Source organism: Pongo pygmaeus, chromosome 6, assembly GCF_028885625.2.
Source record: "Pongo pygmaeus isolate AG05252 chromosome 6, NHGRI_mPonPyg2-v2.0_pri, whole genome shotgun sequence".
Lineage (NCBI taxonomy): Eukaryota > Metazoa > Chordata > Mammalia > Primates > Hominidae > Pongo > Pongo pygmaeus.
Window position 1 is genome coordinate 24,681,135 of NC_072379.2, and position 71,719 is coordinate 24,752,853.

The following is a 71,719-nucleotide window of genomic DNA, read 5'->3' on the forward strand; positions in this document are numbered from 1 at the left end:
AGGCAGAGGTTGCAGTGAGCCGAGATCGCACCACTGCACTCCAGCCTGGGTGACAGAGCAAGACTCCATCTCAAAAAAAAAAAAAAAAGTTAAATGCTTAGAACAGCTTGGCATACTAAGTTTTGTTTGCTTTTACTTTCTCTTTTTTTCTTTGAGACAAGGTCTTGCTCAGTCGCCCAGCCTGGAGTGTAGTGGTGTGATCTTAGCTCACTACAGCCTTGACCTCCCTGAAAAGTTTATCTTTTACCTCAGCCCCCAAATAGCTGAGACCACAGGTGTGCACCACCAAACCTGCCTAATTTTTATATTTTCTGTAGGGACAAGGTTTCACCAAGTTACCCAGGCTGGTCTCAAACTCCTGGGCTCAAGCAAACCCAAAGTACTGGCACTACAGGCATGAGCTACCTTCCCTAACTAGTAATTTTTTTTTGTTTGGTTGTTTTATTTTTGTTGTTGTTTTTTGAGACGGAGTCTCACCTTGTCACCCAGGCTGGAGTGCAATGGCACAATCTTGGCTCATTGCAACCTCCACCTCCTGGGTTCCAACGATTCTCCTGCCTCAGCCTCCTGAGTAGTTGGGATTACTGGCACCCGCCACCATGCCCAGCTAATTTTTGTATTTTTAGTAGAGACAGGGTTTCACCATGCTGGCCAGGCTTGTCTCGAACTCCTGACCTTGTGATCCACCCACCTCTGCCTCTCAAAGTGCTGGGATTACAGGCGTGAGCCACCGCGCCCGGCCCTGGGCTAGTAATTTAATAGTGATTATAATTACAAGTAAGTGTGTAACATATGTTTGCAAAAATATTAAGTGAACTAGTCTGGGCGTGGTGGCTCACGCCTGTAATCCCAGCACTTTGGGAGGCCCAGGCAGGTGGATCACAAGGTCAGGAGTTTGAGACCAGCCTGACCAACATGGTGAAACCCTGTCTCTACCAAAAATACACAAATTAGCCAGGCATGGTGGTGTGTGCCTGTAATCCCAGCTACTCAGGATGCTGAGGTAGGAGAATTGCTGTCAGCAGGCAGAGGTTGCAGTGAGCCAAGATCGTGCCACTGCACTCCAGCCTGGTCAACAGAATGAGACTCCATATCTATCTATCTATTATCTATCTATCTATCTATCTATATCTATATATATCTATATCTATCTATCTATCTATCTATCTATCTATATATATAGTGAACTTTCCAAAAAAGGTGGATTTCAGCCAAGTGCAGTAGCACACTCATGTAGTCCTAGCTACTCAGAAGGCTAAAGCCTTCACTTGATATCGTTATTGAGAAATATAAGCCTGTATTTAAAAGAGACTTTTCATTCCTTTTAAAAATGTCACTTCTGTTTTTACTAACTTGTGATGAGGCGTATCTTTTTTTTTTTTTTTTTTTTTTGAGACAAAGTCTCACTCTCTCACTCTGTTGCCCAGGCTAAAGTGCAGTGGCATGATCTCAGCTCACTGCTACCTCTGCCTCGTAGGTTCAAGCGATTCTCCTGCCTCAGCCTCCCAACTAGCTGGGATGACAGGTGCACACCACCACACCCAGCTAATTTTTGTATTTTTAGTAGAGACAGGGTTTCACATGTTGGCCAGGCTGGTCTTGAACTCCTGAGCTCAGGTGATCCACCTGCCTCAGCCTCCCAAAGTGGTGGTAATACAGGCATGAGCCACTACACCTGGCCTTGATGAAGCATATCTTAAATAAGAGATGTGGAGTTTATTTTTATTTTTATTTTTTATTTTTAGAGACAGGGTTTCACTCTGTGGCCCAGGCTGGAATGCAGTGGCATGATAAAGCTACTGCAGCCTCAAACCCCTGGGCTTAAGCAATCCTCCTACCTTATCCTCCTGAGTGCTAGGTCTACAGGCACATGCCACTGTGCCTGGCTCACTTTTAAATTTTTCTAGAAACAGGGTCGCTCTGTTTCCCAAGGTAGTTTCAAACTCACAGCCTCAAGCATTCCTCCTGCTTCAGCCTCCCAAAGTACTGAGATTACATATGTGAGCCACCATGCTCAGCCTTAAATAAGATTTTAAGTCTTGAAAATAACTAAATTTCTCTCTTTCCTCTTTCATTTATAAAGTACATCATTTCTAGAATTAGGGATTTTGTCATAAAAACCAGAATATCATCAAAATGAAAAGTAATTTCACAGTTGATGGTTCATTTGAATTGTAGAACTCAGTTGCAAAGGTAAAGGTAGACAGGGCGGCTGGGCGCTGTGTTTCACTCCTGTAATCCTTGCACTTTGGGAGGCCGAGTTGGGCGAATTACCTGAGGTTGGGAGTTCCAGATCAGACTGACTAACATGGAGAAACCCCGTCTCTACTAAAAATACAAAAAAAAAAAAAAGCTGGGCGTCGTGGGGCATGGCTGTAATCCCAGCTACTCAGGAGGCTGAGGCAGGAGAATAGCTTGAACCTGGGAGGAAGAAGTTGCGGTGAGCCGAAATAGTGCCATTGCCCTCCAGCCTGGCAAACAAGAGCGAAACTCTGTCTCAAAAAAAAAAAAAAGTAGACAGGGATGAACACATTTGAAACTGGATATATTTAATGGTGATGTTGCAAGTTGTGTAACTTCAGCATTTCTTCTACAGAAAAAACACATAAGAAAAATTTTACTAGGTTATAAAATCTTAAATATCTGGGCCTTTTTTTGTATTTTAGAAAGAAGAAATTTTTTTTTTTTTTTTTTTTTTGAGACAGGGTCTCACTCTGTTGCCCAGGCTGGAGTGCAGTGGCGCGATCTCGGCTCACTGCAAGCTCCGCCTCCCGGGTTCATGCCATTCTCCTGCCTCAGCCTCCCAAGTAGCTGGGACTACAGGCACCTGCCACCATGCCCGGTTAATTTTTTGTATTTTTAGTAGAGACGGGGTTTCATCGTGTTAGCCAGGATGGTCTTGATCTCCTGACTTCATGATCCTCCCGCCTCAGCCTCCCAAAGTGCTGGGATTACGGGCATGAGCCACCGCACCCGGCCAACATTTTTTATCTGATATTGTGTGTGTTCAATTATTCAGCTAATAACTGTATATTCAGCCTCTTGAAATGTTTTAAAGTTATTTTACATATAATTTCCTTTAAAAAGTAGGAAAAAGTACCTGAAATTCTCTGAGCATTTATTTTTTATATGGCAGATATTTAGTGCTTTTGGTTACTTTTCATTTAAAAGTTTATATTTATTTATTTATTAATTATTATTATTATTTTTTTTTGAGATGGAGTTTTGCTCTTGTTGCCCAGGCTAGAGTGCAATGGCGATCTCAGCTCACTGAAACCTCCACCTCCCAGGTTCAAGCGATTCTCCTGCCTCAGGCTCCCAAGTAGCTGGGATTACAGGCATGCACTATCATGCCCGATTAATTTTTGTATTTTTAGTACAGACAGGGTTTCTTCATGTTGGTCAGGCTGGTCCAAAACTCTCAAACTCAGGTGATCCGCCTGCCTCGGCCTCCCAAAGTGCTGGAATTACAGCTGTGAGCCACCACACCATGCCTTCATTTAAAAATTTTAACTGTTTCTCCTTGTGTTGTTAGCAGCACCAATGGAAGGAACATGACCTTTGATGTCACACAGTCCTAGGTTTAAGCTCTGCTCCTTCCATTTACTCACTGTGACCTAGGGAAATTTAAACTCCTGAGACTTATTTTTGTAATTTGTAAAATGACAACAATAACCCAAAATTTGTTTCATAGATTACACAATTTATAGTTGACTGACTTTATCCCACATATAGTGGCTGTTCAATAAATAGTAGCTATAATTATTATTGTTTTTGTTATGATTATAAATCCACCAGCCTGGGAAACATGGCGAAACCCCATCTCTACAAAAAAATACAAGGCTTAGCTAGGTGTGGTGGCATGTGCCTGTAGTCCCAGCTACTCGGGAGGCTAGGTGAGAGAACAGATTGAGTCCTGGAGTTCGAAGCTGCAGTGAGTCATGATTTTACCACTGCACTCCAGCCTGCTTGTCAGAGGAAAGATCCTGTCTGAAAAAATAATAATACAATAAAATTAAAAACTGACTAGATATGGTGGCTTACACCTATAATCCCAGCAGTTTGGGAGGCTCAGGTTGGAGAATCCACTGATCCCCGGAGTTTGAGACCAGCCTGGGCAACATGGTGAGATCCTGTCTCAAAACTAAAAAATAAAATAAAACTCCTTTATAGCCTAATAATTTGCTTAGGTTTTTAGTTGCATTTATTCTATGTGTGTGTGCGTGTGTGTGTGTTTGTTTTGTTTTGTTTATGAGACAGAGTCTGTCTGGCGTGTTGTACCCACGCCAGAGTGCAGTGGCGTGATCTGGGCCCACTGCAGCCTCACTTCCCAGGCTCAAGTGATCCTCCCACCTCAGCCTCCCTAGTAGCTGGGATTACAGGCGCCCACCACCAATGCTGGCTAATTTTTTCTTTCTTTCTTTTCTTTTTTTTTTTTTTTTTTTTTTTTGCATTTTTAGTAGATACAGGGTTTCGACATGTTGGCCAGGCTGGTCTCGAACTCCTGGCCTCAAGTGATCTGCTTCCCTCGGATTCCCAAAGTGCTGGGATTACAGGCGTGAGCCACCGCGCCCACCCCTCTCCCTGCATCTTTATGTGCCTGCAATGCCAAGAGGGAGCTCTCCGGGTTAGCCCCCGGGTTAGGGTCAGGGCCCCAGAGGCCCAGGATCAAGGCTACCGGCGGATCCCAAGAACGTGCATCCCTCCAAGAGGCTGCATCCAACAGGCATGGAAGAGGCTCCGCTGGAGCCTGTTCGGAGTCCCGCTGGGGAAAGCGATGGAAGTGCTCCTTGAAGAAAGAGGGGAATCCCAACGATCTCAGGGGTTCTGTCCCGGCCTGCGGCTCTCGATCGTCAGTCCTGGGCCGAGGTGGGGAGCAGATCTCGCCCTTCTTGGCTGGGGCTGAGGGCGAGGGTCCCGCTTCCTTAAGGGCCTAGCCCGGGGTTCCCGGCTCCGCGGGGTAGCGCCGCGCCGCGCCCCGCCCCGCCCCGCCCCGCCCCGCCCCGCCCCTCAAGGCCTGGCAGTCGCCCTGAACAAAGATGGCGCGGACGGCCTCAGGTGCGTCGGCTGCCGAGGCGCGCGTCACATCGCGCGAACGGCGCGAGCAGGGCTCCTTCCGCGTCGCTCTTAGCGCCACAGACGGCTGCCCAGCGGGGGAGCGGGAAGGATGGTCCGGGGAGCGGCGGATACCTGAGAGGTGCTCGGGTTGGTGTTGTGGGGCTGCGCGCTGGCGCTGCAGTGCGGGATGCTGTACCCCTGAGAGAGGCCGTCGCGGGAGCGCAAGAAGCTGGATGGCCCCTGAAGCTTCTGCGCCGACTTCTTCCAGACAACCGGTGCCGTGGCTTCTAGAAGCAGTGTTACTGGCGTCCGCTGCGAGAGGTGCGTGCTTGGGACAGGGCCAGGAGGCCCCCGGAAGCCCGGGAGCGGGAGTGGAGGAGCCTGGGCCACCCCGCAGGCTCCTTCACCTGGGCGCCGCAGAGTTGGGAGCCGGGAGGAGGTTAAAGGTCAGCAGGCTTGGGGGGCGCGGGGTGGGGGGACTGGGGGACCCAGGATGGCCGAGGCAGAGGAGGCCAGAGGAGGAGGAGGAAGCGCTTCTGCGGAGCCCCCTCCGGAGGCGAAGCCTGAGCCCGGGCAATGTCCATCTTTTAAATGTTTATTTTTAATTTAAAAAAAATGTTTTGAGACTGGGTTTGGCCTTGTCACCCGGGCTGGACCGCAGTGGTGCAGTCCTAACTTCTGAGCTCAAGCGATCCTCCCACTCTAGCCTTGCAAGTTAGCTGGGGCCACCACGCCTGGCTAATTAAAAAAAAAAAGGGCCAGGCACGGTGTCTCACGCCTGTAATCCCAGCACTTTGGGAGGCTGAGGCCGGCGGATCACGAGGTCAGCAGATCGAGACCATCCTGGCTAACACAGTGAAGCCCCATCTCTACTAAAAAAAAAAGTACAAAAAATTAAAAAATTTGCCAGACGTGGTGGCGGGCGCCTGTAGTCCCAGCTGCTCCGGAGGCTGAGGCAGGAGAATGGCGTGAACCCGGGAGGCGGAGCTTGCAGTGAGCCGAGATCGCGCCACTGCACTCCAGCCTGGGCGACAGAACAACACTCTGTCTCAAAAAAAAAAAATGTGGCCGTGCTTGGTGGCGCATGCCTGTAATGCCAGCACTTTGGGAGGCCGAGACAGGTAGATCACCTGAGGCCAGGAGTTGAAGACCAGCCTGGCCAACATGGTGAAACACTGTCTCTACTAAAAATGTAAAAACTAGCCGGGTGTGGTGGTGCATACCCAGCTACTTGGGAGGCTGAGGCAGGAGAATTGCTTGAACCCGGGAGGCGGAGGTGGCAGTAAGCCGAGATCACCGCGCTGCACTGCAGCCTTGGCAACAGAGTGAGACTCCGTCTCAAAAAAAAAAAAGAAAAGAAAAGAAAACCAAACAACTTTTTCTAAGATATAGGGTCTCACTACATTGCCCAGGCTGGTGTGGAACTCCTGGCCTCAAGCCATCCTACCACAATTGACCTCCCAAAGTTCTGATAACAGCTATGAGCCACCCAGACACTCAGTGGGCCAGAGGGGCAGGCACTGCACAGAGCTGGGCCCAGGGATCGGGAGGACGGGACAGTTGAGACGTCCTGAGGTCAGCTCTGCCAAGGCAGGAGGGTCCCCTGGTTTTCAAGGTTCAGGTACAGGACAGGACGTGACAGGCCAAGGATACCACCCCTGTTCCCCTCCTCACTTGGATGTGGTCAGCAGAGAAGTGGGATCAGGTGCAGTCTGGGCCGCTTTTGCCTGTTCTAGATCCTCTTTTTCTGACTTCGCGGCATTCAGTACAGGAGGAAGAGGAGAGAACTGGGTGCTAGCATGGGTCCCACTCACAGTGTCCTAAGCAAAGCCCCCCATCCCCCCAACCAGCCCTCTTCCCTGTGACAGGCAGTGGGTCATCTGCCTCTTAGTCAGGGGTCTGAACCTTCTTTCCTCGGGTCGGGATGTGGCTCTGGGCTTGCTCCTGTCTCGGGAGATATTGGGCCCCATTCCCTCTGAGGAGGAACTCCTGGGCCCACTGGCCCAGGTGCACAAACCGCCCTGACGGTTGACCTGTCATCAGCAAATTATCTGCCCGTTCTGCCAGGAGTCCCTGCTATCTGTCAGGGCTTGTGCTATGTCTCAAGACACAGCTGTGCAGCACACTGGTCTTGGCTCCCTTTGGGGGCCTGGGAGCTGAGCCCAGCCCTTCTTTCTGCAGTTGGGCCCCACGCTGGACATGCTGGTTCCCTCCAGCTTCAATGACATTGGCCAGGACTGGCGGCTGCAGTTTGTAAGCCAGATGTGGTATGAACAGGAGGTGACCCTGCTGAAGCAATGGACCCAGGACCTGCACAGAAGAGTGGTGCTGAGGATTGGCAGTGCCCACTCCTATGCCATCATGGTCAGTGCAGCCAGGAGCAGGCAGGGTTGGTGGGTGGGCACGGCTGCTGAATAGCATGGGACCCCCAGCAGCCACTCATAGCCTTTCTCCTGGGGTGGGATGGTGGGCGGCCCTGCCCTGCCCTGGGGGCTGTGCCCTGTGTAGGGGGATAAGTGGCCTGATCTACCCCATTGGGATGTTATTCTTCCCGTCTGGCTGGCAGGCCCCTGAGCCCCATGCTGCAGGTTATGTGAGGGAGTGCCCAATAGCAGGGCCCCTCCTCAAGCCGTGACCTGCCGTCCCTTATATCTCCTGTGTCTGCAGTGGGTAAATGGCATCGACGCGCTAGAGCATGAGGGGTCTACCTCCCCTTCAACGCCGACATCAGCAGCCTGTTTCAGGTGGGCCCTCTGCCCTCCCGCCGCCGCATCACTATCGCCATCAACCACATGCTCATCCCCTCCACCTTGCCAGCAGGGACCATCTGCTACGTGACCAACACCTCCACGTGGGTACCATCCTGTCTCCACCACACGCACCCACCTTCCTGCACCACCCCGAGGTCTTCCTGCTAGGGACAGGGTGGCTTTCTCAGAGTGGAGGCCCTAGATCTGGGGAGGCTGGGAGGCATGTGGGCTGAAGTCAAAGGACCCAGGGCAAGGGCCCAGTGAACCACAGTCCTCCCACCCTAGGTATCCCAAGGATTACTTTGTCCGGAACGCAGACTTTGACTTCTTCAACTACGTGGGACTGCAGCGGTCTGTGCTTCTGTACACGACACCCACCACCTACATCGATGACATCACCGTCACCACCGGTGTGGAGCATGACAGTGGTGAGGGCTTCTGGTAGGACCCTCCCTCCACGGGGCCCAGGGTGGCTCTGTTTGTTCCCTGTTTGGAAAGTTCTCCCAGGAAAAAGGTGCTGCCAGCATCTGTAAACCCTTACAGGTTCCCATCCACCTGCAGAGCTAAAATCCAGGCTTTCTGAGTGGACACTGGCTCCTGAAATCACCTGTGTGGTTGATCTCACTTGGAGAAGAGGAGTCTAGCCTAATGTCACACAGCTCAGGGTGGCAGTCTGTCCCTTCCCCATGGTGCTGCTCTCACTCCCCCTCCCCATGCTACACATCATGCTCAAGGAACAAGCAGCTTTGCTGGGCCAGACGTGGTTCACGTCTGTCATCCCAGCTCTTTACAAGGAGGCCCTGGTGGGAGGACGACTTGAGGCCAGGAGTTCAAAACCAGCCTGGGCAACATAGCAAGACCATCACCACAAAAAATTAAAAAATTAGCCAGGCATGGTGATGCGTGCCAGTAGTCCCAGCTGCTGAGGCAGGAGAATCACTTGAGCCTGGGAGGTCAAAGGTGCAGTGAGCTATGACGGCGCCACTGCACTCCAGTCTGGGCAACAGTGGGAGACCCTGTGTTTTTTGTTTTTTTTTTTTTTTGAGACGGAGTTTCGTTCTGTTGACCAGGCTGGAGCGCAGTGGTACAATCTCAGCTCACTGCAACCTCCACAGGCTGGATTCAAAAGATTCTCCTGCCTCAGCCTCCTGAGTAGCTGGGATTAGAGGCACCTGCCACCACCCCTGGTTAATTTTTTTATTTTTTTTTTAGTAGAGATGGGGTTTCACCATATTAGCCTGGCTGGACTTGAACTCCTGACCTGAGGTGATGCACCTGCCTCAGCCTCCCAGAGTGTAAGGAGTTTTAAAGTTTTTTTTTCTTTTTTAAATTTATATCTTTTTCTTTTTCTGAGATGAGGCCTTGCACTGTCACCCAGGCTGGAGTGCAGTGGTGAGATTATTGACAGCTGTTTTGGGGGCCGCAGTTCCAAGTTTAAAAGAGTTTAGGCTTGATATGGTGGTTAATGCCTGTCATCCCAGCACTTTGGTAGGCCAAGGTGGACAGATCGTTTGAGCTCAAAAGTTCGAGATCCGCCTGGGCAACATAGTGAGACCCTGTCTCAAAAAAAATAAAATAAATAAATAAGAATTTAAACAAGAATCACACAGCAAAGGCGATGCAGCATAGAGCAATATATTGCAAAGGAAAAGTATTTTGGAAGTTAAGTGCAGAATAGCCCAGGCGCAGTGACTCATGCCTGTAATCCCAGCATGTTTGGAGGCCTAGGTGGGTGGATCACTTGAGCCCTGGAGTTCAAACCAGCCTGGCCAATATTAGCTGGGCATGGTGGCGTGTGCCTGTAATACCAGATACTCAGGAGATTGAGATGGCAGAATTGCTTGAACCCAGGAGGTGGAGGTTGCAGTGAGCTGAGAATGCAACACTGCACCCCAGCCTGGGTGACAGAGTGCATAATACACTGTTCACCCTGAGACAGAGAATTCAGGGCAGGCTGCTCGTAAGGATGAGACAGCACTAATTATTATGGGGAAAACTCCCTTTCTGGGAGTCTTCCATGATGAATTCCTAAGGAGCTGGGAAGAGGTGTTACTCTAAGCATGTTCTGGGTCATTCTCTTGGTGCACATGCACAGTAGCTGTACTTGCTTGTTCACACGTCACATGTCTCAGTGCCGTGGTTGGCACATCCAAAGAACGCGGTCACTTCCTTGACTACCTGCCTCAAGATTGTAGCTCACTGCAGCCCCGAACACCTGGGCTCAAGTGATCCAGTGTTGGCATTACTGGTGTGACCACTGCGCCTGGCCAAAAAAGTCTTTTTTAAAATTAAAAGCACCAGACGCGGTGGCTCATTCCTGTAATCCCAGCACTTTTGGAGGCTGAGGCGGGTGGATCACCTGAGATCAGGTTTTGGAGACCAGCCTGGCCAACGTGGCAAAATCCCGTCTCTACTAAAAATACAAAAATTTGCTGGGCATGATGGTGCACGCCTATAATCCCAGGTACTCAGGAGGCTGAGGCAGGAGAATCGCCTGAACCCTGGAGGTGAAGGTTGCAGTGAGCCGAGATCACGCCACTGCACTCTAGCCTGGTTGAGAGAGCAAGACTTTGTCTCAAAAAAAAAAAAATTAAAAAATTAAAAAAAAACAACAGAAATAAATGGCTGCCTGGGAGTGGTGGCTGTGAGGCATTTCTGTTTGTATGGCCCAGGTCATATCCCTCCCTCAGCCCTGGTTTCTCTTGCCTCCTGCAGGGCTGGTGAATGACCAGATCTCCGTCAAGTAACCTGTCTGTACTTATTGGAGGTAATGGTGGTTTGGGACTTGCTTAAGGGAGGTTTTTTGCCCCCATCTGGTGGCCCTGGCTTCAGCAGGAGCCCAGGAGAGGTGAACGGCAGGTGTGGTCCTCTGAGCTTTCTGATGTTTGGGAGGCCCGGTTTTTTTTTGTTTTTTTTTGAGATGGTCTCACTCTGTCACCCTGGCTGGAGTGGAATGTCCTGAATACAGCTTATTGCAGCCTTGAGCTCCCAGGTTGCGGCAACCTGGGATCAGGTTGCCGAGATCACGCCACTGCACTACAACCCGAGATCACGCCACTGCACTACAGCCTGGGCAACAAGAGTGAAATTCCGTCTCCAACAACAACAAAAAAGACATTAGAGATAGGATGTTGCTGTGTTGCCCAGGCTGGTCTCGAACTCCTGGACTCAATTGATCTTCCTGCCTTGGCCTCCCAAAGTGCTGGAATTACAAGCATTAGCCACTGTGCTAGCCATTTTTTTTTTTTTTTAGACAGGGTCTTGTTCTGTTGCCCAGGCTGGAGTGCAGTGGTGCCATCATAGCTCACTGCAAACTTGAACTACTGGGCTGAAACGATTCCCCTGCCTCAGCCTCCTGAGTAGCTGGGACTACAGGCATGCACCCCCATGTGCAGCCTATTTTTAAAATTTTTTGTAGAGATGGAGTCTTGCTATGCTGGTTTTGAACTCCTGTCCTGAAGTGATTCTCCTGCCTTGGGCTCCCAAAATACTGGGAATACAGGCATGAGTCCCACGATGCATGGCTGAAAAGATTCCTATCTGGTGTCCAAGTATCCAGTATCCTCATAGCTGTCCCCTCTGTGGGGAGGTTTACCTCGCCTACCACAGGTTGAGGGAGCCTTTCCCATGCTCTGCCCCTGTTGCAGCCCAAACCTGGCTCTCCCAGTGTTCTCACCAGGCACTGCTGTTATTTCTTTGGCTCTCTCTTTGATTGGACTGTGGGCTCAGGAGAGAGAAGGAGTCCTATTAATTGTTGCTTCCTAGGTACCCTGCAATATCTGACACAGCATACGCTAAATAATACCTATTGAGGGCATGGGTGAGATCTTAGAGCCACGTTTAATCACTCACTTTGTTCTCTTTTTTTTTTTTTCTTTTGAGATGCAGTCTCGCTCTGTCACCCAGGCTGTAGTCCAGTGGCGTGATCTCAGGGCTCCTCACCAAGGCCGAGATAGATCAGATACTCCATGGCCTAGACAAGGTACTTGCCGTGGCCCAAGCCCCACCCGAGGCCCCCTCTGTGTGGCCACAGGCTCCCACCAAATCCCTGAGCAGATAGTGCAGTGTTGCCAGTCTGTGGTTTCATGTTGAACTAAGTATGTTCTTACGTGCTGTTTAACTGTGTGCCTTGATGACCGCCTCTCTCCCTCCTTTCGTGACCCCTGTGGCCCACATGGCTCATGGGTAAAGATGTGCTGGGCCCGAGATGCCCCCCTTCCAGGGTGTGCTTCCAGGACTCAGCTCCTGGACAGGGACAGGCAGTCATCAGGGATAGGGTGGGACCAGGGCAGGGGCTCTCGTGGCTGCTGATGCCTGCTCACCTGACCCCTGGCATTGCTGCTACCTGCTATAGGTGGCTGAGGAGTGGGCCAAGGGCACCTTCAAACTCAACTCTGATGATGAGGGCATCCACACAGCCATGAGCGCCGCCCGAAGGTACAACCCCTGGAGCCCCACCACTTTCCTGGCCTCCCCTCTCCACCTTGCCCCGGGACCACTTTGAGCATTAGCACCATCATTCTGTTTACTTCGCCATTGTCAGACAGCAGGTGAGACCTCAGGACGTGGGCCAGGCACGCTGGCTTATGCCTGTAATCCTAGCACTTTGGGAGGCTGAGGTGGGAGGATTGCTTGAACCCAGGAGATGGAGATTACATTGAGCAGAGATCGCGCCATTGCACTCCAGCCTGTGTAACAGAGCAAGACTTCATCTAAAAAAAATAAAAGAAAGCAGTGTTTCTCAAAGCTAGTCCCCCAACTAGCGGCACCAGCATCACCTCAGAATTCCTGAGAAATGTGATGTGAGGCCCCACTTTAGATGGCTGAATCAGAGATTCTGGGGGTGGTCCCCAGTAATCTGTTATTTATTTTATTTTATTTTATTTTATCTTTGAGATGGAGTTTTCGCTCTTGTTGCCCAGGCTGGAGTGCAGTGATGCGATCTCAGCTCACCGCAAACTCCACCTCCCGGGTTCAAGCGATTCTCTTGTCTCAGCCTCCCGAGTAGCTGGAATTACAAGCATGCGCCACCACGCCCGGCTAATTTTGCATTTTTAGTAGAGACGGGGTTTCACCATGTTGGTCAGGCTGGTCTCGAACTCCCGACCTCAGGTGATCCGCTAGCCTTAGCCTCCTGAAGTGCTGGGATTACAGATGTGAGCCACCATGGCTGTCCAGCAATTTGTATTTTTAATAAATTCTCCAGTGGCTAGGCCTAGTGGCTCATGTCTGTAGTTCACAGTGCCTTGAGAGGCTGAGGCAGGAGGATCACTTGAGCCTAGGAGTTCAAAACCAGCCTGAGCAACACAGGGAGACCCTGTCTCTAAAATTAAAAAAACTAAATTAGCAGTCATGATGGTGTGTACCTGTGGTCCCAGCCACTCAGGAGACTGATGTGGGAGAATCCCTTGAGTCCAGGAGCTCAAGGCTGCAGAGAACCATGATTGCACCATTGCACTGCAACCTGGGTGATAGAGCAAGACATTGTCTCAAAAAAGCCCAAATCAACAACAACAAATTAGCAGGGCACAGTGGTGTGCACGCCTTTAGTCCCAGCTATTCGGGAGGCGAAGGCTGAAAGATCCCTTGAGTCCAGGCTGCAGTGGGCTATGATGGCCACTGCACTCCAGCCTGGGCAACAGAGCAAGACCCTGTCTCCTAACAAAACTAATCTACTGGACCATGTGATGCATGCTAAACATAAGGACTCTTTGAAAACGTAAAGGCCAGTAAAACCTACAGGCCAGTAAGCGTTAATAGCGCACTTAAATATGATCAATAATTACGAGAAGATGGTTCAAGCTGAGAGTGAGAGCCGAATGGGTAAGAGAGGATCTGCCCAAGGCAGGGACATCCTGGCAGAGGGACAGGTCCTGGGCCTGACAGTGTCAGACCCCAGGGTGCCCAGGGCTCACCACTCGTCCACCTACGCCCCTAGGTTCACTGAGAGAATATGGGACAGGCCCTCACCCCAACATGCTGGCCACTGACCTCGCCTACTACCCAGTCCTCAAAGGGGCGAGTGTGTAGCAGCCAGGGGGAGGGTGAGGAGATGGGGTGCCCCTCAGAGGGCAGGGGAGCTCAGTAAGGGGTACAGGCGGACCGGCCTGGTGGCTCACACACTTGTAATCCCAGCACTTTGGGAGGCCTAGGTGGGAGGGTCACTTGAGGCCAGAAGTTCGAGACCAGCCTGGTCAACGTGGTGAAATCCTGTCTCTACTAAAAATACAACAGTTAGCCAGGCGTGGTGGCACAGTACTATGATCCCAGCTACTCAGGAGGCTGAGGCAGGAGAATCGCTTGAACCTGGGAGGTAGGTGGAGGTTGCAGTGAGGTGAGATCGTGCCACTGCACTCCAGCCTGGGGGACAGAGCAAGACTTTTTAAAAAAAGAAAAAAAAGAAAAAAAAAGGGGAAGGGGCACAGGCAGTGGAGGCAGATCAGGGCATGGAGGAAGCTGCCTCAGCGCCACCTCCTAGGAGGTGAGCCTAGGTGCCTGGAGGTCGGGGTAGCCCAATGCCCTGGCCCACCTCTTCCTCTTTCCCCAGCCCCTGTTCTCAGGCAATGCGAGCCACATGTGGGACTACGGGCACAGTGTGGAGCAGTACGGTGCCCTGGGTGGCACTGCATGCTCCAGCTTCAACGGGCAGATCCGCCAGGTATGGGCGCTGTTGCAGGCACAGCAGGCTTAGGTCCTCCCATGCCTGCCCCCAAATAAAGTGGGTGCAAGAGGAGGCTGTTAACGTATTTCCTGCCCCAGCCTGGCTCCCTCCTTGCTGCGCTTTCCAGGGCTGGCCAGTGGGGATGGTCAGGGACTGGAGAGGCAGGGCGGGGTGACCTGTAATCCTAGCACTTTGGAAGGGCAAGGTGCGAGGATGCTTGAGGCCAGGAATTTGAGACCAGCCTGGGCAACACAGGGAGACCCCTGTGTTATTACCTCTACCCAATAATAAAACAATGAGCCCAGCATGGTGGCGGATGCCTGTAAATCCCAGTTACTTGTAAGGCTGAGGCGAGAGGATCACTTGCACCCAGGAGTAGAGGCTGCAGTGAGCTATGATCACGCCACTGCATTCCAGCCTGGACAACAGAGTGAGACCCTGTTTCTAAAAAAAAAAAAAAAAAAAAAAACTTAAAAAAAAGCAGAGAAAACTGGGCAAGGGGCAGTGAGGGTCATGGATGGGAAGGGAAGAGGGGGCTCCCATCACAGCCTCTGCCCTGTCCAGGCCCCATCCCTTTCAAACAGGGTATCACAGTGACCTATGCCAGGAGTGGTGGCTCACACCTGTAATCCTAGCACTTTGGGAGACCTGGGCAACCTAGCAAGACCCCAGCTAACACATTAAAAAAAAAAATAGCCAAGTGGGCATGGTGGCTCACACCTGCAATCCCAGCACTGTAGGAGGCTGAGGCTTTTGGATCATTTGAGGCCAGGAGTTCGAGACCAGCCTGGCCAACATGGTGAAACCACGTCTCTACTGAAAATACAAAAATTGGGTGTGCTGGCAGGAGCCTGTAATCCTAGCAACTGGGGAGGCTGAGGTAGAATTGCTTGAACCCAGGAGGTGAAGGTGGCAGTGAGCTGAGATCCCGCTATTGCACTCCAGCCTGGGTGAAAAGAACAAGCCCCTATCTTAAAATGAAGAAAAAAAGGAGGAAGAGGAAGAAGAAACAGCCAGACTTGGTGGCTCACTCCTGTAAACAAAGAGGAAAAGAAGGAGGAGGAGAAGGGAGGAGGAGGAGGAAAATGTCAGGCGCGGAGGCTCAGCCTGTAAAGGTGGAGGAAGAGGAAACAGCCAGGCGTGATGGCTCATGTCTGTAGAGGAGGAGGAAGAGGAGGAGGAGGAGGAGGAGGAGGAGGAAACAACCAGGCATGGTGGCTCATGTCTATAGGGGAGGAGGAAGAGGAGGAAACAGCTGGGCGCAGCGGGCTCAGCCTGCACAGGAAGAGGAGGAGGAGGAAAAAACAGCCAGTTGTGGTAGCTCAGGACTGTAAAGGAGGAGGGGAAGTAGGAGGAAACAGCCAGGTGTGGTGACTCATGCCTGTAAAAGAAGAGGAGGTACAGGAGGAAACAGGCATGGTGGCTCATGCCTGTGAAGGAGGTGGTGGAGGAGAAGGAGCAAATAGCCGGGTGCAGTGGCTCACACCTGTAAAGGAGGATGAAGGAACAACCAGGCTCAGTGGCTCACACCTGTAAAGGAGGAGGAGGATGAAGAGGAGGAAGAAACAGCAAGGCGCAGTGGCTCACGCCTGCAGAGGTGGAGGAGGATGAAAAATCAGCGAATTGTGGTGGCTCACGACTAAAGGAGGAGGGGAAGGAAGAGCAAACAGCAAGGCAAGTTGGCTAAGGCCTGTAAAGGAGGAGGAGGAGGAGGAAACAGGCGTGGCGTCTCACGCATGTAAAAGATGATGAGGAGGAGGAAACAGGCGCAGCGGCTCACGCGTGTAAAAGGAGGAGGAGGAGGAAACAGCCAGGCATGGTGGCTCGTGCCTTTAAAAGAGGAAAAGGAGGAGGAAATAGCCAGGTGTGGTGGCTCACGCCTCTAGAGGAGGAGGAAGAAACAGCGATGTGTTGTGGCTCACACCTGTAAGAGGAGGAGGAGGAGGAAACAGCCAGGCGAGGTGGCTGATGCCTATGAAAGAGGAGGAGGAAACAGCCAGGCATGGTGGTTCATGCCTATAAAAGAGGAGGAGGAGGAAACCGCCAGGCGAGGTGGCTGATGCCTATGAAGGAGGAGGAGGAAACAGCCAGGCATGGTGGTTCATGCCTATAAAAGAGGAGGAGGAGGAAATAGCCAGGCATGGTGACTCACGCCTGTGAAAGAGGAGGAGGAGGAAACAGCCAGGCATGGTGACTCACGCCTCTACAGGAGGAGGAGGTGGAGGAGGAGCAGGAAGAGTAAATGGCCAGGCGAGGTGGCTCATGCTTATGGAGGAGGAGGAAACAGCCAGGTGTGGTGGCTCACGCCTGTAGAGGAAGAGGAGGAGGAAACTGCCAGGTGCCATGGCTCATGCCTGTTAAAGGAGGAGGAGGAGGAGGAAGAAACAGCGATGTGTTGTGGCTCACACCTGTAAGAGGAGGAGGAGGAGGAAACAGCCAGGCGTGGTGGCTCACGCCTGTAAAGGAGGAGGAGGAAAGAGCCACGCGTGGTGTCTCAGACTCCTAAAAGAGGAGGAGGAAATAGCCATGCATGGTGGCTCAGGCCTATGAAGGAGGAGGAAGAGTTGGAGGAAACAGCCAGGCGTGGTGTCTCACTCCCCTAAAAGAGGAAGAGGAGGAGGAGGAAACAGCCAGGTGTGTTGTCTCACGCCCCTAAAAGAGGAGAGGAGGAGGAGGAAACAGCCAGGTGTGGTGTCTCATGCCTGTGGAGGAGGAGGAGGAGGAAACATGGTGGCTGATGCCTGTAAAAGAGAAGGAGGAGGAGGAAACAGCCAGGGGTGGTGGCTCACGCCTCTAAAAGAGGAGGAGGACAGCCAGGCACAGAGGCTCACGCCTGTAGAGGAGGAGGTGGAGGAGGAGGAAACAGGCACGGTGGCTCACGCCTGTAAAAGAGGAGGAAGAGGAAACAGCCAAGTGTGGTGGCTCACGCCTGTAAAAGAGGAGGAGGAGGAGGAAACAGCCAGGCGAGATGGTTCACGCCTATGAAAGAGAAGGAGGAGGAGGGAGGAGGAGGAGGAAACAGCCAGGCGTGGTGGCTCATGCCTGTCAAAGAGGAGGAGGAGGAGGAGGAGGTGGAGGAAATAGCCAGACTTGGTGGCTCAGGCCTGTAAAGGAGGAGGAGGAGGAAACAGCCAGGTGAAGTGGCTCATGCCAGAAGACGGAGGAGGGGGAGGAGGAGGAGACAGGCACGGTGGCTCACGCCTGTATAAGAGGAGGAGGAGGAGCAGGAGGAGGAAACAGCCAGGCGAGGTGGCTCATACTTATGGAGGAGGAGGAAACAGCCAGGTGTGGTGGCTCACGCCTGTAAAGGAAGAGGAGGAGGAAACTGCCAGGTGCCGTGGCTCATGCCTGTTAAAGGAGAAGGAGGAGGAAACAGCCAGGCTTGGTGGCTCACACCTGCAAAGGAGGAGGAAAAAACAGTCGTGGTGCCTCACATCTGTAAAGGAGGAAGAGAGGAAGGAAAAGGAAACAGCCAGGTGGGATGGCTCACACCTGTAAAGGAGGAGAAGGAGGAGGAGGAAACAGCGGCCCACATGTGTAAGAGGAGGAGGAGAAAACAGGCGTGGTGGCTCACACCTGTAAAAGTGGAGGAGGAGGAGGAGGAAAAAACAGCCAGTTGTGGCTGATGACTAAAGGAGAGGAAGGAGGAGGAAACATCCCGGCAAGGTGGCTCAGGTCTGTAGAGGAGGAGGAGGAAGAAACAGTCAGGCGTGGTGGCTCACATCTGTAAAGGAGAATGAGGAGGAGAAAGTAATAGCCAGGCAGTGGCTCCCGCCTTTAAATGAGGAGGACAACAAAGAACCAGAGGAGGTGGCTCACACCTGTGAAGGAGGAGGAGGAGGAAGCCAGGCTTGATGGCTCACGCCTGTAAAGTAGGAGAGGGAAGAGGAATAAACAGCCAGGCATGCTGGCTCCTGCCTTTAAATGAGGGGGAGGAGGAAGAGGGAAAAGAAAGCTGTCAGCGTGTACCACATCTTGGAAGGCAGCATCCCAGATCTGCGGAGTGTTAGCTTCAGGCTGGTACATTCACTGAGCCTTTCAGGGCTGCCCCATCTTCCTACCAGGCTGCTCATTTCTTCTTTTTTCTTTTCTTTTCTTTCTTTTCTTTTTTTTTTTTTTTTTTTTTTTTTTTTTTTTTGGAAGCAGTGTCCCTCTGTGGCCCAGGCTGGAGTACAGTGGCGTGATCTTGGCTCACTGCAGCCTCTTCTTCCCGGGTTCAAGTGGTTCTCCTCTCTCAGCCTCCCGAGCAGCTGGGATTACAGGCGCATGCCACCACACCCAGCTGATTTTTTTGTATTTTTAGTAGAGACGGGGTTTAACCATATTGACCAGGCTGGTCTCGAACTCCTGACCTTGTGATCTGCCTGCCTCAGCCTCCCAAAGTACTAGGATTACAGGCATGACCCACCACTCCCGGCCTTAATTTTATTTTTTGTAGAGATTGGGATCTCACTACGTTTCCTAGGTTGGTCTCAAATTCCTTTCCTCAAGAGATCCTCCCACGTTGGCCCCCAAAGTGCTGAGATTACAGGTGTGAACCACTATGCCTAGCCTTAGTTTTTGTATTTTGGTATTTAGTATTTTTGTATATTTAGTAGAGACAGGGTTTTGCCATGGTCTCAAACTCCTGGACTCAAGCAGTCTGCCCACCTTGGCCTCCCAAGGTGGAATCTCACTCTATTGCATCCAACAGGCATGGAAGAGGCTCCGCTGTGGCCTGCTCAAATTCCTGCTATGGAAAGCAAGAGAAGGTTCTCCTTGAAGAAACGGGGATCCCACCAATCTCAGGGGTTCTGTCCTGGCCTGCGGCCCTGGATCGTCCAGACTGTGCTGGGGTGGGGAACCGACCTTGCCCTTCTTGGCTGGGCCGGAGAGTGAGGGTCCCGCTTCCCCAAAGGCCTAGCCCGGGGTTCCAGCTGCAGGCCCCACTGGGCAGCACCAGGCCCATCCCGCTCCTCTAGGCCTGGCGCTCGCCCTCAGCAAAGATGGCGCGGATCGTCTCAGGTACCTGATGCGACCTGTCCGCGGCCTCCTCCTGCTCTGCTCTTAGCCCTGCAGATGGTGGCCAAGCAGTGGAGCGGAAAGTGTGACCTAGTGGACAGGTGTGGCCTGCACGGCATTTGGGCCGCTGTTGCTGTGCACTGGCACTGCAAGGGAGGATGCTGTACCCCCAGGAGAGCCTGTCGCGGGAGCCCAAGGAGCTGGGTGGCCTCTGGAGCTTCCCCGCCGATTTGGACAACCGACGCCAGGGCTTTAAGGAGCAGTGGTACCTGCGGCTGCTGCAGGAGGTGAGGACTCGGGGCAGGGCCAGGAGGCGCCCAGAAGCCCAGCAGTGGGATAGAGGAGCCCCAGCCCCCTGCAGGCTCCTTCCCCTGGGCATCCCGGAGCTGGGGGCCCAAAGGAGGTTAAAGGTCAACGGGCTTGGAGCGGGACTGGGGGACGCGGACCCGGAGAAACTGGGAAGACCGAGGCAGAGGAGGTGGGAAGAGGAGGAAGCGCTCCTGCCGAGCCCCCTCCTGAGGTGAAGGGTGAGCCCGGGCAGTTTCCTTTTTGATGTTTATTTTTAATTTTTAAATTTTTTGGAGACTGGGTTTGGCCCTGTCACCCAGGCTGGAGCTGAGTGGTGCAATCCATTGAGCTCAAGTGATTCTCCTGCCCCAGCCTTGCAAGTTAGCTGGGGTGACCACGCCTGGCTAATTAGAAAAAAAACTTGGACAGGCTAGGTGGCTCACTCCTGTAATCCCAGCACTTTGGGAGGCACAGGCGGGCGAATCACCTGAGGCCGGGAGTTCGAGACCAGCCTGGCCAACATGGTGAAACACTGCCTCTACTAAAATATAAAAATTAGCCAGGTGTGGTTGGTTCATTCCTGTAATCCCAGCTACTTGGGAGGCTGAGGCAGGAGAATCGCTTGAACCCGGGAGGCGGAGGTTGCAACGAGCCGAGATAACGCCACTGCACTCCAGCCTGGGTGACAGAGTGAGACTCCATTTCAAAAAAAAAAAAAACAAAAAGCTTTTTTTTTTTTAAGATACAGGGTCTCACTATGTTGCCCAGGCTGGTCTCAAATTCCTGGCCTCAAGCCATCCTCCCACATTGACCTCCCAAAGCGCTGATTACAGGCATGAGCCACCCAGACACTCATCTAGCCAGAGCGGCATGTACTGCACAGAGCCGGGCCTGGGGATTGGGAAGAGGGGACAGTTTAGACGTTCTGAGGTCAGCTCTGCTGAGGCAGGAAGGTCCCTTGGTTTTCAAGGTTCAGATAGAGGACAGGACATGACATCAGGCCAAGGACGCCACCTCTGTTCCCCTTCTGACTTGGATGTGGTCAGTAGAGAAATGGGACCAGGTGAGGTCTGGGCTGCGTTTGCCTATTCTACATTCTCTTTTTCTGACTTTGCGACATTCAGTACAGGAGGAAGAGGAGAGGGCTGTGTGCTAGCGTGCGCCCCACTCACAGTGTCCTAAGCAAAGCTCCCCCATCCCCCCAACCAGCCTTCCTCCCTGTGACAGGCAGTAGGTCATCTGTCTCAGGAGATATTGGGCCCCATCCACTCCCGAGGAGGAACTCCTGGCCCCACTGGCCCAGGTGCACAAACCGCCCTGGCAGTTGACTTGTTGCAGCAAGTTATCTGTACGTTCCGCCAAGGGTTCCTGCTATATGTCAGGACTTGCGCTAGGCCTGGGTGGCACAGCTGTGCAGCACACTGACCCCAGATCTTTTTGGGGACCTAGGAACTGAGCCTGGCCCCTCTCTCCGCAGTCGGGCCCCACCCTGGACGTGCTGGTTCCCTCCAGCTTCAATGACATTGGCCAGGACTGGCGCCTGCGGCATTTTGTTAGCTATGTGTTGTACGAATGGGAGGTGACCCTGCCGGAGCAATGGACCCAGGACCTGCGCACAAGAGTGGTGCTGAGGATTGGCAGTGCCCACTCCTATGACATCGTGGTCAGTGCAGCCAGGAGCAGGCAGGGTGGGTGGGTGAGAATGGCCGCCGACCAGCATGGGACCCCTAGCAACCACCCACAGCCTGTCTTCTGGGGTGGGATGGTGGGGGTGCCTGCTCTGCCCTGCCCTGGGGGCTATGTCCTGTGTAGGGGGATAGGTGGCCTGATCTACCCCATCGGGGTGCCATTCTTCCCATCTGCCTGGCAGGCCCCTGAGCCCCATGCTGCAGGTTATGTGAGGGAGTGCCCGATAGCAGGGCCTCTCATGCCCTGACCTGCCACCCCTTACCCATATCTCCTGTGTCTGCAGTGGGTGAATGGTGTCAACACGCTAGAGCATGAGGGGCTGACATCAGCAGCATGGTCCAGGTGGGGCCCCTGCCCTCCTGCCTCCACATCACTAATCACCATCAATAATATGCTCAACCCCAAGGGGGAGGGGACCTTGCCACCAGGGACCATCTGCTACATGACCGACACCTCCAAGTGGGTACCATCCTGTCTCCACCGCACGCACCCACCTTCCCATCCCACCCTGTGGTCTTCCTGCTAGGGACAGGGTGGTCTTCGCAGAGTGGAGGCCCTGGATCTGGGGAGGCTGGGGAGGCCTGTGAGCTGAAGTCAAAGGACCCAGGGCAAGGGCCCAGTGAACCACAGTCCTCCCACCCTGGGTATCCCAAGGGTTGCTTTGTCCAGAACACAGACTGACATCTTCAAGTACGCGGGACTGCAGCGGTCTGTGCTTCTGTACACGACACCCACCACCTACATCGACGACATCACTGTCACCACCGGCGTGGAGCAGGACAGTGGTGAGGGCTTCTGGTAGGATCTTCCCTCCGCGGGACCCAGAGTGGCTCTATTTGTTCCCTGTTTGGAAGGCTCTCCCAGGAAAAAGGTGCTCCCAGCATCTCTAAACCCTTACAGGTTCCCATCCACCTACAAAGCTAAAATCCAGCCTGTCTGAGCGGACACAGGCTCCTGAAATCACCCATGTGGTTGACCTTGCTTGGAGAAGAGGAGTTTGGCCTAACGTCACACAGCTCAGGGTGGCTGTCCTGTCCCTTCCCCATGGTGCTGGTCTCACTCCAGCTCCCCTTGCTACACATCGTGCTCAAGGAACAGGCAGCTTCGGGGGAACAGGCACAGTGGCTTATGCCTGTCCTCTCAGCTCTTTGCAAGGAGGCCCTGGTAGAAGGATCACTTGAGGCTAGGAGTTCAAGACCAGCCTGGGCAACATAGCGAGACCATCACCACAAAAAAATTAAAAAATTAGTCAGGCATGGTGATGTGTGCCGGTAGTCCCAGCTGCTGAGGCAGGAGAATCACTTGAGCCTGGGAGGTCAAGGGTGCAATGAGCTATGACTATGCCACTGCACTCCGGCCTGGGCAACAGAGGGAGACCCTGTGTGTTTTTTTTTTTTTTTTTTGAGATGTAGTCTTACTCTGTTGACCAGGCTGGAGTGCAGTGGTACAATCTCGGCTCACTGCAACCTCCGCCTACTGGCTTCAAAGGATTCTCCTGCGCCAGCCTCCTGAGTAGCTGGGATTACAGGCACCTGCCACCATGCCCAGTTAATTTTTGTATTTTTTTTAGTGGAGACGGTTTCACCGTGTTAGCCTGGCTGGACTTGAACTCCTGACCTGAGATGATGCACACACCTCAGCATCCCAGAGTGTAAGGATTTTTAAAGTTTTTTTTCTTTTTTTAAATATATCTTTTTCTTTTTCTGAGATGAGGCCTTGCACTGTTGCCCATGCTGGAGTACAGTGGCGAGATTATTGACAGCTGTTTTGGGGCTGCAGTTCTGAGTTTAAAAGGGTTTAGGCTGGGTGCGGTGGTTAATGTCTGTCTTGGGAGGCCAAGGTGGACAAATCGCTTAAGCTCAAAAGTTCGAGACCCTCCTGGGCAACATAGTGAGACCCTGTCTCAAATAAATAAATAAATAAGAATTTAAACAAGAATCACACAGCAAAGGCGATGCAGCATAGAGCAATTTATTGCAAAGAAAAAAATATTTTGGAAGTTAAGTGCAGAATAGCCCGGACACAGTGGCTCATCCCTCTAATCTCAGCACTTTTGGAGGCCGAGACAGGTGGATCACTTGAACTTAGGAGTTCAAATCAGCCTGGCCAACATTAGCTTGGTGTGGTGGCGTGTGCCTGTAATACCAGCTACTCGGGTGGTTGAGATGGGAGAGTTGCTTGAACTTGTGAGGTGGAGGTTGCAGTGAGCTGAGATTGCAACACAGCACTCCAGCCTGGGTGACAGAGCGAGACCCCTTCTCAAAAAAATTAGTGAAGTGCAAAATACACAGTTCACCCTGAGAGAGAGAATTCAGGGCAGGCTGCTCATAGCAATGAGACAGCGCTGATTATTACTGGGGAAACTCCTTTTCTGGGAGTCTTCCATGGTGAATTCCTAAGGAGCTGGGTAGAGGTGTAAGCACGTTTTGGGCTGTCCTTTGGTTGCATATGCACAGTAGCTGTACATGCTTGTTCACATGTCACATGTCTCAGCGCTGTGATTGGCATGTCTCAAGGACGTGTTCGCTTCCTTGACTACCTACCCTGCCTTAAGATGTATCTTACTGCAGCCCCGAACTCCTGGCTCAAGCAATCCTCCCATTTCAGCCTTCCAAGTAGCTGGGGCTGCTGGGGCTACAGGCACACACCACCACACTAGGCTAATTTTTTGTATTTTTAGGGAAGAAGTGGTTTCCCTATGTTAACCAGGCTAGTCTTGAACTCCTGGGCTCAAGCGATCCTTCCACCTCAGCTTCCCCAAATGTTGGGGTTACAGGTGTGACCACTCTGCCTGGTCAAAAAAATCTTTTTTTAAATTGAAAAAAAGCACCAGACACGGTGGCTTATGCCTGTAATTCCAGCCCTTTGGGAGGCCGAGTCGAGTGGATCACATGAGGAGTAGGTGCAATTTCTACAATTTTTGGTTTGGTGGAAGTCAAATCCAAGTATGACTACAGCTGATGGCAAGGGGACCAGGCCTTTTGCGATGGTGAGTGATAGCATCCCCAAAAGTTAAAAATACCAAATGCGTGACAGTGCTCCCGTGTCTGGTTAATATGGTGATAGTCACTAGTCCATCGAGATGTCTTATTTAAGGGGAACGTATAGGCAGTCTTAGTTTTATGACCCTGAGCTAAGAACCAGATGCCAGGTATAGTTTCAGTATAGTCACCCCCAAGTATTACGGGCCCGGAGCGAGGAGGGTAACATGTCCAAGTGGGATGATGATTTCTCGGAGGTTGGTAGACTAAAAGACCAAAATTTTGTAGGAGATAACCATGTTGGGAGGGTGGTTTTGACTGAAATGTGCTATGTCTAATGAACCAATGAATGTACTATGTAATATTAAGAATTTTGAGTACTAGGTGATATCCATATGGAACTAGTTCTCTAAGTGTAGTATTATATATGATAGTTAAGAAATTGCTAATAATTGCTTATATGCTTGTGGAGCAAGCCTGTAATGTCATACAATCTGTGAATGTACTGTGTACAATCAAGCATTGATAGTACTATATATTATTCATGGGGACTAGCAGTAATGCACGAAGTACATAAAAGTATTAATGTATTAGTGCTGATGGTCAGTACTTACATAGTAGTTAAAATGCGTGCCAAAAAGAATACAGAATAGTTTAATTAGAATCTCAGCTTTGGGTGTTGATGATGAAGTGGGAATGCTTTTTCTCTGAGTTGCCCTAGGGAAAGGACTCTCCATTTCTGCTTTACAAGACTGGCATATTGGATTATACTACAAGGGCAGTTTCATTTAAGTAGTTTATTCTTGATTAGGGCAGTGAGTGGTAAGAGAACAAGAATAATAGAGAAATACATCATAGATGCTATCTGTCCGATGGTAATAAAAGGATGTTCAACTGGCTGTCCTCTGATTCATGTGAGTGTGAATACGTCGGTGACTAAGATTCAGAACAGATATTGACTTAATGGGCAGAATATTATGCTTTGTTGTTTGGATTTGTGGAGTGCAGGTATAACTGCTAGAATGAGAATGGATAATAGAAGGGCCAGTACACCTCCTGGTTTATTGGGGATGGATCATAAGATTGTATATACAAATAAAAAGTATCACTGTGGTTTTATGTGGGGCAGGGTATTTGGGGGTTGACTAAGTTGTAATTATCTGGGTCGCTCAGGAGGTCAGGCAGAAACAGTACTAGAATTATTAAAATGAGCAGAAAAATTAAACCTAGAATATGTTTGGTTGTGTAGTAAGGGTGGAAGGTGATTTTGTCAGAATGTGATGAAATTCCTGAAGGGTTATTAGGCCCTGTTTTGTGTAGGAATAAAAGGTGGAGAATTGTCAGGGCTATTATGGTGAAAGGTAAAATGAAGTGGAAGGTGAAGAATCGTGTAAGAGTGGCTTTGTCAACTGGAAATCCACCTCGGATTCATTGAACAAGATCAGTTCCAATGTATGGGATGGCTGATAGTAGGTTTGTGATTACTGTAGCGCCTCAGAATGGTATCTGGCCTCATGGAAGCACATAGCGTATAAATGCTGTTGCTGTGGTTATGAGTAGGAGGATAATGCCAGTGTTTCAGGTTTCTAAATATACGAATGACCCATAATATAAGCCTCGGCTGACGTGTAGGAAGAGGCAGATGAAGAATGTTGAAGAGCCATTAGTGTGAAAATAGCGGACTCTTCAGCCATAGTCCACATCTCGGTTAATATGGGCAATAGAAGAGAAAGCAATTGGGGTATCTGGTGTGTAGTGTATGGCCAGAAACAGGTACCAAGAAGTGAGCCGAAGTTTCATCATATAGAGATATTAGATGGTGTGGGGAGATCAATGAATGAGTAATTAATGATTTTTAGTAGTGGGTTTGTTTTACATATAATGGTCATTAGTGTTCTTGAAGTACAATGATGGTTTTTCGTATCATTAGTCATGGCTATAACCCATGTGGGAATAATGACATATGCTTTATTCTTACTAAGTGTTCTTTTGTTATGGGATTTGTAGGGTTTTTTTCTAAACCTTCTCCTATTTATGGGGGTTTAGGGTTAATTCTTAGTGGTGCTGTAGGTTGTGTTATTGTGTTGAATTATGGTGGGGCTTTTATGGGACTAATAGTCTTTTTTGTTTATTTGGGGAGGATGATGGTTGTTTTTGGTTATACTGTGGTGTTGGCAATTGAGGAATACCCTGAGGCATGAGGATCAAGTATTGAGGTTTTAGAAACTTTATTATTGGGGCTACTAATAGAGTTGTTGTTACTTTGATGAATAGTGAGTATGATGGAGTGGTCATCATAGTTAATTTTATTAGTGTGGGAAATTGAATAATTTTTGAGGGGGAGGTGCCAGGGTTAATACATTAGGATTCTGTGGGTGCGGGTGCCTTATATAATTATGGGTATTGATTGTTGGTAGTTGCTGGTTGAACATTGTTATTATTTATGTTGCAGTTGAATTACTCTGGGTAACAGATTAGATAATTAAGAGTAAAGTTAAAAAGGATGGAATAACAAAAGAAAAAATAAAATTTACTGAGGCCTTTTTGAGTAGTTATGGTAATGGAGGCTGTGAGTTGGGTCTGTGAAATTGTCTTTGGTATGGACTTTTCTAGTCAAATTAGGTCTAGCAGAAGTGATGCCAGTTTTGGCTTGTAGATAGGTTTGAGTGAGGGGTTGTACAGTGAATTGTGATTGAGTAGAATCCTAATATATTGGAGAAGTTGAATGTTTGTAATGGATATGTTATCTTAAGATTATTAGTTATAAAACTAACTTCCGTTGCGAGTAAGAGTCCTTGGATGGTTATACCTTGGGCTGTGAGTTTTAGGTGAGGTGATATTGTTGTTTGGGGGGATGAAGTAGGGATAATGCTATTGGTGAAAAGAAACCCAGCGAAGATACTGCCGAATATAAGGCATTTAATTGGGTTTATTAGGGAAGAGTTATTTTTGTCAATGCTGATTAGGGTTGGGAAGTGGGATTGTCCTATTAGAGCAAAGAAAATAATTTGGATATTATAGACACTTGCTAGGGAAGTGGCAATAAGAGTAGTAGAGAGGGCTCAGGCGTTGGTATAGGAATGTGTTTGTGGTTTTGATAATGAGATCTTTAGAGTAAAAGCCTGTGAGGAAAGGCATAGCCGTAAGTGGTAGGCTGCCAATAATAAGAGAGGAGGAAGTAAGGGGTAAAGTCTTAAACAGTCCTCCTATTTTTCGGATATCTTGTTCATCGTTGAGGTTATGGATGACGGATCCTGAACATATAAATAATATAGCTTTAAAAAAGGTGTGGGTGCAGATGTGTAGGAATGCTAGGTGTGATTGATTCATGGCAATTGTGACTATTACAAGGCCTAGTTGACTTGAGGTGGAGAATGCTACGATTTTGTTGATCACATTTTGTGTTAGAGCACAAATTGCTGTAAATAAGGTGGTAGTATCCCCTAAACACATTGTAAGAGTTTGGATTAACATATTATTTTCTATTAAGGGGTGGAAGTGGATAAGCAGGAAAATTCCTGCTACAACTATAGTACTAGAGTGGAATAGGGCTGAGACTGGGGTTGGACCTTCCATGGCGGAAGGAAGTCAGGGGTGGAGGCCAAATTGAGCTGACTTTCCTGCTGCTGCTAAGAGAAGGCCAATTAATGGAAGAAGATCAGGGGTAGGATTTAGGATAAATGCTCGCTGAGGTTCTTATGTATTGTAAGATGAGAGGAATCATTCTACAGCTAAAATGAAGCCAATATCACCAATGCGGTTATACAGAATCGCTTGGAGGGCTGCTGCATTAGCATCTGCTCGGCCGTGTCATCAGCCAGTTAGTAAAACAGACATAATTCCTACGCCTTCTCATCCAATAAAAAGTTGAAAAAGGTTGTTGGCGGTAACTAGAATTAATATTGTGGTGAGAAAAATAAGTAAATGAAAAATTGATTGTTAGGATCTGATTTTATGTATCGAGAATTCTATAACAGATCAGGTGACAAATAGTGCTACTGGGATAAATTTTATGGAGAAGTAGTCTAGTTTGAAGCTTAGTGAGAGTTTAAGGGTTTGGATTGTTATTCAGTGTCAGTTTGAGATGATAGCTTCTTGGTCTATATCCACAAACATTGTGGGAATGAGGCTAATGGTGAAGGTGCATGCGATAGATATTTTTACGTAATATGGATACGAGTTCTTGTGAGGGTTGCTTAAGGTGGTAGTAATTGATAAGGTTAAGGAGATTATATTGTAGTAATGGAAAAATACGTGATTATTACTTTTATTTGGGGTTGCACCAGTATTTTTGGTTCCTAAGACCAATGGATAGCTCTTATCCTCTGAAACTTGAGAAAGCCATGTTGTTAGGCACACGGGAATGAGTTATCAGTTCTTGCATACTTTCTCAGTAAATAAAAAGTTGCAGACTTGTATTATTAGACCCACAATCTAATGCTTTGATTAAACTATATTTACAGGGTATAAAACCTATAGTAATCTTAGGGTTTAGGGATAATAGGAGAATAGGTGCAAGGTGTGTGTGTATTAGTATATTTTCTTGTGTAGAGAAAGATTTAATGCTATTAATGTAATATGTAAGTGTTCCTTGTTGTATTGTGATAAGTATGTATAGGGAATAAAGGGCTGTGATTAATTTTAAGTCCTATAAGCATAATGGTGATGTTTGATCAGGAGAATGAAGCCACCATTACAAAGAGTTCTCCCATTAGATTAATGGTGGGGGGTAAGGCAAGGTTAGTAAGATTTGCTGTAAGTCATCAAAAGGCTATTAGTGGGAGTAGTGTTTGAAGCCCTCTAGAGGGTAATATGATTTGGCTATGGATTTGCTCATAGTTTGAATGTGCTAGGCAGAGTAGTAAGGATGAAGGAAGTCCATGGGCAATTATGAGGGTAATTGCACCGGTAAAGCTTCAGGGGGTTTGAATGAGGATAGACATAATAACAAGTGCTATATGGCTTACGGAAGAATATGCAATAAGTGATTTTAGATCAGTTTGTTGTAGACAAATAGAGCTTATCATAACTATCCCTCATAAGGATAACATGAGGAAGGGGTAGGCTGTATATTCTGTCAGGATGCTGAGGATAAGGGTAAGCCATATTATGCCATAGCTGCCTGGTTTTAGGAGAACTGCTGTAGGTACTATTGAGCCAGCAATAGGGGCTTCTACGTGGGCTTTAGGAAGTCATAGGTGAAGTTCATATAGGGGTATTTTTACTATAAAACCCATAACACATAGTAATCATATAAGGTTATTTGATCAGGAAATTAGTAGTTCTTGGGTGTTAAATATTATTATCATGTTCAGCGAACCTAAGGTATTTTGAGGATAAATAAGTATAATAAGTAGGGGGAAGAGATCCCACTAGTGTATAAAATAAGAAATATGAGCTTCCATTGAGGTGTTCTGGTTGGTTACCCCAGGGGGTGATAATAATTAAGGTAGGGATGAGTGTAGCTTCAAAGGGAATATAAAATGTAATAAGTTCTGTGGCTGTGAATGCCATAACTAAAGAAAATTGTAGGGTAATCAATATGGAAATATAAAGCTTTTTCCATGGGGGTGACTCATTGTACAGGTAGTACTGGCTTGCTATAATTATAAGAGGTAGTAGTCAGGCTGTTAAGATTAGGAGAGGTGATGTCAGTGGATCAGAAGAGAAACTTAATGAAAAGTTGAATAGATTGTCATTGAATTGATTAAAAAATAATAGGGCAATGAAGCTAATGATTAGGCTGTGAATAGTCATATTGATTTAGATTATTGAGTTTTTAGAGAATCATGTTATTGGTAGCAGTATAATTGTTGGAATAATAATTTTTAGCATCGAAGTAAATTTAGGTTGTATACATAGTCTAGGCCATAGGTGTTGGAGATTGAAACTGGTGAGGCAAGGCCCACTGCGGCTTCGCAGGCAGCAAATACTAGGAGGATAATGGGTATTATGAATGCCAGGGTGAAATATATATTTAAAGGTATAAGGGTATTTATGATGAATAATGATAATATTCCTTCTAGGCATAGTAGGGATGCTATCAGGTGGGATCGATAGATTAATATCCCCAGAAGTGATATGGTATATGCTAATATGATATTGATATAAATAGAGGGCATTTGGTAAATATGTTGTATCATAATTTAATGAGTCGAAATCATTTATTTTGGCTTAAATGATCTACCAATTCAGTTCAATCTAATCCTTTTTGAGTTCATTCATAAGTTAACCCTAGGACTGAAATGATAACTAGCATAAGGGCTGTGCTGTTTATTAGTGTCAGATTGCTTGTTTGAAGGGCTTATGGCAAGGGTAGTAAGTAGTAGGGCGATTTCTGAGTTAAATAGGGGGAATGTGATGGCTACTAGAAAAAATTTTATGGAGAAGGGAATGCGGGCGGAGGATAACAGGTCAAATCCGCATTCATAGGGGCTGGATTTTTTTATATAAATATTAAGTTGTGGGAGCCAAAATATAACTATTAGTGATAGGCCTAATAGGGTGTTGATTACGAAGGCTAGTATTAGGTTAATTACTCATTTTTGGATGTTGTCTAAACTAAACAATTGGAAGTCAGTGGTACTGTTTATACTGAAAGAGTAAGATCCTCATCAGTAAATAGAAATATACAAGAATAGTCATACTACATTCTACAAAGTGTCAATATCAGGTGGCGTTTTCAAAGGCAAAGTGATGGCTAGATGTAAAGTGATATTTTAATTGGCAGGGGAGACATATAGTGAGGAATGTTGATCCAATAATGACATGAAGTCCTTAAAAACCTGTAGCTATAAAGAATGTTGAGCCATAAATTCCATCGGAAATAGCAAAGGGAGCCTCAGAGTATTCTGAGACTTGTAGGAGGGTGAAGTAAATACCTAAGGTAGTTGTGATAAGTAGTGCTTGAATTATTTGTTTTCGATTATCTTCTCTTAGGCTGTGATGGGCTCAAGTAATTGAAACCCCTGATGCAAGTAATACAGATGTGTTCAGGAGGGGTACTTCCAGAGGGTCGAGGGAGAAATGCCTGTTAGGGGTCAGTGTCCTCCTAGGTCTGGAGTTGGGACTAGACTAGAATGGTAGAATGCCCAGAAGAATCCAGCAAAGAAAAATACTTCTGAGATAATAAATAGGACTATTCCATATCAGAGTCCTTTTTGGACAATTGTTGTATGGTGGCCTTGAAATGTACTTTCTCGGATAATATCATGCCACCATTGATATATAGTCAGTGTATTGGTTAGTAGGCCTAAGGTTAAAAGAGTAACAGAGTTAAAGTGAAATCATATAGCTAAGCTGGATGTTACTAGGAGAGCTGAGAGAGCCCCTGTTAACGGCCAAGAGCTGGGTTTGATGAAATGATAAGTGTGTGTTTGGTGGGTCATTATGTGTTGTCATATAAATAAAGGCTTACTAATAGTGTAAAGGCATAAGCTTGGATAAGGGCCACAGTGAATTCGAGAGTGGTCAATAGAATTAGAATAATAAGGGTGATTAAAGCTGTGGGGAGGTTAATAGTTGGTAATACTAGTGTGGCTCCTCCAATTAAGTGTATGAGTAAGTGACCAGCTGTAATGTTGGCTGTTAAACGTACAGCTAGTGCCATTGGTTGAATAAGTAGACTAGCAGTTTGGATGATTACTAGTATAGGGGTAAGTGGTATGGGTGTGCCTTGTGGTAGGAAGTGAGCTAAGGAGTTTGTGGTTTTAAAGTGGAAACCTGTGATTACTGTGCCTGCTCATAAGGTGATTGCTATACTGAGATTTATTGATAGTTGGGTAGTTGGTGTAAATTAGTGGGGTAGAAGCCCAAGGAGATTGGTTAAGGCAATAAAGAGAATTAGGGATATTAGTATAAGGGATCAGGTTGATCCTTTAATAGTATGTGTGATTATTATTTGTTTTAGAACAAGTTGAACTAGTCATTGTTGAATAGAAATCAATCGGTTATTGATTAGATAGTTGGAGGTTGGAAGCAGTTTGGTGGGAAAGATGATGATGAGTGCTGCTGCAGGTAAACCGAGGATTGTCGGGGCAGTAAATGAGGTGAACTGATTTTCGTTCATTTTAGTTCTCAAGGGTTGTTAACGTTTTTGTGTTTTAATTATTTTTGGTGTAGGGGGTGTGTGGTAAATGAACTTTGATAGTTTTAGTTGAATAATGGAGAATAAAGTTATGATTGTTGATATAATAGTAATTGGTCATGTGGAAGTATCTAGTTGAGGCATTCACTGTAGAGAGGTGTGATTTCTCTCAGCCTTTAACTGAAAAGGTTAACACTGGGGTAGCTTTTTTTTTTTTTTTGAGACGGAGTCTCGCTCTGTCGCCCAGGCTGGATGGAGTACAGAGGCGCAATCTCGGCTCACTGCAAGCTCCGCCTCACAGGTTCACGCCATACTCCTGCTTCAGCCTCCCGAGTAGCTGGGACTACAGGTGCCCGTCACCACGCCCGGCTAATTTTTTTTTTTGTATTTTTATTAGAGACGGGGTTTCACTGTGTTATCCAGGATGGTCTCGATCTCTTGACCTCGTGATCTGCCAGCCTCGGCCTCCCAAAGTGAGCCAGGCTAGATATTGAGAATTTCTCAAACCCGTTCTTAAGATGTCTCTTCCCTAGATTTGTGTTCCCTTTATTGAGTTATGTGGATTTGCCCATGTTTCTGCTGAAGAGCCTGTAATTAGTTGGTACACCTGCTGTTTCTCTGTGGTCCTGCAGTCTCTCTGCCGCTGTAACAATCATTTACCTTTTGTCTCATAGACACTAACCTGTCATTCAAAGCATAGCACCATTTCTTTCAGCATTCTGTGTCACAGTAGACAGAAACCAGTCTTTGGAAAGACCCCTCAAAGCCAGAAGTATGGACACATGTGCCACTATTTTTTTTTCACTTTTGAGAGAAAAGCCAGGAGTTGAGAGTTTACACTTAAAGGCATTATTTTGTTTTGGGTAGGAGGTATGGCTGTGGTGGGTAAATGTAACAAATGTTCTTTTGTCTTCTATGTGGCTTTTGGCATCATTCTCATCTGTGGCATTGCAGTCTTTTAACTTGTTTTTAGAGCTCTTACAAAGGCATTTTGGTCAATATATTTTTGTTAAGTTTACTTGTCTATTAAGGAATTTGGGCTTGTGGTATTATGCCATTTTATTGTGCTTGGTATAATTTTATATTTTGTATTTGTAAAGTATACTCACCTGAGTCTAATAAGTGGTATAATTTATTTTTATTTTTTTTAGCTGTATCCTCTCATTTTACTCCAGACCTTTTGCCTGGGCAGAGCATAAAACATTTATCCCAAAAGTGATAATGAGAAGATATGAAAGCTATGGCATTGAAAATTTAAACTTAAAAGACTAGAAAAGTGTGGGTTAGTGTAAGGGACAGAAAAAAAGTTATAATGGACTTAACCAATGTTAATCTTTCAATGTGATGAATGTGGCAAAGCTTTTAACTGGTGCTCAATCTTTATTCAACATAAGAGAAATAATACAGGAGAGAAACCATACAAATGTGAGGAATGTGGCAAAGCCTTTAACTGGTTCTCAAACTTTATTTGAAATAAGAGAATTCATACTGTAGAGAAACCCTACAAATGTGAAGAATGTGTCAAAGTCTTTAACCAGTGCTCACACCTCATTGGACATAAGAGAATTCATACTGGAGAGCAACCTTACAAATATGAAGAATGTGCCAAAGGCTTCAACCAGGGCTCACATCTCACTGGACGCAAGATAACTCATACTGGAAGGAAACCCTACACATGTGAAGAAAGTGGCAAAACTTTTAACTGGTTCTCATACTTTTCTCAACATAAGAGGATTCGTACTGGAGAGAAACTGTACAACTGTGAAGAATGTGAAAAAGCTTTTATGCATGGCTGAATCCTTACCAAAAATCAGAAAATTCATACTAGAGAGAAATGCTACAAATGTGAAGAATGTGACAGAACCTTTAACCAGAGCTCACATCTTATTGGACACAAGAGAATTCATACTGGAGAGCCACCCTACAAATGTGAAAAATGTGGCAAAGCCTTTAACTGGTTCTCAAACCTTACTAAGTATAAGAGAATTCATACTGGAGAGAAACCCTAGAAATGTAAAGAATGTGGTAAGTCTTTGATCAATGCTCAATCCTTACTGAATATAAGATAATTCATATGATAGAGAACCCCTACCATTGTAAGGCATGTAGCAAAGGTTTTAATTTGTGCTCACTTTTATTGTAAGTAAATTCATTCTGGAGAGAAACCCTATACATGTGAAGATATGGCAAAGTCCAGCCCTCAGGCCTTATAATACATAAAAGTATTTATACTGGAAAAAAATCACTACAGGTGTGGAGAATGTGGCCAGGCGTTTAACCAGTTCTAAACCTTTATTGTACATAAGGGAATTCATATTGGACAAAAATCTTGTAAATGTAAAAAAATGTAACAAAGCCTTTAACCAGCCCTCAAACCTTAATGAACCTAAGAGAATTTATTTTTAAAAACAATTTTTTTTAAAGATGGAATCTCACTTTTTCACCCAGGCGGGAGTGCAGTGGCACTATCTCAGCTCACTGCAACCTCTGCCTTCCCGGTTCAATTGATTCTCCTGCCTCAGTCACCTGAGTAGCTGGGATTACAGTTACATACCACCACACTGGCTGATTTTTGTATTTTTGGTAGAGATGGGGTTTCAACATATTGGACAGGCTGGTTTCGAACTCCTGACCTCAGGTGATCCACCTGCCTCAGCCTCCCAAAGCCTAGGAGAATTTGTATTAGAGAGACCCTGCAAGGGTTAAAAATGTGACAGAACCTTTAAGCACATCTCAGGCCTTACACAACATCCGATCATTCTTTCTAGAGAGAAACCCGACAAAAGCGAAGAATGTGGTAAAGCTTTTAACTAGTCTTGAACCCTTATTATACATAAGAGAATTAATATGAAGTGAAACTCTACAATAAGGAATATGGCAATGTCTTTAAAAAGTCCTTAAACCTGAATAAATGTAAGATAATTGATATTGGAGAGAACCCCAGCAATTGTAGAAAAAACATGTGGCAAAGCCTTTAACTGGTTCTCCATCCTTATTAATTAAACAATTTTATACTGGAGAGAAACTCCACATACATAAAAAATGTGATGGAGCATTTAACCACATGTCAGTCATTTCTAAGAAACAAACCATACTGGTGAGAAACTCTAGAAATGTGTTCAGTGTGGCAAGGCCTTTAAATGGTAGTCACACGTTTATGGTAGGTAAGATAATTTATACTGAAGAAAACTACAACTATGAAGAATGTGACAAAACTTTTAGCAAATTCTCACACCTTGTTGCACCAGAAAGGATTTATGTTAGAGAAAAATTGTACAAATGCAAGAATGTGAAAAGCCATTAATATCCACTCACATCTTAATATCAGAAAGTTCATACTTAATAAAAGCATTAAAGGCCTGGTGTGGTGGCTCACACCTACAATTCCAGCACCTTGGGAGGCTAAGGTGGGTGGATCACAAGGTTATGAGTTCAAGACCAGCCTGGCCAACATGGTGAAACCCCATCTCTACTAAAAGTACAAAAATTAGCTGGGTGTGTTGGTGTGTGCCTGTAGTCCCAGCTACTCGGGAGGCTAAGGCAGGAGAATTGCTTGAATCTGGGAGGCAGAGGTTGCCGTGAGCTGAGATCAAGCCACTACACCCGCAGCCTGGGTAACAGGAAGACTCCATCCATTATAAATGTGATTACATTATAAATGTGATTGCTATAAAAAGACCTTTCAGAAAATACAGGTCTTTAAAGTAAAGACTATTTATTCTAAAGACAAACATTACAAACAAAAAGAGGATTGTAGTACCTTTACTTGCATTTCAGATTTTATTGTACACATTTTATATTAAAAGAAAACCCTGAAGCAGATGCTCAAACTTTGTTGAACATCAGAGACTTTATATTGGAAAGTCTAAAAATGTAATGAATGTGAAAAAACATTTGTTCAAAAAACTATGGCTTAGAAAACACTGGTTTATACTAAATATTTTTGCAGATCCAGTAAATGGGGAAAATATATTTAATCAAAAATTAAGTCTGTATAAACATTTGAGGATTCACAGTAGAAAGAATGAAGGCACTGAAACTTCAGACATTACACTAAATCAGTGTTGAGTGTAGAAAAGGTCCAAAGGTAACACTATATACATTTTAAAGTAGATTTTTTTAGAGATTTATAATTACATTCGAGGTATGCTGCTTTTTCTGTGAAAAACATTAGATTTTCTGAAAAGCAAATAATAATGTATCTGAAGTCTCAGATTACTTCATTTTGATTCTTTCTTCCCATCGTGAAAGTATTTGCACAATTGTTGCATCAGAGATATGAGAGAGTTTTTTATTAGGTGTCTATTATTCATGAACTTTTCTATGGAAGAGTAAGGACATTAAGTTGTAAGATGCATAATGAAAATGTAAATGGAGAGGCTCTTTGTTGTTGACTTAACATTGTTTTAGTGATGTATAAGGCAGGTGTTCAGAGTAATATTCTGAATTCTAGTGAGAGTAAAACATTTGAATATTAGTAGTAAATTATTTTATCAATTGTACCTTTATGTAAATAAAATTCAATAAACTTTGAAAAATTTAAAGACTGTGTGAACATAATTTTTTCATTAAACAAAGTTGTTTTTAATATGTTAAAACTATAGTGCTTTGAATGAAGTGTTAATTTGCCATCTTAAGGTTCTAAGTAAAAGATGGTAACAATATACTATTTGTTAATGTAGGGGAATGACATCTCTAGTAATATCTTTTTTGCCAGTGTTTTTTGTTTGTTTGTTTGTTTTGAGATGGAGTCTTGCTCTGTTGCCCAGGCTGGAGTGCAGTGGTGCGATCTAGACTCACTGCAACCTTCACCTCCTGGGTCCAAGTGTTTCTCCTGCCACAGCCTCCCAAGTAGCTGGACTACAGGCACATTCCACCACGCCTGGCTAATTTTGTATTTGTAGTAGAGACAGGGTTTCATCATGTTGGCCAGGCTGGGCTCCAACTCCTGATCTCAGGTGATTCACCCGCCTCAGCTTCCCACAGTGCTGGGATTACAGGTGTGCGCCACCACGCCTGTCCTGCCAGTGGATTTTAACTGCAAATAAGTTGAAGAATTTTTTTTTTTCCCATAGGTCAAATATGTATTCAGGCAGAAGTCTTCTGCAGTGGCAGAGCCCTCATGGAGAACCTGTGCTAGGGCAATGCAGAAGGGAAATGTGGGGTTGGAGCTCTCATGCAGAGTCCCCACTGAAGCTGCCAACTGGAATTGTGAGAAGGCCACTATACTCCAGACCCCAAAATGCCAGATTCACTATGAGCTTGCACTGTGCACCTGGAAAAGCCGCAGGCATTCAATTCCAATCCATGAAGGAGCTGCTTAAGGCCATGAGGGCCCACCCTTTGCATCAGCATGGTCCACATGTGAGACATGGAGTCAAATGAGATCATCTTAGACCTTTAAGATTTAATGACTGACCCGTTGGAACTCAAACTTGCATAGTGCCTGTATCTCCTTGGTTTGGGCCAGTTTCTCCCATTTGAAATAGGAGAATTTATCTAATGCCTGTACCCCTATTGTATCTTGGGAGTAACTAACTTGCTTTTGATTTACAGGCCCATAGGTAGCAGGGACTTGCCTTGTCTCAGATGGATGTAGACTTTTGGGTTAATGCTAAAATGAGTTAAGACATTGGGGGACTGTTGGGAAAGTATGTTTACTTTTGAAATATAAAAAGAGCATTAGATTTTGAAGGGACCAGGAGCAGAATGATACCCATGGTGTTCTCATGATAGTGAGTGAGTTCTCATGAGATCGGATGGTTTTATAAGTGGTAATTTTTCCTCCTTTCCCTCTCTCTTGCCACCTGGTGAAGAAGCTACCTGCTTCTCCTTCACCCTCTCCCATTATTTTAAGGTTCCTGAGGCCTCCCCAGCCATGTGTAACTGTGAGGCAATTAAACTTCCTTTCGTCATAAATTATCCAGGCTTGGGTAGTATCTTTATAGCAGTGTAAAAAGAGACTAATGCACAAATATAAGATAGGGCTATCTGTGTCCTAGATGCTTCATAATCAGCCATAATTATTCCTGTTTGAGTTTCTTTGTAACTCTCAGCCACAGATGGAAAATATTCATGGTGAAAATGTAACATTGATTGTGCATGTGCAGAGGACATCTGTTCCCAGGCTGCAGAACGGCGTCTCTGAATTTAAATAAAAATTCTGCTTTTCAAATTTTCTGATTATCTTGTTTTGTGTCTTTTTATGTCTATCCAAATGATGTGTCCATTACAGCCCTTCCCCTTTTTTCTGTGATATGGCTACAGTTTTCTCACTGTTCTCTCTGTACCATGTCATTTCACATAGTACTTTGTAGGTTCTGATGAGAAGTTTGGAATTTTTTAATATGGTGAAAAACTATGTTAAACTTGGGAGTTTGAGCTTATTTATAGCTTCTTGATGTAACTTCCAGATCAGTTAATTGAGGTAAGAGGCATACACTGTCTACAGGTGAGAAGATTAAATCAGGAAGCACTGTTTGTCTTAGTAAAAATTTTTTATTAGATTCTAAGACAAAGTGTAGCATATACAAAATTAGTTAGAAAATATATCTTAGAAATTAAACTTATCAGAGAGTTAATATTAAGGGATAATTAAATGTAATTTTTATGATATATTTATAGCACAACTTATGTTTTCATGCAGAATCATGTATTTTTTAGTGTGAATGTTAAATGTTGCAAATAAAATGAGCTGTGGATTTAAAATTTGGAATAATATTTCTTTTTTCATATTAATCTTACAATCTTGAGAGATTTTTCCATTATTTTATGATTATTTTTGAGTGGGTGAGGGTCACAGTCTACAGTTTTCACTCTTAGTCACCTAAGTGTAGCCAACATTTTGGTCATTTTTCTGGGAAAATGTTGGAGATTATGGCAGCTTTTGAGTTAAAACATTTACTCAGTTGTTTTTCATGTAAAGACGTTTATTATGTTCACAGAGTGACCAATCATGTGACAGAGGGCAGCACATGATTTTTAGTGTCTTCCGTTACATTGCCATCAGCACCAGAAACTAAAGGTGCCCAAGCTGAAAGTAAAAGCCCAAAAGCACATTGGCTCGTCCCGTGCTCTGCTGGACCCACAATATGCAGTTTCTGTTGCTATTGCTGACAAATTAAATAACCAACAGCACAAAAAAAAAAACTGAGAAAAATGCATTGATACATTTTTTAGTTCTTTATAGAACTTTATGGTTTCTAAATATTGTAAGTTAAAACAATTTCAACATGCCGATATCTATAAGTTCTATCTAGATGATGGTACTAATATTGCAATCACTGATAATTTTGAGCAACAATTACCCCGTTTGGTTTACTGCAAAGCAATTATTTCTCTTCTAAATGTAAGTAGTGAATAGGGTTTCTATGATCATAAGTATACAAGGTCTTTTACGATGATCACTAAGATTAAAATAAAATTCACACCTATTTAGTAACATAAATTTTAATTATTTTCTAACAAGTGAAGAAGCAATAGAAATAAGTTGTTAAAATGAGATCAAAGAAACTACACGTGGTCATTAAATAACATTTAAAACCACATTGTAAGCGACTGATTAGTAATTCTAATTTGTTTCATTTTAGTCACTGAGAAAACAATATTCTTTAATCATTCCATATGAAAAAGTATTCTTTTATTAGTGTTTTCAAAACTTTCAGAAACTTCAGACCACTCAATGAATAAGGTTTAGATCACAAATTTTAAATAAAATAATAGGCTTATTCTAGCTTTTTTTTTCAGATGGAGTTTTGCTCTTTTGCTCAGGCTGGAGTGCAATGGCGTGATACCGGCTCACTGCAACCTCTGCCTCCCAGGTTCAAGTGATTCTCCTGCCTCAGCCTCCTGAGTAGCTGGGATTACAGTCACTGCTACCACACCTGACTAATTTTTATGTTTTTAGTAGAGATGGAGTTTCAATATGTTGGCCAACCTGGTCTCAAACTCCTGACCTCAAGTAATCCACGTGCCTGGCCTCCCAAAGTCCTAGGATTATAGGTTTGAGCCACTGCACCCAGCCTCATTGTAGCTCTTAGTGTAAAAGCTATTTTTCAAAAGTACCATTAGTGACTCTTTTAAGTAATGAGAGGAATAACATGGTTAGAAAGCATTTACCAACCAAAGTATTTATGTTAGGCTTTGTTATGAGTACTTTGAATGCAAAATGAAGTTCTCCATACTATCTAAGGGTCAAAAAAGTTGTTTTTAAATTCTGCTTCATTTCTACTAAATTAGAAAATTCAAACCAAAAATGTTAAATAAAAAATGGAAAAAAAAAACATTGAGTGAGAAGAGGCTGGCCATAATGGTTAATATTAAAGCTCAGTATCTGGTGGTCCCTGATTGCATCCTGGTTCTGACACTTATGGGCTGTGTGACCTGGAGATAGTTTCTTGACATCTCTGTGCTTGACTCTTCATCTTTACAGTAAGGATAACACTGCCTAAATCCTAGGTTTTTGGTAAAATTAAAGCAATTAATACAAATAAAGGTGTCAGAAGGGTGCCCAGCATATAGTGAGTGTACAGAAAATTTATTAGCTCTGGTGATTTGTATAGTTTTTTTAGATCAGAACCAATGTTAAGCCTGGGAACAACAAGGTGTCCACACCAAGGGGTTTAATCCATGTTCATTTTAATTGGTCAGTTTGGGAATATAGTGGTTGATGGATATTTTTAATATTATCCTTGGCAAATTCTCATATATTCTCATACAGCATGAATATAAGTACTAAAGAAAGATCCCTCATCTTGTACTGCTCTTTACCACTCTAGAAATGCCAGATGATAAGCACTTAAATGCTGAGTGTTGTTCAGTTTTAAAATTAGGCAAAGAGGCAAATTGTTTTCTGATCTACTTGCTTAATAAATTGTTTTTTGCCAACTAATTTTTTATGTTCACTTGATAAATTTAAAGGTAGTTTAAAATCTATATTTAAATAACTTTTCTCTATAAGTGAAGGAAATCATTTATCTTGAGAGAATTTTACTTTAAACAGTTGCTTTAGAGTCTGTCTTTGAAAGTAGTATATTTTCAAATAAGACCAGGTGTGGTGGCTCATGCCTGTAATCTCAGCACTTCGTGAGGCCAAGGTGGGCGGATCACCTGAGGTCAGGAGTTTGAGACCAGCCTGACCAACATTGAGAAACCCCATCTCTACTAAAAATACAGAATTAGCCAGGCGTGGTGGGGCATGCCTGTAATCCCAGCTACTTGGGAGGCTGAGGCAGGAGAATCACTTGAACCTGGGAGGTGGAGGATGCAGTGAGCCGAGATCACACCACTGCACTCCAGCCTGGGCAACAAGAGCAAAACTCCGTCTCAAAAAAAAAAGAAAAAGAAAGAAAGCATTGTATTATTCTTAACAGTGATAATTAATATTTTATTGAGTGATAAGCCATGTGTAATTAAAACTACATGTATACTGTTCCTGAAATTATAAGATATGAAGAAACATCTATTTCTCTGGTCCTATTTTTTAAAGTTAGTTTAAAAAAACGTATTACTGGGATATTTGATTGACACATTAAAATTGTATACATTTATGTGGTACAGTGTAATGTTTTGATATATGTATAAAATATGGACTAATTAAGTCAAGGTAACATATCTATCACCTCACCTATCATTTTTTGTGGTGAGACATTAAAACTTATTGTTATTTTGAAATATACCTACATTATCATGGATTATAATCGCCCTACTGTGCAATAGATCTGAAAACCTCTTTATCCTGTCTGTAGAACTTTGCATTCTTTTATCAACAACAGCCTCTGGTAACCAATTTATCTACATTCTACTTTGTTATTTCAACTTTATTAGATTCTACATATAAGTGAAATCATGCAGTATTTTTCTTTGTGTGTCTGGCTAATTGTACTTAGCAAAATATCCTCTAAATTTATCCATATTTTTTCAATTGACAGTATTTCCCCCTTTTAAGGCTACATAATATTCCATTGTGTATACTATTATTCTAAATGTATATACCATATTTAGAACAAAATTGTAATTTATATATTCATCTATTGGTTGGAAAACTCGTGTAATGGAAAAATATTTGAAAGCATGTATTAACATAATTCAGCATATAAATATCTCGTTAATAATAGAAAATTTGTACTGAGCATTAACCATAATACTATACATGTGTTAATAAATTTTGTTCTCACAGTGATATGGTCTGGCTGTGTCCACACCCAAATCTCATTATGAATTGTAGTTCACATAATTTCTATGTGTCATAGGAGACACCTGGTGGGAGGTAATTGAATCCTGCAGTGAGTTACCCTCATTCTGTTCTCTTGATAGTGTGTAAGTTCGCATGAGATCTGATGGTTTTATAAGGGGCTTTTCTCCCTTTTGCTCAGCACGTTTTCTCTTCCAGCCACCATATAAAAAAGGACGTGTTTGTTTCCCCTTTCATTATGATTGTAAATCTCCTGAGGCCTCCCTGGTCATGCTGAACTGTGAGTCAAGTTAACCTCTTTCCTTTATAATTTACCTAGTCTTGGGTATGCCCTCATAGCAGTGTAAGAATGGAGTAATACACTCAGTAACTTAATAACAAAGGTATTGTTATTATCCTCAATTTGCAAAGAAAGAAACAGAGCCACAGAAATAACCTGCTCACGGTAGCAGAGCTAGCATTAAAACACAAGGAATTTTGACTCCAGAGATAATACTGTTGAATACAATAAAAACACTTTCAAACAGAAAAGAAGTTATCTTTGCTGGGCGTGGTGGCTCATGCCTGTAATCCCAGCACTTTGGGAGGCCAAGGCGGGCCGGTCACGAGGTCAGGAGATCGAGACCATCCTGGCTAACATGGTGAAACCCCGTCTCTACTAAACAAAATACAAAATAATTAGCCAGGCATGGTGGCGGGCACCTGTAGTCCCAGCTACTTGGGAGGCTGAGGCAGGACAATGGCATGAACCCAGAAGGCGGAGCTTGCAGTGAGCTGAGATGGGCCACTGCACGCCAGCCTGGGCGACAGAGCGAGACTCCATCTCACAAAAAAAAAAAAAAAAAAAAAAAAATTATCTTTAACATCCATTCTTAAAAATTTAACAAAAATTAAAAATGGACACATTTGTATTGTTATATATGTATGTATGTGAATGTATAATATAAATGAGAAATACTTCATATAAGCCAGAAAAAGATAAATCATTATTTTAATGAATAAAATTGAAAAGCAGTGAAATTAATTATTGCTTGCAGATAATATCTTCGTTTACTTAACAAAAGCAACTGAGGCTATTTTAGAAATCTATTCAGGTGGGTAGGCAAAATTCTCAGATGACCCTTAGGTTCCCACTTCAGTGCACACCTGCTGTGTAATCCTTTTCTCTTAGTGTGAGAAAATGTGTGACTGTGGCGGGACATTATTCATGTAATTAGGTTACTAATCTATTGGTTTCCTGTTTATCATAAGAGAGATTATCTTGATTAGACTAAACTTAATCAGAGGTGCTTTTAAGAGAAAGAGCACATCACAGAAAAACATTCCTGCTTCCCTGAAATTAGTCAAACTTCCAGGTAAGCCAGATTGTAAGCTGCTTATGGTGGCCACATGACAAAGGACATATTTTTATATTGTCTCCATTTCTGTCTTCAACATGTTGCTTTCAGTAGGGAGAATAGGAGGATGTCCTGGCAGAGAAAAAAGAAGGGTACTCATTTATGCAAGAAATAATCACCACTCATCTGGGAAAGCTTAAGAAAAACAGAGACCAGAACATGATCACATGAATGGGAAACAAAGGCAACTTGGTTGAAAGGGCTCCCTGGCATTATGAAGCAATGTCTACACAGCCGAAGTAAATGGTCAGCCTTTGGGATACCAATAGTCTACCAACAAGGCTGTATTCATTCTCATTCTGATTAAATTAGCATTTCTGCACCATTCTGATAACTCCATTTTACATAATTCATGACAAAAATGCCATGTAGACAAGTGAGTACCCTCCTAGAATTGAACTTATCATGAAAAAGCATACCCAGTTCTTTAATTTCAACATTGGAAAATGTTGAGAAAACAATGAATTTATTAATAATAATCTGATGGTATAGTTTTAGAGAATTCTACTATTCTGTAATACAATATTGAACTTTGAACACCTTAACATGAATATTTCTTGAATGCATAAATTTTTATGTAGATAGTTTCTCTTTCAGATTAATGCAATAATATTCACAATCAGAGAAAACATTTGAAATAAAAGTCATCAGAACCACATCTTTCAATGGCTTGGCATAATTGCCATGCTCTTTGAAATGGTCAAGAAGCAAAGACAAGATTTTGGCTTTGTCAATTATTAAGTCCTTGAGCTTTTGAAATCTAATATCCTGGCTAAAAAATTAGGAGGGACTATTTTTTAGGTGGCTGCCTAGAGTGTCCGATGCAATATGAGAAGAATTTTAATAGGCAAGAAAATGCATACTATATACACATATTACTCTTCTCTGATTTGCCTTAACATTGAGAGACTGGAAATTGCAAATGTAGTCCCTCAATTTAGGGTAAATTAACAAAAGACTCATGTTTCAGCTGAGCAAGTTATTGTATGAAACTTATAGGTAATAGATGTCATTAGCTGCAAAAAACAAAATAGTGTGACTAGATTCAGTGATTGTCTAGCCAGGCAAATGATAGACCAATTAGATTAATATCCTAAAGGTGCATGTAAAAAGCATTTATGTGCAATGTCGTGACCCTCCCCCAAACACCTGGCTCCTTACAGAGATACCAGTTTTTCCTGAATGACTCAGGGTGAATAGTGGGAACTGAGAATGCTCAGTGTTCAGAGTTGATTACTGGGAACAGAGTTAACACATTTCTTCTATATTATAAAGAGATTTTATGAATATTACTCTGCCTCAGAATGGGTTTTTATAAAAGATTGTTCATGTATAACACTCTATTTGGATTCATGGAAATTTTCAATATTCCATTTAAGTCAGAGACACTGAAATGTCAACCAAATTTCATAAAACATGTTTGAATGAGATCAAACCTTTCTTAGCTAAGAGTTTTATTTCATCAGTAAATTTAGAGGAAAATAAGAAATGTGTGTACTCTGGGCCAAATCACAGTGTTTGCCACGTGGGAACAATTCAGACAAGCGCTCTTCATCATCATTCTTTTTTTTTTTTTTGAGAAGGAGTCTCACTCTGTCACCAGGCTGGAATGCAGTGGCACGATCTTGGCTCACTGCAGCCTCCACCTGCCGGGTTGAAGCGATTCTCCTGCGTCAACCTCCCTAGTAGCTGGGACTACAGGCACATGCCACCATGCCCAGTTACTTTTTGTATTTTTGGTAGAGATGGGGTTTCACCATGTTGGCCAGAATGGTCTCGATCTCTTGACCTCTTGATCTGCCCGCCTCGGCCTCCCAAAGTGCTAGGATTACACGTCATCACTCTTAAAGTAGTAATAGCACCACATCCATTTCCTGGTACCAGCTGGCCTGTTTTTCACTGATATGAAGTGCAGAAGGTATTGAAACCATGAAGAAGGGTGATATAAATGGAATACTTATATGAAGTACAATTGTTAATAAAAAGTAGCATTTGATATTGTACAACTTTAGGTAAGACGATTAGTATGAGATAAAAATATTTTTACTTTAATTGACAGAATAACTTTATTCACAATATTTCCATTTCAAATAACTTTTTTTGCTCTATATTTGCTGTTTTTTATCCGATATTACCTGAGCGCAATAGGAATCAACAAAATGAATATTATACCACAATAATTTTATTCATGCATATGCTTAATTTGCTGAAAATATATTAGCTTACTATTAAATATTTATACTTTTATTGTGTCATTTTTTGCTCAAAAGTGGCTGTCCTTCCAGAAAACTGCTATTCTGAGCTCTGCTCACATTGACTTTGCTCAGCATAGTGACTGGAAGTGATGTGTGGATAAAAAGCAAATGTGTCTTCTTTGCATCTTTTTTCATCTGTTGGGTGAAGGAAGGGGAAAATGCAGTTAGAAAATTTTTACAAAGCTAATCTCCAAATGATCACAAAGAAGTTTTCTTAACCAGAAATCAACCAAAGGGGATGGCTGTGTAAGCAGAAAATGCATTATTTTGCTAAGCCTTTGAAATTTTAGGGTTTATTAGTATGACAATCCGCATTGCTTTAACAAACATATTAGTCTTTCAGTTTTAATTCTTCTGGGTATGATTCAATTTCCTGATGAATCTGAACTGAGAGGAGAATAACTTATTTGTAAAAATTAAAGATGTGGGAAAAAAATATGTTAACTAAAATAAAATAGTTAAAAAGAGACAGACAAAACAGAAAGTAAAATGATGTTCTTCAGAAGCAAAAAAGAGAAAGAGAAGACAGTTTATTGGACATTAAATTGTACTTTTTAAAGATAAAATTGATCTAGAGATCTCTTTCAAAAAATGTAAATATACTTAAAAGTACTAAACATATAGTTGAAATGTACAACTTTAAAAGTTTAAGATAGTAATTTTATGTTTTTAATCACAAATATTTATATGTATCAAAACATAGTTACATTTTTCAAAAATTACTTCAAATAACAAGTGTTTTTCTCACACAATAACATATATTCAAACAATAAATAGATGGTAATTTTAGACTGCCTTTTTTACTACTCATCTAGGCAATGAAACACAACCACCTGAGAAAAGAAATAAACAAGATAATTAATAAAATGGGGCAATATTTATACAGGCAAATATCACATAAGTAACTTTTATAGGCAATAGAAATGTCTGACTTATGGGGCCAGGCGTGGTGGCTCACGCCTGTAATCTCAGCACTTTGGGAGACTGAGGCAGGTGGATCACGAGGTCAGGAGTTCGAGACCAGCCTGGCCAGCATGGTGAAACACTGTCTCTACTATAAATACAAAAATTAGCCAGGCATGGTGGTGCACCCTGTAGTCCTAGCTACTCGGGAGGCTGAGGCAGGAGAATTGCTTGAACCCAGGAAGCCTGGGCATGACAGAGTGAGACTCCATCTCAAAAAAAAAAAAAAGAAAGAAATGTCTGACTTATACTTGTTTCTTTAAATTTGCCCCAAGTGAAACCTAGCAATTTATGTTTTAATTAAACACCACATTTTTATAAATAATACAGAGTGAAAAATTACCATCCAAATCATAAATATAATGTTAAAAACAAAAATACAATTTATTAATCAAAGGAAACCTACATTAAAAAAATGCAGTAAAATGGAGTTAAAAAATGAAACATGTTGACCTACAAAATACTGAATATTAGCATAGATGTATCAGAAAAATAATTATTTAAATAACTAAGTTTTCAAATGTGACTGAACTTTGGCATTTTTAATTATTGGCATGCAATGTATAGCAGTAAAATTTCACAAAAAAATGCATTATAAGAATTAATAAAAGACTAATGAAAATGGAACCTTTTAATTAATAAGTACTTAAAAGATACTAGGTAATGTTATGAATATATTGGTGCTATTACACAAAATATAAGATCTATAATACAGCCATATGAACAAGAAAATAATATCGCAAAACAAAAATATAATTTTTATAATACTGTGAGATTATACATTAAATATTGGTATTAAATTATATCATTATTTAGTTATAGATGGAGAAAAATGAGTAAAATACTAGTCTGTAATGGTGGTGGATGAATTGCTTTTAACTCAGGGATAAAAGCTACAAGACAAAAGTATTAAAAATACATATAATTGAAATAATTTGTTATTAGATACACAGTATAAAAATGTAAAGTGTGATATAAATCATGTATTGAAGAGAGTAAAATTGTTGAGTCTCTATACATAGAGGCTCAATTGTTATTATCTTAAGCTAGACTGTTATGAGATGATTTATGTAAGCCTCTTGGTAATTAAAAGAAAATTTGTAGTATATACACAAAAGAAAAAGGAATCAAGAGGCTGGGAGTTGTGCCTCACGCCTGTAATCCCAACACTTGGGGAAGCTGAGGCGGGCAGATCACCTGAGATCGGGAGTTCAAGACCAGCCTGACAAACATGGAGAAACCCCATCTCTACTAAAAATACAAAATTAGCCACCACATTAGCCATGCATGGTGGCACAGGCCTGTAATTCCAGCCACACGGGAGGCTGAAGCAGGAGAATCGCTTGAGCACAAGAGGCAAAGATTGCGGTGAGCCAAAATCACACCATTGTACTCCAGCCTGGGCAACAACTCAAAAAACAAAACAAAACAAAACAAAAAAAGGCCAGGCGTGGTGGCTCACGCCTGTAATCCTAGCACTTTGGGAGGCCGAGGCGGGTGGATCACAAGGTCAGGAGATCGAGACCATTGTGGCTAACATGGTGAAACCCCATCTCTACTAAAAACACAAAAAAATTTAGCAGGGCGTGGCGGCGGGCGCCTGTAGTTCCAGCTACTTGGGAAGCTGAGGCAGGAGAATGTCATGAACCCGGGAGGCGGCGCTTGCAGTGAGCCGAGATCGCACCACTGCACTCCAGCCTGGGCAACAGAGCGAGACTCTGTCTCAAAAAAAAAAAAAAAAAAAGAAAAGAAAAAGAAAAAGGAATCAAAGCATACAACAACAACAAAAGCAAAAAAAAAAAAAAAATTCGACAAAACACAAGAGAAGACAGCATGAATAAAAAAAAAGACATTATTAGGTTGGCGCAAAAGTAATGGTGGTTTTTGCCATTAAAAGTAATGGCAAAAATACTAAAGTGTAATAGTAAACGGTCAGACAACAATTAACAAAATGGCAGTAGTAACTTCTTACCTATCAACAATTTTTAAATATCAAATAATTATAAAAATGCACTGCTATGATTTGAATGTCCCCTTCAAAATTCATGTTGAAATTTAACTGCCATTGTTATAAAATTATACAGTTAGACCTTCAACAAGATATTAGGTTATGAGGGATCTACTCTCATGAATGAATTAATGTCATTATTTCCAGAGTGGGTTAGTTGGCAGGAAAGTGGGTTTATTATAAAGTAAGCTCTGGCCAGGTGTGGTTGCTCACGCCTGTAATCTCAACACTTTGGGAGGCTGAGGTGGGTGGATCACCTGAGGTCAGTCGTTCAAGACTAGCCTGGCCAACATGGGGAAACACTGTGTCTACTAAAAATACAAAAAAAAATTAGCTGGGGGGCGTGGTGGCACGTGGCTGTATTTCCAGCTACTTGGGAGGGCAAGTCAGGAGAATCGCTTGAATCCGGGCGGCAGACGTTGTAGTAAGCCGAGATCGTGCCACTGCACTCCAGCCTGGGCAAGGGCGAAACTCTGTCTCAAAAAAAAAAATAAATAAATAAATAAAGAGTAAGCTCTCTGGTGTACACCTTCTGTCATTCTTATGCCTTTGGCCATTTTGTGATGTGGAAATATGATTCTCATCAGATATCAATGGGATGATCTTGGACTTCCATAATCTAAAATTGTGAGCTAAGTACACTTCTATTCTTTATAAAATACCAACTCTAGAATATTCTGTTATTAAAGCAGAAAATGAAAAGATTCACAGAATCTCTAAATAGATTTTAAGAATCAACAGTATGCTTCACCCAGGTGACTTATTTTAGATTTAAGGGCACACATAGGTTAATGGTTAAAGAATTTTAAAAACCCATACCAATAATTGAAAGAGTGTAAGAGTGGCTATATTTATATCAGAAAAAACAGACTTCTAGAAAAAAATCTGTCCCAAGAGACAAAGATCACTCTACAATAAAAAGAGGATAATTTGGCCCTCCGGCCCCGCCCCGCGGGGTGGCCTGGCAGTTTGGTCTGGAGCAGCTGAAACTGGTTTGAGCGTAGCCGCTTCCTGTCGCTTGGCGCTGCGACTGGCCGCCCTGGGGAGCGCTGGCGAGGCACCGACAGCGGGTGTCCGGTACCTCTGCCCGCGGTCCTCGCTCTCGGGCAGGGCGGCAGCGATGCGGACCTGTGGACTAGCGAACCTGGCAGCACGACGTCATAAAATAAACCCATCAGAATGACACCTTCTCAGGTTACCTTTGAAATAAGAGGAACTCTTTTACCAGAAGTTTTTGCAATATGTGGAAGCTGTGATGCTTTTGGGAAACTGGAATCCTCAAAATGCTGTCTCTTCTTCCAGAGAATGAGACAGGTGGAAGGAGCTAAGATTGTATCAGAATGAGGACAATGCCCTAAAACCTGTCTTAGCAGAGCCAGCATGTTATGGAAAGCAACCATTGTACTCAGTGGAGGAGTATAAGTTCAGCATCGCTACTTCAAAGGGTACTTTTTAGAACCAAAGACTATCGGTGGTCCATGTCAAGTGATAGTTCACAAGTGGGAGATTCATCTACAACCACGATCAATAACCCCGTCAGAAAGCGAAATTGTTATTGACGATGGACAATTTGGAATCCACAGTGGTGTTGAAACTCTGGATTCTGGATGGTTGGCATGTCAGATTGAAACAAGATTACGTTTGCATTGTTCTGAAAAACCTCCTGTGCCAATAACCAAGAAAAAAATTTAAAAATCTAGATTTAGGGTGAAGCTGACACTAGAGGGCCTGGAGGAAGATGACGATGATAGGGTATCTCCCACTGTACTTCACAAAATATCCAATAGCATGGAGATCTCCTTAATAAGTGACAATGAGTTCAAGTGCAGGCATTCACAGCTGGAGTGTGGTTATGGCTTACAGTCTGATCATTGGACAGAGTACAGCATACGGACAATGGGACCAGATAACCTGGAACTAATCTTTGATTTTTTTGAAGAAAATCTCAGTGAGCATGTAGTTCAAGGTGATGCTCTCCATGGACGTGTGGATACAGCTTGTCTCTTATCATCCACCATTGCTGAGAGTGGAAAGAGTGCTGGAATTCTTACTCTTCCCATCATAAGCAGAAATTCCAGGAAAACAATAGGCAAAGTGAGAGTTGACTATATAATTATTAAGCCATTGCCAGGATACAGTTGTGACATGAAATCTTCATTTTCCAAGTATTGGAAGCCAAGAATACCATTGGATGTTGGCCATCGAGGTGCAGGAAACGCTACAACTACCCAGCTGGCTAAGGAAAATACTATTGCTTCTTTAAGAAATGCTGATAGTCATGGTGCAGCCTTTGTAGAATTTGATGTACACCTTTCAAAGGAATTTGTGCCCGTGGTATATTATGATCTTACCTGTTGTTTGACTATGAAAAAGAAATTTGATCCTGATCCAGTTGAATTATTTGAAATTCCAGTAAAAAAATTAACATTTGACCATCTCCAGTTGTTAAAGCTCACTCATGTGACTGCACTGAAATCTAAGGATCGGAAATAATCTGTGGTCCAGGAGGAAAATTCCTTTTCAGAAAATCAGCCATTTCCTTCTGGTAAGATGGTTTTAGAGTGTTTGCCAGAAGATGTAGGGTTTAACAGTGAAATAAAATGGATCTGCCAACAAAGGGATGGAATGTGGAATGGTAACATATTTTGACATGAATCTTTTTGGATATAAATTTAAAAACTGTTTTAGAAAATTCTGGGAAGAGAGAATAGTGTTTTCTTCATTTGATGCAGATATTTGCACAATGGTTCGGCAAAAGCAGAACAAATATCCCATATTATTTTTAATTCAAGGAAAATCTGAGATTTATCCTGAGCTCATGGACCTCAGATCTCCGACAACCCCCATTGCAATGAGCTTTGCACAGTTTGAAAATCTACTAGGGATAGGCTGGGTGCGGTGGCTCACTCCTGTAATCCCAGCACTTTGGGAGGCTGAGGAGGGTGGATCACCTAAGGTCAGAAGTTCAAGACTAGCTTAGTCAACATGGTGAAACCCCATCTCTACTAAATATGCAAAACTTAGCTGGGCATGGTGGTGGGCGCCTGTAATCCCAGCTACTCAGCAGGCTAAGGCAGGAGAATCGCTTGAATCCAGGGGGTGGAGGTTGCAGTGAGTCGAGATCACACCATTGCGCTCCAGTCTGGGCAACAAGAGCGAAACTTTGTTGAAAAAAAAAAGAAGAAAGAAAAGAAAAGAAAATCTACTGGAGATAAATGCACATACTGAAGACTTGGTCAGAAACCCATCTTATATTCAAGAGGCAAAAGCTAAGGGACTAGTCATATTCTGCTGGGGTGATGACAGCAGTGATCCTGAAAACAGAAGAAAATTGAAGGAACTTGGAGTTAATGGTCTATTTTATGATAGGATATATGATTGGATGCCAGAACAACCAATTGGAATGCCTGAAGCAAGAATTGCCAGAGCATAAGGGCTGTTTGTGTCCCGCTATTAGCCACTTTGTTCCCTCATCTTTGTATGAGGAGCCTGATACCCATGTGGGTGCCAATGGCATTGATAACGTGGAGAATACTTAGTTTTTATTGCACAGAGGTCATTTTGGGGGTATTCATTTTTCATCATTGAGCATCATTGATCTATGCCTTTTGGGCTTCTCAGTTCAACGAAGCAATCATGAAGTATTTAACTCTTTCACTACAGTTCTTGCAAGTATGCTATTTAAATTACTTAGCCAGGTGTAATTGCCAGTCAGTCTCTTTATAGTGAGAAAACTTATTGGTTGGTAATATGAATATTTTAAACTAAATATATAAATCTATAATGTTAAATGTTCATTAAAAGCATAGCACTTTGAAATTAAATATATAAATAGCTCATATTTACACTGATAGCTTTTCATTTGATCAGGTCTGAAATCTTTAGCACTTGAGGAAAATGACTATGCATAATTATATCTAACCATTGAAAAAATAAGTACCTCAAATGCATGCATTTGCACTGGTGATTCCAACTGCACAAGTCTTCGTGCCATCTTGCATACAGGTATTTTTTACATGGGTTGACATGCACATAACAGCATTTTCTTTCAGTGTGAACCTTGAGGCTGCTGCCATTTTTCCACTTAACCAAACCAGCCTGAAGGTGAACCTTGAAACTTGTTTCATAAATCTTTCAAAAGTTGTTTTACATCGATGTTAAAATTTCAAGATGCTGCAGGGTAATTTAATGTATAAAATATTAGTAAGAAAAAGTATGTGTTGCATACTTAGTTGAATAGATCACAACATATAAGTTCAATTCAGTGCATGCTTTAAGTGTTAAGCACGAGATTGTACATGTTACTGTTAGGTCCTTGCATCCGTGGTGCTAGGTGAGTATGAGAAGATGTCAAGGACTGGATATATTTTGTTACCTAAAAAATAAAAAAAGGCTGTAGGCATTTTAAATATGCCTATTTTGTGTGTCTCTCACTACCTATTACACACTGTTGCTTTGTGGGTTTGTTTTGTATATGTGTGTCTGGAACAGTAGTTAAATTTCCATGCAGAAAAATAAATGTCCTGAATTCTCATATTAGTACTCTTTATTGTATATCATGCATGTAATTTATTTAGAAATGTAGAAGGTCTTACTAAATGTATATGCATGTGTTTCAGATTATACTAGGATTTCTTGGATTAGAAGCAGATTGTGTTAACTTAAGAATGAATATTAAATAAAATAATACAGTTTTTTTATTACAAAATGAAAAAGAGGATAATTTTTCAAGAGGATATAACAATTAAAAAATATATGCACCCAATATTAGAGGACATAAATATATAAACATATATAAACAGAACTTTAGAAAAAACAAATATGACAATAATAGAGGACTTTGTTACTCTACTGAAAACAATAGATTATTCAGACAGAAAGCTAGAAAGAAAACAATGTGCTTGGATAGTGCTGAGGAACACTGCAAATCCCGGACATATGTAGACTATTTCAAGTAGCAGTATGAGAATACGTATTCTTATCAAGCACAAATGGAACATTATCCATGATAGAGCATATGTTGGGCCAACAAAAAAAACAAACTCTATTCAAATTTAAAAAGATTAAAATTACAGCAACTTTTTTTTGTTTTTTGTTTTTGAGATGGAGTCTCGCTCTGTCAACCAGGCCGGAGTGCAATGTTATGATCTGAGCTCACTACAACCTCCGCCTCCCGGGTTCAAGCAATTCTCCTGCCTCAGCCTCCCAAGTAGCTGAGATTACAGGCATGCAACACCATGCCTAGCTAATTTTGTATTTTTAGTAAAGACGGGGCTTCACTATGTTGGTCAGTCTGGTCTCAATCTCCTGACCTCAGGTAATCCAACTGCCTAGGCCTCCCAAAGTGCTGGGATTACAGGCAGGAGTCACTGCGCCCAGCCATATCAATTTTTAAATTTACAATTTAATAAAACTAGAAATCAATAGCCAAAGAAAAATTTTAAAACTCACAAATATGTGGGCAGTAAACAACATGTTCCTGGACAACGAATGGGTCAAAGAGAAAAAGCAAAGGGAAATCAGAAAGTATAATGAGAAAAAAGAAAATAGAAACAACATACAATAGCTCCTGGGATACAAAAAAAAACCCCACAAAACAGTTCTAAATCAGAAGTTTATAGTGCTATATTTCTATATTAAGAGAAAGGAAAAGATGTCAACTAGAAAACATAACTTTAATTCACAAAATACTTGAAAAAGAACAAATAAATAATCCCAATGTTAGCAATGTAAGGAAAATAACAGGCCGGGCTCAGTGGCTCATGCCTGTAATCCCAGCACTTTGGGAGGCTGAGGTGGGCAGATCACCTGAAGTCAGGAGTTCGAGACCAGCCTAGCAACATGGTGAAACCCCGTCTCCACTAAAAATGCAAAAATTAGCCAGGTGTGGTGGCAGGCGCCTGTAATTCCAGCTACTCAGGAGGCTGAGGCAGAAGCATCACTTGAACCCAGGAGGCAGAGGTGGCCGTGAGCCGAGTTTGCACCACTGCACTCCAGCCTGGGTGTCAAAAGCAAAACTCCGTCTCAAAATAAATAAATAAATAATAAAAATAAATGAAAGAAAAAATAATAAAAATTAGAGCAGAAATAGATTTCATAGATATTGAAAAGACAAGAAAAAAGATAAAAAGCAGAGAAAGAATTTACATGTAAAAGGTATTTAACATTTTAAGAAAAAAAAAGAAGTGTAAATTCCCATTTTTATTTTTTAGTTGAATGATTGCCTTATCTTTATTTTGTATTTATGCTTACAATAAGCAGGTCCAAAAAATTTATCCTGAACTTGTGGACATATGATTTCCAGTAGGGTTTGTATTTAGGCACCAGAGGTGTGGCCTTGTGTTTGTGAAAGAGCGTTTGTGGAAAAGAAGAAGGCAGAATAAGAGAAGGTGCTATAAATAAACCTACGGGGGCTGGGTGCGGTGGCTCATTCCTGTAATCCCAGCACTTTGTGGAGGCCGAGGCGGGTGGATCACCTGAGGTCAAGAGTTCGAGACCAGCTTAGCCAGCATGGTGAAGTCTCATCTCTACTAAAAATACAAAAATGAGCCGAGCATGGTGGTGGCGCCTGTAATCCCAGCTAATCGGGAGGCTGATGCAAGAGGATCTTTTAAACTTGGGAGACGGAGGCTGCAGTGAGCTGAGATCCCGCCACTGCCTCCATCCTGGGTGAAAACAGCAAAACTCAGTCTCAAAAAAATAAAAAGAAAGAAAGAAAGAAGGAAGGAAGGAGGGAGGGAGGGAAGGAAAGAAAGGAAAGAAAAAGAAAGAAAGAAAGAGAGAGAGAGGAGGGGGAGGGGAGGGGAGGAGAGGAGAGGAGAGGACAGAAGAGGAGAGGAGAGGAGAAAAAAACCTATGGGTGGGGAACAGTACCCAGTTGGTGAAAAGACTGGTTAGTGCTGCAGATACTGGTCCAGACAGGTAGCTCTGACTTATAAATGTGTGCATGTAGGCAGATGGGAGGGAGGGATGACCCAGAAGCCTAAGCTAGTGGAGAAAATGGGTCACTGGTGCAGATTCAAGACCTGGGCATAAAAATAAGCCATGAGTCCTCTCGGCACTTACGTAGCCTATTGGAGGAAAACTCTAGAAGGAGAAGTTCTCTCAGCACAATTTCTGAGGGTGAAGCCTTGCCATGGGAGGAGTGTGGCTACATCACTGCCCAGTGTGCATGGGTGTGAGCGTGCAGAAATCACTTTCTAGCAGCAGTGTGGGGAGAGGAGCCTGTCCTCAGAGTTGCTTTCCTTTGAGTTCTCAGTTTCCTTTGAACCTGGATGAGACCTGGAATCACAGGACAATTCACAGTGCAACAGCTTGTGTGCAGAAGAATAGAGTATCCATTCCCCAAAAGACCCACAGTCTCACTCCAGCCAAGGCTACTGTGATGTCTTTGTTCTCACACCAAATATGCGGCATTTGTTGAACACCAGCCAACTCTTCAACACCAACTGGATGTTCAACAACTCAATTCTGACAGAATCCAGAGTCACCATGACCCGACCACTTCAGGACTCAATTCCTCAATATAGTCCCCAGTGCACATGTCAGGGACAAGCACCAGGGGCCCATCTATACCTCTAAGCAGGTATCTATAAATCATGGGCTTTCTTAAATTTCTCCCTGAAGTTTAATAATTTGATAAAACTACTCACAGAACTTGGCAAAACACTCTACCTATGTTTACCAGGTTACTATAAAGAATACAATTCAGGAAATGACAATTGGAAAAAAATGTATAGAGCACAGAAAAGTGGGAGAGAAAGACGGGGTGGGTAGTGAGTCCTGGTAAATGGTTACAATTAAGAAAACTCCCTAATGCTTTGTGTTCTGTAAGAACAGCTTACTGCAAAGAAAGATCCTTACCATTATGACTGAGATGATGATATGCCCGCTTTTAGATATCACAGATTCACAGACTCCACATTCCCATTGTTCTTCACACACAATTAAATAATTTTGTCTTCAGGATTCAGAATAAAATACTTGCTAAGCAAACTTTGCTTAAGTTTCTCTCTTTCCCCCAGACCCCTGGACTCTGCCCCACCTCCAGTCTGAGCAAACATACAACCCCTCTTGATGTCTCTACCAAGAACAGGCTGACTTCAGGGTGCAACATTCTTTAATCTTGCGTTGATTTTGCCACCCTCCATTCTGCCCTCCTCTCCCACCTTCTTTCTAATCTTGCTTGCTCCTCCATATGAATGACAGCCCTTTTCAGCTTAACTTTTGAGACGTTTGCAGATATTATATTTGGTGCTTCCCCCATTGCAACACTACTTTATTTATTAATTTTATTTGAGACAGAGTCTCACTCTGTTACCTAGGCTGGAGTGCAGTGGTGTGATATTGGCTCACTGCAACTTCCGCCTCCCAGGTTCAAGCGATACTCCTGCCTCCGCCTCCCGAGTAGCTGGTATTACAGGTACCCGCCACCATACCCAGCTGATTTTTGTATTCTTAGTAGAGACAGGGTTTCACAATGTTGACCAGGCTGGTCTTGAACTCCTGACCTCAAGTGATCCACCTGCCTTGGCCTCCCGAAGTGCTTAAGATTACAGGCGTGGGACACCGTGCCCAGCCACAACATTACTTTAGAATAAAGTTACTTCTTACCTACATCTAAATTGATTTTATTTGACAATATCTAAAAACAACCCCAAAACAATAACAATTACATTCTGACAGAGGACATCACAATCCTCCTCCCATCTCAACTCTCACTGCACCTGCCTGTGCATCCCCACAGTTGAGATGGTGACATATACTTTGAGTCAGCTTACAGACATTGTGATAACTCTTACACATAAGCCCAGCCAAAGAGAGAGATTTTGACTCTCATAGATAGGACTAGGGCCATGGGTAAGGTCCTGTGTCTTCTACTTGTATGAATATCACAGATGATTATGACACCCATGCATATTAAATAAACCCCGTGGGTGGTACAGAAAGTCTCATAACGGCCCAGAACACAGGTGAGATTGAGAGTCCTGTATGAACACACAGCCAAAAGTAGAAATTGTCACATGCCCAAGGGTACACAAGTCACAATTGAGGTTCTGAATCACACCCAGGGGCAGTCAAGAGTTGGAATTGTGACTCTCATATACGGATCCAGTCCACAGGTGAAGTGGGGACTCTCCAACCAGGATTCAGCACAGCACTGAGGTTGTGACTCCCCTACTGGAACACAGCTTGGAGAAGAAATTGGGGCTCTCATGGGAGGATGCAATCCACTGTTGAGATTGTGACTCATGCGCTTGGACCTAAGTCTCAGGAATGGTTGGCTCTTACACCTGGAATGGGGAAATGTGTGGAATTGGGAGTCTCATTCCTGGGCCTGCCTGCAAGTTTAATTGTGACATGCACTTCTACCTAGAAACTTAGTAATTTTATTGTCCTTCTGGGCTCAACACACAGATATCTTGTGAGTTATACCTGGGCCAAGTACCGAGGTGATGTGACTATATTGCCTGGCTACTTCCCTCAAAGGTATTGTAATATATCTCTTTACTGAGCACCTAGGTGAAGTAAATCTTCTCTTGCCTGGACCCTGCCCACAGGTAAAGTTATGACATATCACTAAGCCTAGCAGTTAATGATGTGATTGTCCTGTCTTGTTTGTGCTCTGCCCTGAAGAAGCATTGTGACATTGCTGGTCTAAGTAAAAAGGTAATTCAAGTCTTCTGCCTGGGACATGTGCACAGGGGGGATTGTAAATATCTCTTGGCTTATCAACATGATGATGTGATTCTCCTTTCTTGTCTGGAACCTTTTTCTAGTTGGGATCACAACATATTGCTGGGCCCAGCACCGGGTGATGTTATTCTTCTCTCAGAGCCCAGCCCACAAATGGCATTGTGGCATCTCTCTGGGCCCATCGCCTAGGTGATGTGACTCTGCTCTTCTGCCTGGGCACTTTCCACAGAAGGAATTGTGACATGTAGCTGGACCCAGCTCCCTGGTGATGTAACTGTCCTGTCTTGGCCCTGTGCAAAGGGGGCATTGTGATATGTTGCTTGGCCAAGCCGCTAGGTGATATGACTCTCCTAAATAGGCCCTTTACTGAGAGAGGATTTTCACTCATTGCTGGGCCAGTCATATAGGTGATGTGTCTCTCCTCTGTTGCCTGGACCCTGCCCAAGTAAGAATTGTGGCATATCACTTACCCAGCACCCAGGTGATAGGACTCTCATGTCTGGTTCCTGCTGACAGGTGAAATTGCGACATATACATGGTCGCAGCTCACAGGTGAGATGATGACTCTCATACCTGGATCCAGCTAAGAGAACAGATTTTGACTCTGATATCTAGGCTTAGGGCAACAGATAAGGTCCTGGGTCTCCTACTTAAATAAAGGTCATAGTGTATTATGATACCAAGGTATATTGTATAAAGCCCTCAAATGATACAGTGTCATAACAGGACCCAGAACAAAGATGAGATTGTGACTCTCATATGCACATCCATCTGATAGAATTGTCACCCTCACACATAGCTAGTTCTCACTGGTGAGGTCCTAAATCTCACATGCAAATGCAATCCAGACTTGGAATTGTGACTGTCATATATAGATACAGCTACAGGTGAGACAGTGACTCATTTTTGAACCCAGCTCACAGAAACAGCAATAAAACTCATACCTGGACCCAGTCAATAGCAGACATTTACAATCCTGGACATTTTCCTGCTAAAGGTATAAGAGTCAACACCTCTTGTGGGTTGAGTTCAAGTATGGAAGTCAGTCACAACAGTGGACTAAATCAATGCACAAGAGCCCAAATATCACCAACAGACTGTTTTGATAGGGGAGTCAGAGCCCCCAGGTGTTCTAAATCCTGGACTTGGTGTTATCATCTCATCTGTCGATTGGATTGATGCATGAGATTCACAATTCCAACTTGATTGCCTCTTGGTGTGCGATTCAGAACCTCAACAGTGGGTTCTGTTAATGTGGAAGGCTGATAATCCTTACTTTTATTTGAGTTTGTGTACAACAGCCATAGTTTGACCACAGTTTTAGCTGGGCTATATTTTGGCACTCTTTGTAGCACTTGAGGGCTTCATACAATGTGCATGCAAGTTGTGATATTCCGTGACCATCCTACAAGTTGAAGATACAGGACCTTAGTTTTTGCCCCAAGACTACAGGGGTCAAAATATCTTCAGGTATGAGTCATCATTCCACCTGTAAGCTGTGCCCTTGTGTATTTCCTAATACCAACTGTGGAGAGAGACCAGGCACAAGGGTTGCATCACCTGGGTGATGGCCAAAGATATGTCACAATTGCCACTTTGGGCAGGATCAAAAATCTCCCCTGAGTGCAGGGGCAATTCAGGAGGGTCATATCACCTAGTTACTGGGCTCAGCAATATGTCACAATGCCCCTTGTGGGCAGGGCCAAGGCAGGACTGTTACATCACCTGGAAGCTGGGCCCAGTGATATGTCACAATGTCTCTTGGGGGCAGGGTTCAGGCAGGAAAGAAGAGTCACATCACCTAGGTGATGGGCCTGGAGATATTTCACAATGCCTTCTGTAATTAGAACCCAGAAAAAAGAGTTATATCATTTGGGTTAAAGGTCCGGTGATATTTCACAATCCCAACTAAGGGCAGGACCCAGGCAGAAAAGGAGAGTCACTTCCTTTGATGATTGGTCCAGAGATACATCACAATTTCCCCTGAGGACAGCTCTCATGCAGAAGAGGAACTAAATATAGCGCATGGTCCAGGTATATGTGAAAATCTCAACTGTACACTGGGCCCAGGCACTAGAGTAAAATTAATCAGAGGCTGGGAAAATGTATATGTCACAATTACACCTGCAGAAAGGTTTAAAGATAAGATTTAAAACCCCACAAATGTCCTGGCTTCACTTATGACAGTCAACATATCTTGCGAGATATGGTTAAGTATTTGACTCACAACCTCAACAGTGGACTGGCTCTGTGCATGAGAGCCTGAACCCCACTTACAGTATCCCAGTAGCAGAGTCACAGCCTCACAGGGATGCTGAATCTTGGTGTGGGAATCACCATGCTACCTGTGGACTGCGTTCACATATGAGAGTCATAATTCCAACTTTGACTGCCTCTGAGTGTGAGATTGAGGACGTTGTAAGGAGGCTGTGTTCAGGTGGGGAGGGTGACAATTCTTACTGTTAGCCAGGTGTGCATATGAGAGTCACAATCTCACCTGTTTGCTGCTCCCTGTTATGACACTGTCTGTACCACCTGAGGGTTTTACATGGCACATGTGAGACTCACAATCTGATTTCAGACCTTTGTGCTTGCCCAGGCGTTTGTTACAATCCCAAATGTAGGATCACGCCCATTGCCCTAAGCCCAAGCATGAGAGTCAACATCTTTCCTATTTTTGGTTCCAGGTAGGAGAGTCATTTTTGCTCCTGTGATCTGGTTACAGAAATTGGTCAGCATCCCTCCTGTGGCTCAATCCACATGTGGCAGACATGATCCAACTGTGGACTGTATCTGTCAGTGAGATTCAGAAACTATTTTGCTCTCTCCCTATATAAAGGTGACAATTTTAACAGTCAGCTGAGTGTGCATACAATAGTCACAACCTCAGTGTTGTGCTGGGTCTTATTAGGACACTCTCTGTACCATCTGAGGGCTTTACACAACATGCATGTGTGTGGCAATCACCTGTGATTTTTCTTAAAGTAGAAAACCCAGAACTATATTTTTTGGCCTAAGCCCAGCTATGAAAGTCAATACCTCTCCTACTGGCTGGGTCCAGGTATAAGAGTCATCGCTGGGCCTGTAAGCTGGGTCCACATATGACTCACCATCTGACCTTTGGCCAGATCCACATTGGATGGTCAATATTCTAACTGTGTATCGTGTCCTCATATGAGAGTCAAGACCTCACCAATAAGTTTTGTCAATGTGTGAGGGAGACAATTTTAATTGTCAACTAAGTGTGCCTATAAGAGTCACAATTTTACCTCTGTGCTGGACTCTGTTTTAACACTCTTTATATCACTCAAAGACTTTATAGAATATACATGTGTGATATATTGTGTGATCTTTCTACATTTAGAAGGCCCAGATCCTTACTTGTTTTTCTAAGCTTAGCTAGAAGAGTTAAAATATCTTCTATTGGCTGGGTTCACACACGCGAGTCTTCATTATACCTGTGAGCTGGGCCTAATGTGTGACCATCCCACCTGTGGGAAAAGACTAGGAGGGAGAGTCACATCAACTAGGTGCTGGGCCAGCGATATGTCAATATTTTTACTATGGGCAGGGTCCTGGCAATAAAAGTCACATCTCCTGGGTGCTAGGAAAAGCAATATGTCACAATCCACCTTGTAAACATGTTCCAGGTAGAAGACAGTCACCTCACCTAGGTGATGGGCCCAGTGATATGTAATCATTCCTCCTGCAAACAGATTCAAGGCAAAAAAGAGTCACATAACATAGGTGATGGTCCTAAAGATATCTCACAGTAACCCCTGTAGACTGGCCCAGGGAGAAAGGGAGAGTCACATCACCTACGTGATTGGCCCAGAGATATGTCACAATACCCTGGGAGGGCAGAGCCCAAGCAGGAAAGTCACATTATCTAGGCGCTCAACCTAAGTATATTTCACAATCTAAACTGTAGGCGGGGCCTAGGCAAAAGAGAAAAATCAGTCAGATACTGAGCGAAGCTATATGACACAATCACACCTGTGAAAAGTCCAGAGATCAAATTTACAATCTCTCACACGCCCCAGCTTCAGGACCAGAGTCAACACTTCCTGTGAGTTGCACCCAAAATGCCTATTGTGGCACCTCCTCTGTTCTTTCAAAGGAGTTCCAGGCTGTTAGAGCTTGAATATCCACAATTAATTAAGTCAACTTTAGGGCCAGGCGTGGTGGCTCACGCCTGTAATCATAGCACTTTGGAAGTCCGAGGAGGGGGATCACCTGAGGTCAGTGTTCAAGACCAACCTGACCAACATAGTGAAACTCCACTATTTTTTTTAGTATTTAGTAAAAATACAAAAAATTCAAAAATCAGCCAGGTGTAGTGGTGGATGCCTGTAATCCTAGCTACTCAGAAGGCCGTGGCAGGAAAATTTCTCGGTCTTCCGAGGCAGAGTTGTAGTGAGCAAAGATTGCACCACTGCATTCCATCTCAAAAAATAATACAATTAAGCTGACTTTTAACCATGATGCTCTTTTTTAAAAAAATTATTTAATTGTCTTACTACTTGACTTTAGCCATGCCAAAATGCCAATATTTCTGACTTTTGAACTTTACTACGATAACCTCCCAAGTGAAACCAATGAGCCTTTTTTTTTTTTTTTTTTTTTTTTGAGACAGTGTCTCCCTCTGTCACCCAGGCTGGAGTGCAGTGGCCAAACTTGGTTCACTGCAACCTCCATCTCCTGAAACCAATAAGCTTTAACTAAGGTTATGAAGCTAACGACAAGTGTACAAGATATTTTCAAAAAGGTGGCAAGCAGTTTTACAAAATCTAGAATCTTCAAAGGTAGCTCAGAGAAAGGAAAATCCAAGATGGTTGGTGGAGGGGAAGAGAATCAACAAATGTTCACACAGATATCAAATCAGAAAGGACTCATTTCCTAAGTGAGAAATTGAACCCTGAACCTGGGCTGCCACTGTGAGACAGCAAAGCCCAGCTACTGAGCTACGGCACGAAGCAGTCGCCATTGGAGTCTCCCAGAAGAAGCCTCCAGCAGCCGATTTTGAGCTTGCAAAGGTTTTGAACTGCTCAAGATCATTTTTAGAGTTAAGTATAACATAAATTTCAAAATTTCTGTATGCTGCATGGTAGAAACCAAGAGAAAATACTGCCACATGGCTACAAGGTCAAGCTCCCAAGAACATAAAACAAGAGGGAAACTTCATCCATTATTTTGTTGTTGTTGTTGTTGTTTGTTTCAGGGACTTCTTTTTTGTTTCTTTGGGGGTATTTTCTTTTTTTGAGATGGAGTCTTGCTCTGTCTCCCAGGCTGGAGTGCAGTAGCATGAACTCAGCTCACTGCAACCTCTGCCTCCCAGGTTCAAGCAATTCTCCCTGCCTCAGCCTCCTGAGTAGCTGAAACTGCAAGCGTCTGCCACCACCTGGGCTAATTTTTGTATTTTTTGTAGAGACGAGGTTTCGTCATGTTGGCCAGCCTGGTCTTCAATTCCTGACCTCAGGTGATCTGCCCACCTCGGCCTCCCAAAGTGCTGAGATTACAGGCATGAGTCACCATGCCTGGCCTGTTTCAGGGACTTCTGACCAGAAGTTTCAACATGTGATCTCTGCGCAAGATGGTGGCCTAGAGTAACAGAAAAGATAGGAAAGGAAAGAGAGAGAGAGAGATTGAGAGAGACATTGCCTATGGCAGGGCAGGAGAGGTGAGGAGCTCAGGAAAGCCAGAGAAAGACCCAAGCATTGCACTGAATCAAAAGTTTAGGTGGCTGCTTGTTGGTTGTGAAAGAATCTTTTTTGCAGTCCCATCTGCTCTCAAGTTTCCCACTTTAGGGAGGAAAAATCTCCACATGTTCCATGATTCTGTACTCACCTAATTCTGTCAGCCACAGCCATTAGCAAAAAATGCAAGGCAAATTAATACAAAGACAAGGCCTGGTTCGGTTCGTGCCTGTAATCCCAGCACTTTGAGAGGCTGAGGCAGGTGGGTCAGCTGAGGTCAGGAGTTCGAGACCAGCCTGGCCAACATGGTGAAACCCTGTCTCTACTAAAAATACAAAAATTAGCCAGGTGTGGTGGTCAGCGCCTGTAATCCCAGCTACTTGGGAAGCTGAGGAAGGTGAATTGCTTGAACCTGGGAGGTGGAGGTTGCAGTGAGCCAAGATCTCACCGCTGCACTCCAGCCTCAGCAACAAGAGTGAGACTCTGTCTCAAAACAAACAAAAAAACAAACAAACACAAAGACAGCAATGGTTAATATTCCATAATGCCAAATCTAATCTTAGCTGAGAGGGACTTTACTGAGAGGGGCCTCTAACCCCCTAAATCTTAGGAAAGACTCTAACCTTTCTAAGTTGCACCTCAAACACAAGTCTTTCAAATGTTCTTGCCTTTTATTAAAAGGGACCTTTTATCTTATCTGTCTTAGGAGACACTCTAACTCCACTAAATTGGGCTACTAACCTGATCCCATTCTTTACACGGGTATGCCACCACTTACAAAAAGTTAGCCAATTGGTAATTCAGTCTATTTCCTTTGAGTTGCAGGTTTCCTTAGTATCATCCTTTTGTAATTCACTGAAAAGAAGCTTCCAGAAATGGCCCCAATTCAGAAACGAAGATTGGGTTCTTGGATCTCCTACAAGAAATAATTTAGAGCCCTATGCCTGTAACCCCGGCTTATGCCTGTAACCCTGGTAATTTGGGAGGCAGAGGCGGGAGGATCACTTGAGGTCAGGAGTTCGAGACCAGCCTAGCCAACATGGTGAAACCGCATCTCTACTAAAAATAAAAAAATTAGCCGGGCATGGTGGCGCATGCCTGTAATCCCCGCTATTCCAGAGGCTGAGGCAGGAGAATCTCTTGAACTCAGGAGGCAGACGTTGTAGTGAGCCAAGATGGCGCCACTGCACTCCAGCCTGGGTGACAGAGCAGGATGCTGTCTCAAAGACAAAAAAAAAAAAAAAAAAAGATAGAAGAAAGAATTTTGGATGAGTCTGCAGTGCAAAGCAAAAGCAAATTTATTAGGAAAGTAGAGAAATAAAAAATGGCTACTGGGCCGCTCAACTAAGGATACTTAACAGTTATTTCTTGATTATATGCTAACTAAGGGGTGGATTATTCATGAGTTTTACAAGAAAGGGGTGGGCAATTCCCAGAACTGAGTGTTTCTCTTCTTTTTAGACCATGTAAGGTAACTTTCTGATGTTGCCATGGCATTCATTAACTGTCATCGCGCTGGTGGGAATGTCTTTCACATGCTAATGCATTATAATTAGTGTGTAATGATTCGTGAGGACAATCAGAGGTCACTTTCATTCCCACCTTGGTTTTGGTGGATTTTTGTGGCTTCTTTACTGCAAAGTGTTTTCTCAGCAAGGTCTTTGTAAAATGGATCTTGTGCCAATCTTCTATTTATCCTGTGACTTAGAAAGCCGGGCCTCATGGAAATGCAGTCCTGTAGGTCTCAGCCCCATTTTACCCAGCACCTATTCCAGATGCAGTTTCTCTGCTTCAGACGCCTCTGACATAGCTACAGGGTGCTGGAATGTGGCTAGTGTGAACTGCAATGTGCTAGAAAGGTAAAATACAAGATTACATTCAAAGATTTAGCTTCAAAAATGTATATGCTTTATTAACCATTACATACTAATCACATATTAAAATAATAATATTTTGGATATACTGGGCTGATTAAGTTGTTGCAATCAATTCTACCGTTATTCCACCTGTTTCTTTCTTTTTTATTTTGAGACAGAGTCGCTCTGTTGCCAGGCTGGGGTGCTGTGGTGTGATCTCGGCTCACTGCAACCTCTGCCTCTTGGGTTCAAGTGATTCTCCTCTCTCAGCCTCCCTAGTAGCTGGGATCACAAATGCCTGTCACCACGCCCAGCTAATTTTTCTACTTTTGGTAGAGCAGGGGTTTCATCATGTAAGCCAGGCTGGTCTCGAACTCCTGACTTCAGGTGGTTCGCCACCTCGGCCTCTCAAAGTGCTGGGATTACAGGCGTGAGCCACTGCTCCCGGCCCCACCTTTTTCTTTTTACTTTTTAATATTTGGCTACTAGAAAATTCAAAATTTACCTGTGGCTCATATTTTACTGCAGAGGATTGCCTCCCTTTTGAAATCTCAGGCTGCCCGCATGTATTAGTCCATTTTCACACTGCTACAAACAAATACCTCAAACTACGTAATTTTCTTTTAAAAGTAAATTGAATCGTAGTCCTACATGGCTGCAGAATCCTTGGGAAATTTAAATTCATGACCATGACAGAAGGTGAAGGGAAAGCAAGGCACATCTTACATGGTGGAAAAAGAGAGAAAACCGGGGAGGACGTGCCACATTTTTAAACCGTCAAGTATCTTGAGAGCTCCCTTACTACTGCAAGAACAGCATGAGGATAATCCACACCAATGATCCAATCACCTCCTGCCTGCTGCCTGCCCTGACAAATGGGAATTACAATTTTTTTTTTCTTTCAGACGAAGTCTCTTTGTGTCACCCAGGCTGGAGTGCAATGGCGCCATCTTGGCTCACTGCAACCTCCACCCCTGGGTTCAAGCAATTCTGCATCAGTCTCCCGAGTAGCCGGGACTACAGGCGCGCTGCCACGCCTGGATAATTTTTGTATTTTTAGTAGAGACGGAGTTTCACCATATTTTCCAGGCCTATTTCGAACTCCTGAACTAGTGACCTGCCTGCCTCAGCCTCCCAAAGTGCCGGGTTTACAGGCCTGAGCCACTGCGCACGGATGGGAATTACAATTTGAGATTAGATTTGGGTGGAGCCAGAAAGTCACACCATATCACTGCAAAGGATCCGCAGCAAGGAAGGTCATAAAATCCTAAATTTTAAAATAATTGTCATTATTTCAATGTATGAATAAATATTATATATCATTTATAAATGCATATGACATTATACACAAGGTTAAATGCAAATATCCTCTGAAGTTGGCCTGGCTCAGATCAAGGAAGAAGCCCTGCCTGTAAAGGCTGCAGCCTAGGCTGTTGTTTTTGCTTCACTCAGCCCAGTGTGCGATCAAATATTCCCTCGCTCAGGGCATGAAGGGTGGAGCCTGAAACCTTATCCAATCAGGAGCCGTGGACTAGAAACTGTCCAATCAGGCATGCAGCTGGAAAGAACAGGCTACTTCCGTAAGTTTGCCGGTCCTTTGTGTTTCTCTGCGTCCAGAGCTGCAGTTCTTCTCTTCACTACTCTGTGTCCTCTGCTCCTAGAGGCCAAGCCTATGTGTCCTTGTGTCCTGCAGGTATCTGCAGATTTATGGCTAAAAGACCGGGACCCCCTGGAAGCCGAGAAATGGTGAGTGCTGGGTCTGTCATCATGAGAGAGGGGTGGGGGCTGGTTGGAACCGGCAGAACGTGGCTGTAGCAGGACCCAGACTTTCTCTCAGTCGGTTCGAGAGCCTGACGACCCAAATCCTCTTTGGCCCAGCTCGGCTCTCGTCCCCTCCAGCTGCAAGATGGTGCCTGGGCCAGCGGCTGGGACCCTGGGAGCTCTGTCTTTTTCCTCTGCACTGGCTTTGCCCTGGACTGGAGGCCTCTCTGGTGTGCTCTGCACTCCCAGCACCTCACCTCACCCAGATTGTACAGGGATGGGAAAGTCATCAGGGGAGGATCCTGACTCAGGGTGCAAGATTCATGAGTGGAAAGAGCTGTGGTCCTGGGGTCCCTAGTTCCTCATTTTTCCTTTTAGAGATGTATGGGAGTCACTGTAAAAATGAGAATCTGATCAAAGTGTGATTCAAGAATCATAGAGAACCCAGCTGTGGTTTGTGGGTTGTGATCCATGGGAGAGACTCGAAGAAAAGTCTGTTATAAGTTGCATGATGAAGCAAACCAGATTCAATAATTGGTTTGGTACAGTTATGTAGTTTCCTTATTTGTAAGATCCAGGTGAAAATTTCTTGGTTATGTCATCAGAGATTAACTGGCAGTCTGTGGTTGCCTAGGCCTGAATATTTTCTTCAAGATAATAATTTCCAAGAAATGCTTTTTTTGGTTTTATTTTTTGAGAGGGAGTCTCACTCAGTCCTCCAGGCTGGAGTGCAGTGGTGCGATCTCACCTCTTTACAACCTCCGCCTCCCAGGTTCAAGTAATTGTCCTGCCTCAGTCTCCCGAGTAGCTGGAATTACAGCTGTGTGCCACCACGCCCAACTAATTTTTGTATTTGTAGTAGAGACGGGATTTCACCATGTTGGCCAGGTTGGTCTCCAACTTTTGGCCTCAGGTGATCTGCCTGCCTCAGCCTCCCAATGGGCTGGGGTTACAGGTGTGAGCCACTGCACCCAGCTGATATTTTTTCTTTACCTTTTATTTTAGGTTCAGGGGTACATGTGCAGGTTTGTTATATAGGTAAAATCATATCATGAAGTTTTTGTGTACAGATTATTTTATCACTCAGGTACTAAGCATAGTATCCAACAGATTAGTTTTCTGATTTTCTCCATCCTCTGACCCTCCACCCTGAACTGAGCCTCAGTGTCTGTTGTTCTCTTATTTGTGTCCACGTGTTCTCATTATTTTGCTCCCACTTATAAGTGACAACATACAGTTTTTTATCTTCTGTTCCAGCACTAGTTTTCTAAAAATAACAGTCTCCAGTTCCATCGACGTTGCTGCAAAGGACATGATGTTGTTCTTTCTTATAGTTGCATCATATTTCATGGTGTTTACATACCACATTTTCTTTATCCAGTCTACCATTGAAGACATACAGGATTATTTCTTGTTTTTGCTATTGTGAATCGTGCTTTAATAAACATATGCGTGCATGTGTCTTCATGGTAGAAAAGCTAACATTCACTGGGTATATTCCCAGTTGTGGGATTGGGAATGGTAATTCTGTTTTCAGGTTTTTGAAAAAATGCCAAGCTGCTTTTCTCAGTGGTTAAATAAATTTATACTTTCACCAGCAGCATATAAGCATTCAATTTCTCCACAGTCTTACAAGCATCTGTTTTTATTTTTGTTTTTACTTTTTATTCTAATTGTTTTTATTTGAATTATTTCTTTTTTTCCCATTAGTCTAGTGTTTTATCTATCTTATTATGTTTACATAGAATCAACTTCTGGTTCCTTTGAATTTTTTTTTTTTAAGACAGAGTTTCACTCTTAGACCCAGGCTGGAGTGCAGTGGTGCGGCCTCAGCTCACTGCAACCTCTGCCTTCCAGTTTCAAGCAATTCTCCTGCCTCAGCCTCCCGAGTAGCTGGGATTACAGGCATGTGCCACCACGGCCAGCTAATTTTTGTGTTTTTAGTAGAGATGGGCTTTCACCATGTTGACTAGGCTGGTCTCAAGCTCCTGAACTCGTGATCTTCCCGCCCTGGCCACCCAAAGTGCTGGGATTACAGGAGTGAGCCACAGCACATGCATGGCCCGTTGAACTTCTTATAGTTATTTATGTCTCAAACCTCTTCATTTCAGCTCTGATTTTGGTTATTTCTTGACTTTTGTGAGCTTTGAAGTTGGTTTGCTCTTACTTTTGAAATTCTTTTAATTGTAACATTAGATTTTTAAATTGAGATCTTTCTAACTTTTTGATGTGGATGTTTAGTGATATACATTTTATTGTTAACACTGCCTTAGCTCTAACCCTGAGATTCAGGTATGTTGTATTTTGGTTGTAATTAGTTTCAAAAATTTTATTTCTGCCTTAATTTCATTATTTCCAAAATAGCCATTTGGAAGCTGATTATTCCATTTTTATGTAATTGCATCCTTTCACATGTTTTTTGTATTGAATTATTCTATACATTTTCTATTTAAAATTAATGAGAAAGATAAGAAGAAATAAAAATGCTGTGCTCTTAATCTAAATGCTAAAAATTATTCAGCACTTAGTACCAGCTCCCAGGGTGCTATGAAAATTAAATCACAAAATGTGTTATTCCCAGCACAGTGTTCTGTGACATGCTCCTGAGCACAGTACCTGCTTAATAAACATTTTATTAGTACATGTGTACAGGTTTCCCAAGTGCGGGTTTACTCAGACATTGCTGTCTTCTGTTGTCCCTGTAAACTTAAAAAAGCCAACAAAAATATAGTATTTCAGGTTGGAAATTGGTTGTCTTTATTTGTAGCAGAAGTATTAGTATTGTGACAAATGTGGTGTGTGTAAGGGACTCTTCTGTGCATGCTTTCACTTGCTAATGCTAATAATGTGTCTGGGAAAGCACAATCAGCATTTACAGGGGACTTGTTGAGAAAGCCCATGCCTGGACCCTTTTGGATCCTGCAGAATCACGTTGCATAGAGCGGGGCCAAGATTACCAAGTGATTTATAAACTTGAGGGGTTCAAGATACTTTCAGGATAGTTAGTTCAACCTTTGCATCAAAGGAAGGCTGCACTGCCTGCCCTGTTTAAGTTTGGTAGGAAGAGGTCAGTGCAGTTCATGTTCCCATTACTCTAAAGAAAATTGCTGGTTTCTGATAGGGGAGGGCAGGGACAAAGAAACTTATATTTTAATAGTTGTGGAGAAGCTCATTGTTCTCTCATTGCTCTTAAATCTTTTCAGTTATAAACAACAAAAATGGGTGAATGTTTTCTGCAAGTCTCAGTCTTCCGCCCGTGGGTGTGTGTGGTGGTAGCCCGTGAATAGGTTGTGCTTTAAAGTCATATTCTCAAGATGCAGGTTTGATATGTCCAGGGCATCTTATCTGAAAATACATTTCAGAGAAAGTGGAGGAAAAGAG

At 43.7% G+C, this 71,719-nt stretch overlaps 1 protein-coding gene, 2 long non-coding RNA genes and 3 pseudogenes across 6 annotated transcripts in view; 4 read left to right on the forward strand and 2 right to left on the reverse strand.

The window, feature by feature from the left end:
- The first annotated feature begins 4,594 nt into the window (after window positions 1-4,594).
- Window positions 4,595-39,222, forward strand: LOC129041395 (uncharacterized; annotated as a pseudogene).
- Window positions 21,287-22,145, forward strand: LOC129041465 (uncharacterized). Of its 3 annotated transcripts, XR_010127091.1 has the most exons (3): window positions 21,344-21,421; window positions 21,731-21,789; window positions 21,974-22,145. It is a non-coding gene; the product is annotated as an uncharacterized LOC129041465 (long non-coding RNA). The 3 variants fall into 3 exon arrangements; XR_010127089.1 differs by having other exon boundaries at window positions 21,287-21,789; XR_010127090.1 differs by lacking the exon at window positions 21,731-21,789 and having other exon boundaries at window positions 21,292-21,421.
- LOC134739931 (ATP synthase subunit a-like) lies at window positions 31,021-37,465 on the reverse strand (annotated as a pseudogene).
- Window positions 39,223-46,268: 7,046 nt separating the features above from the next.
- LOC129041400 (uncharacterized) lies at window positions 46,269-60,505 on the reverse strand. Of its 2 annotated transcripts, none has more exons than XR_008503859.1 (3): window positions 59,496-60,505; window positions 53,270-53,502; window positions 46,269-46,493 (listed from the first exon to the last, which is right to left on the reverse strand). It is a non-coding gene; the product is annotated as an uncharacterized LOC129041400 (long non-coding RNA). The 2 variants fall into 2 exon arrangements; XR_008503858.1 differs by lacking the exon at window positions 46,269-46,493 and adding an exon at window positions 49,485-49,802.
- On the forward strand, window positions 50,655-52,578 carry LOC129041397 (glycerophosphocholine phosphodiesterase GPCPD1-like; annotated as a pseudogene).
- Window positions 60,506-68,071: 7,566 nt separating the features above from the next.
- LOC129041396 (putative zinc finger protein 735) overlaps window positions 68,072-71,719 on the forward strand; it is a 13,036-nt gene continuing 9,388 nt past the window's right edge. The window contains exons 1-2 of the mRNA XM_054496911.1: window positions 68,072-68,157; window positions 68,271-68,323. Coding sequence (XP_054352886.1) covers window positions 68,130-68,157; window positions 68,271-68,323 — 81 coding nt within the window. The 5' untranslated portion in view covers window positions 68,072-68,129. The remainder of the gene's footprint in view (window positions 68,158-68,270; window positions 68,324-71,719) is intronic.